The following is a 72,089-nucleotide window of genomic DNA, read 5'->3' on the forward strand; positions in this document are numbered from 1 at the left end:
TAGGTCGACTCAGCCTCAAATGAGTACCTGGTGTGGTGTGTAAACATCACCACTGGGGAGACAAAGGCGGCCGGGCGTGGTGCTGGCCAGCCAACCCATTCCTGTGCCGTGTCGGCCTTCGTAGGTGCTCGCTAACAGCATTTGCCCAAACTTCTAATCAGGCTATACGGGCCATCTTTGTCTGAAAAACACCTGGTGGGGGGTGGTGGGGGGTGGTGGTGGTGGTGGGTGGTGGCTGGTGGTGGGTGGGTGGTGGTGGAGGGTGGGGGTGGTGGGGGGTGGTGGGGGGTGGTGGGGGGTGGGGGGTGGTGGGGGGTGGGGGTGGTGGGGGGTGGTGGGGGGTGGTGGTGGGGGGGGCAACTATGTTAACTTAACCTAAAGCGAGTCTCCGGTGCAGTGGTGCAGGGCAAGATCACGCGCCCTAGTGCCGATGCGCTGCCTGCACACTCCATAGCGATACCACCGGCCCATGGGTCTATTTGTAAATCTGTGGATCTCTGTGTGAGTCTATTGGGTCTCCGTGTGAGAATTTGCCATCTGTGTTCGGGTGATAAGAAGCGCGTTGCCCCGAGCTCTGGTGGTATTGGACTTTACTAAAGTTTACGACACAGTGGTGATGGTGGCAGGCTGACTGGGAAACAATTCCGGTTTTGGTACAGAGCGGAAGAGGTGGACACCCTTGCATGCTCCCTGACGCACGGAATCAACTGGTGACCTCTCCGTTCAACCGCCTTCCTCTTCGTAGCCCGCCGGTGTCTAAGGCCCACGGTGCAGTTGCACAGCCTGCGCACCTTATATCTACCCCGCCATGTGCGCGACATTGGCCTCACCCGCCCTGCCGGCATTAGCAGGAGCTCGCCAACAACACGTGTCGTGCTAAAGTGGGGAGACCTTTGTGTTTGTTTGTTTGATTGTTTTGCGCGTGTCTAAGTGTGTGTTGTCTGAAGTGGGGAGCGGTGGTGTAGCGGTTAGCGCGCTGCGCTATGGACCCGGCGACCCGAGTTCGATTGCCGCTCACGGTCAACACCCAGTGACGATTATCTGGCCTCTCCTAGGTCGGCTCAGCCTCAAATGAGTACCCGTGCGGTGTGTAAACATCGCAACTCGGCGGTCGGGCGTGGTGCTGGCAACCCACCCCCTCATATACCGTTCCGGCCTTCATAGGTGCTCGCTAACAGCACTTGCCCCTCCAGTATGTTAAGGCTATACGGGGGATCTTTGTCTTTGTTATCTAAAGGAGTAGCACCGTGATGGCGTGGATGTCGGCACGCGCGTGCGTGGGCGAGCGAGCGAGCGGACGAGGGTGGAACATGCTGCTGCTGCTGCATGGACGCGTCCTCGAAATAGGTCACACACAGAGGTGGGCAAGGGGGTGGGTGAGTGGTGGGTGGGGGGGGGGGTTACAGCGAGGCTGAAGTCCGTGGCGGGCGCGTTGTTTCCAGAAAGAGCTTTGCCCCACTGCGCTCGCTCGATCGAGAGCCACTCGGCGTTGCCGAACGTCTCGCCACCCTTTCGCGCTGGAGGGCAAAGGGGGCTGCAGACCCTGCGCTCACTTCCTCGCGTCGCTGTTGTTGGCGTGAGAACAGAGGGAGCTCCAGAGAGCCCCTCATCCGGGGGACTTTGGCCTACGCTTTTTCCACTATGGCCACATGTCTCGGAAGAGGTGGGAGTCCCCCACAACGTCACTACCGCACTGCTACCATTTTCGGGGGACGAATATCTCACGGTGGGTTGCACGTGACGATACTGGATGCGGTGAACTGGGTGTCGAAATGTCTTCCTAGTCACTGAACACGACAGAACTGGCCGAAATGAAACCCTGGATTCAATGACATTTTCGCCGGAAGCCTCCCCAAGGTTCAACGTGACAGGTTATGCCTATCTGTTGTAGGATTTAGAAACATGCCATGCACCGGGTTATTGCAAATAGTATAGTGGATAAGCAATACCGGAGCAGAAAGTTGTATGCAGCAGATGATATTGGGTCAAAGGTAAAAGTTGTGTTAATTACAACGTCGTGAACACGACCTATCATGGGCTTTCAAATGTCTCCTAATTCATTGGAGTGGTCTCGGAGGGGTTGCCAGAAAACACGTAAATAGGTCACACAGTGGCTGCTTGTATGGTATTAGAGCAGTGGTTCTTCACCTTTACTGCAGCCTCAGAAAGGGCATCTCGCACCCCCGGTTAGGAAGAACCGCTCGCTGTATGAGAGCATGCACCTCTTGGCACACTTTGACTCTTTTGTTGCATTTTCTTCGTCAATGTCCATGTTTCTGATCCGCAAGTGATGTGCTTATGAAATTTTGCCTTCACACTTTCGTGACGGCAGGAATTCATATTCTTGCAATTCATAGTCACGTAGATAGAAAATAAAAATAAATTAAATAAAAAAATGAAAGACTGATGAAGACCGCTTGTGTTGCGATCGAAACGTCGTGGGTTTTTTGCTTTCATTTTTTATTTTTATTGTATTTCATTGAAATTATATTTAGTATTTTCTATCTACATGACTTTACCAAAGAACCAAAGAATATGATATGCTTATTCTTCTTCTGATGGCAACGATGTCCCAGTGCCCTTCAGTCTGCACTCTGCTTGTCGCTTGTGACGCCAACCCTGGTTGGGGGGGGGTGGGGGTGAGGTCAGAATTGGCCAGAAGGGTCACCCCACGATATTTGGAGCGACGTCAACAAAACGTTCCGCTTCAAAGGGGACTCCTCGTGCGTGGCAGCAGGCAGGGATGAGTGAGTGTGCACGAGTCGTGGTTGTGACGACGATGCGACGTTTAGCAACAACAGCAGCAGCAGCAGCTAAATGCTAAAAATCACAACTGTGTTGTCGAACGAGTCGTGACTGTGGCTGTTGTGGGATTCTGACTCTGGCTGGTTGAGGTTGTTTGTTTGTTTTTTGGATGAGGACACCGACCAATTTGGGATTTATGCCCCACGTGACGAGTTAGGAGATTCATCTTCTTGGTTCTTTCGGTAAAGTCACGTAGAAGGGAAATAATAAAATAATAAAAATAAAACATACTAAAATATTTGTGTTATTTTATTATTTTATTATTACCGAAAGAACCAAGAAGATGAATCCCTGCAGTCACGACAGCTTTAAATCGAGACTTAGGAGATGCATGCATCTCACAACATTCATTTGTTGTGACCCATTCGCATTTATTATTTTGTTTGTTTGTTGAGTTCAGCCACTTTCGCCGCCGACCGGCTGGGGGGGGGGGAGATGGAAGGGATGGGTGGTGGGGCTGAAGAAGAAAGAGAGAACGATGCAGCAGCAGCAGCAGCGGTAGCGGTAAATGAGGCATCGGTGCAGCCTAGGCAGCCCGCGCAGGTGCGATCGTCGTCGCTAATGGCCAAATTACTCTCCACTGCAATCCGCGCAAATTATCGCTAATGGCCGCACCTGCTTCTGAGGACTTTGGAGTTGCGACGTCTGCCCTCGCACAATCTCCACCGACACGGCCGTGGCTTTTACCCCGTGATGTAGATACGTCTACACCCCCCCCACCCTCTACGCCCCCTTATCTAGAACACAATTTACTTGACGACTCGCATAGAGACCCACATACACGCATAGAGACCCACATACACGCATAGAGACCCACAGACACGCATAGAGACCCACAGACACGCATAGAGACCCACAGACACGCATAGAGACCCACAGACACGCATAGAGACCCACATACACGCATAGAGACCCACATACACGCATAGAGACCCACATACACGCATAGAGACCCACAGACACGCATAGAGACCCACAGACACGCATAGAGACCCACATACACGCATAGAGACCCACAGACACGCATAGAGACCCACAGACACGCATAGAGACCCACAGACACGCATAGAGACCCACAGACACGCATAGAGACCCACAGACACGCAACAACAACAACAACAACGAGACATTTTTTTCGAATTCGGTAACAAAAACCCCTCAATATTTCAAGAGCCACAATGCACCTGTGGTGGTGGTGGTGATGGTGAATACGAGACGGTGGCGGTCCCTTAATAAACACGTCACGAAGCAGCAGTCCTTCAAGAGCCGCATGCGGCTCCGGACCCACGGGTTTCGGAGCCCTGTCCTACAGAGTACCGTGCTTCCATGCTTCTGCAGTCATGGACGTGGAAGCTTCATCAACCGGCACTTACCAGCGCGGTGAAGTATGGTCAAATAGCCCCCATGGCTTAGGGAGGGTACAGCAGAGGGAACGCAACAGCATGCATGACGACTTCATCGAATGCTGGTATTTGATGATACCCACGTGCTATTAAAACAGGCGGTTAAATTTCGATTTAAAGCTTTCGTGACTGCAGGGATTCATCTTCTAATCCCATATCTGCATTTCCCATAAATATGCTAAATTTCTCTTGATATGCAAATTCCTTTGTCAAGGCGCCCTTTCCCCTCCAACCCAGCTTAAATATACGCTGCCAAGATTGGTGGTGCTCATTCAGACGCTGTCTCTCCAACAGACCTGTTCTTCACCTGAGGACGGCTGCTTGCGTTGTGGCCGAAACGTTGTGAGAATTGTATTTTATTATGTAATTTTTAAACATTATTTTATTATTTCCCTTCTACGTGACTTTACCGAAAGAACCAAGAAGAAGAGTACCGTGCTCCCGTGCTTCTGCAGTCATGGACGTGGAAGCTTCATCAACCGGCACTGACCTGAAGTATGGTCAAATAGCCCTCATGGCTCAGGGAGGGTACAGCAGAGGGAACGCAGCAGCATGCATGACGACTTCACCGGATGCTGGTATTTGATGATACCCACGTGCTATTAAAACAGGCACATCCGCGGGCTCGTGCGAGGTTGGTGGATCACAGGAAGATTCTTGAACATCCCAAACCTGCTGGGCTGTGAGAGGCAGCCAGGAGATGGTAGGACAGCAGACGGCAGCACAGCAGATGTGTCTGTGAATCAGTCCGTGTGGACCTTTAAACATAGCTATCTCCCTGCACGACGTGGCTTTTCTCTGGGCACCTCAGTTTCAAAACCGTGTGACAGGACTGTATGATGGTGATCGCAGAATATATAGACAACGCAAACAAGACGGCAAACTCAAGACTTTGTAAATTTCGATTTAAAGCTTTCGTGACTGCAGGGATTCATCTTCTTGGTTATTTCGGGCAAAGTCACGTAGAAGGGAAATAATAAAAATGAAACATAATAAAATAAAATTCTCCAGACGTTTCGGCCACAACACAACGGCTGCTTGTGTTGTGGCCGAAACGTCGTGATAATTTTATTTTATTATGTTTTATTTTTATTATTTTATTATTTCCCTTCTACGTGACTTTACCGAAATAACCAAGAAGTTGTGAATGTACTCAGATTGTGAATGTTGTGGCTTTGCTCTCCAACACACCGGTTAGTGATGTACTAGTAACGCATTGGCACGTTCTGTTCACGTGACAACCCTCACTAGTTGGCTGTGTCGGGTGGTGGCGGGTTTAACGACACATTTATATAGTTACGCGATCTAACCCAACAAAAAGCTGCATTACAGATGATATTGGTCGCGAAAGCCGCCTACGTGTTAAACCAAACTCTTGTTGTTCCCAGCCTCGAGTTGGGACAGTCAATGGAATCTCTGGGGGGGGGTCAAAAACCACAGCACCTCGACTACACAGCAACGGAAGTCAATATTGAACAGGGCTGTGTACATGGTAGGCTCAGACAACTACCACGACCAACGCGACTCAAACAAAAGTCTTTCAAATCAAAGATTAAAATACCAAGGGGTTCGAGCGGTGGCGCAATGGTTAACGCATTGCCCTTTTAACCCAGACCCTCGAGTTTAATCCCCGGCCGCGGCTAACGTCAGTGTCGAGTTACGTCTTTTTTTTTGCTTGGTTTGTTGTCCTTGCGCCGCACCTCCGATTTGCTGCACGGTTGGCTACGTACGGTGCGAAAGAAGTTCAACATACAAACATATATGTACAGGTCCTGTGCCCGCTATTTACCAACCCGCATTGACCTGCGCGCTGAAGTATGGTCAAACAGCCCCCATGGGTTGAGAAAGGGCTCTAAGCAAATCTTACACTCCATGCAAAAGCCGGGACAATCTACAAAGTGGTGTGCAAAGCAAATGGCAACTACTGACACCACTCACGATCGGCTTTGTAATCTCAATAAAAAAATTGTTCCCGTGTGTACTTTACATGGATTGGCAATCCTGGCTCTTGCTGAAGCTTTTCTCAGGCAATGGACTCTCTCTCTCTGTGCTTTGTCTAGAATGCAATTCCACTATCAGCGGTGCTCTGGGCAGTGTGTGCACCTCTGTGTGGTTACTAAGGCATCGTTGTAAAAGCCAAAACAAGCACATGCACGCACACACACTGACACGTGCATATATGCACATGCTCACACACACACACAAGCATGCTCACACATGTACAAAGACAAAGATCCCCCGAATAGCCTTAACAGACTTGGGGCAAGTGCTGTTACCGAGCACCTATTAACGTTGGCACGGTGCACAGAGGTGTGGGTGACCAGCATCGCACAGGGCCACCCTTGTTTCCCCAGTGCTGATGTTTAAGCACTGCACCAGGTACTCATTTGAGGCTGAGCCGACCTAGGGGAGGCCCAGGACCGGTTTAGGTATTCGTGATGTTGGCTGTGAGCGGGAATCGAACTCGGGCAGCTGATTTTGAAGTGGGGTGCGTTAACCGCTACACTCTCGCTCCCCCACACACATTCACCCTCACGCACATTCACCTACACAGCACCACGTCCGGCCGCCTTTGTCTCCCCAGTGACGGTGCTTCCGTATCCGCACTACGTACTCATTTGAGGCTGAGCCGCCCTGGGGGAGGCCCAAAACCGGTTCGAGAAAATCGTCATCGGTGCTGGTGGCCGTGAGCGGGAATCTAACCCAGGTCGCCGGGTTCGTAGCGCAGTGCGCTAATCGCGACACCACCACTGCCCACTTGCACAAAATAATATCACCTTTGTAGCCTGAATCGACTGTTGGTGCAAGTACTGTTAGCGAGCACGTGCTCTCACACATGCACGCTCACACAAACCAGGCCATCAGCAAAAAAAAACACGACTCTAATTAGAGTCTGTTTACTGCAGGAAAACCCCCAATACAGATTACATATGCCAAAATAATTACGTGATTAACGACCTTAAGGAATGGATACAAATTGTGGGTTGAGACCCCTCATCAGCTGAGAGGCAGGGCAGGGTGACCTGCCACGGATACGCGCACGCGAGAGACACATGCCTCGCACACGGCGCTGGGAGAATGTTTTACAAACATGCTATGACATGTGTGGGATTGTGCGTCTGTCTGCACGAGCCGAGCGAGTTGGCACCCAAGCGCTATGAACCCCAGCAGGTCGATTCTCAGCCTCGGCTAACACCAGTGGCGTGTGATACTTTAACTGAGCCTCCTCTGGGTCAGCTCAGCCTTAAACGAGTACCGGTTGCGTCGCTGTAAACATCACCATTGGCCTTTCCTCTGGCGTCGACGTTTATGTCGGTGGGCCCCATCAACATCATATTCACCGTCTGCCAACATCGTAACCAACCTGTGTGAAATATGTATGCGTGCGCACACGTACACCGCCCCTTTGTCAGGCCACTGTTGGAGGGAGATAAGTTGAACTTCTTTCGCACCGTACGTAGCCAACCGTGCTGATTGGAGGTGCGGGGGAAGGACAACAAACTAAGCACAAAAATCAGTTCTAAAGAATTGAGTTCTCAAACTAGATGATTTAAATGTGCGCAGAAGTCCATCTGAAAGCCTCTCCCCACCACGCTCGTACAGGTCGCGAGGTTCCTCTGACCATACTTCACCGCGCTGGTTCGTGCGGGTTGATGAAGGGAGGGGCGCACGGACGATATTGAGTGTTGCTGTGCTACCATCTGATGATAGCGTATCCTCGCAGAAGCCTACATGGTCGCCAACCCCATCACCATCCACGCACAAGAGTGCTTAGCATTGCCTAGCGAGACGTTTTTTACCAACAATTTAAGATTGTTTCTGATAGTGGCGTTACCATGCAAGAAGTAGACTCGATGCATACGCTCACGACACATGCATCGACGCGTGCGTGTGGTTAATGGACGTGTATCTACACGTGTGTGTATATTGTGCGTAATTAGTTCGTGTGATCCGTGCAGCCGCGATGCACCGCAAAGTAAAACAAAGAGTTGGAATTCTCGACGAAAGTCGTGACGTAGTTATCGTGATAAGTTATTGAACTATGGGTGAAGGTGGAGGAGGGTGCTGGGGGAGGGTGGAATGTTTACCACCGTCATTTTGAAGCGATGGTAACTAAAACGAGACCGTCGAGTAGACAACTATCATGCAGATTTCAAAAGTGTGTACGCATGTCGTCACGTGCTTGCCATGGATGGGTCACTGGGCACCCAGGAGAACCCCTTGCAAACGAGAGGCGTTCCATCTCACGGGGGACATTCGAGAAATAGATAAAATCCGAACCAATCCCACGACGTTATTTGGGTTGCCCACCTGTAGTGGTCTGAGCCGGACAGCCCCGCGAATTGTCTGGCATCTGTGTTTCGGCGGCAAGAATTGATCCGCTGCTGAGCTCTGGCGGGCATTTGAGCCGAACTTTTCTTCATAATTACCCTTGACAGTTTCGGTAACAAGACCTCGGCTAATTTGTAAAACATGTCCCGGTTTTTCATCTACAGTTGAAAATTAAAGGCGCCCATCGTCAAGGGTTGCAACCCAGCTATGGTGACGGCTGCGAGCGTTGGGGCTCTGGGCTCGCGGTCGTGGGTTTGGCCAAGCGATCGTTTAATTTGAGGGCTCTGCCATTTGGCGAGTGCCCTCTTTGCTCAGGATTAATGGCACAATTATGGTGGAGTCGGGTCCTCGCTAATCCCGTGTTGAGCAGCGTCATTAGTGGGCTGCATTTGTAGACGGAAGATAAGGAAGTCGTAGCGAGGGGAAGGGACAAGGGTTGTCAAAGCAGCTCAGTGTACCCTACTACAGTTTCTATTTCACCAGGTGAGGTCTACTGAGCCATGTAGCTCTTTTGTCAGAAGCGACCTGGCCACGAATAACAGCTAAAGGGAGTGGCTGGTCACGTGGCAAATCCACCTGACCACGGACAGAACACGCACACTCAAAATAAGCAACAGGCGTCAGGGCGGGATCGGACCCACGACCTCCTGTATACCAGGCGATGTAGTTAACATCTCCTAGCCACCGTGGTGCCCCACTGAGATGTCCTGCAGTGATTAGATAATACACATAGCTATGTATTGTACCAGTAGAAGAGCATAACCAGCACACGCAGAAGGACTTGGAATCGACGTGACTTGTCACATTTATTGCTTCAGTGAGCATACACACAAATTAACAGGCTGTTTAAAAGTAACAACGTGTTTATTTGAAACGGAGATCTGACCTTCAGGAAGAATCGAGGTTGAGAGGGAGATATTAAACAGTCATGGTAGGTGGGTTTTTGCAATTAAGACAATTGGGAAATCACTATCAATCTGACCTTTGAACTCTTCTAAGCTTTTGCACAAACCCCATCTTTGAACAAGGACATCTACCTACACACGTGCCATATGCGCGCGCGTGTGTCTTAGAGTGTGCGTGTATGTGTGAGATTGGTTATCCATTTAGGGTGGCAAGGTGGCGCACGGGGTTAACGCTGTGCCAGCACCGCTGAGAGTCTGGGTTTGAATCCAGGTTTCGGCCACGTTTAATCGAGTTGATGGTCTCACCTTGGCCATCAATGAATGACTGCACACCAAAAAAGTATAACACTGGAACAAATGTAGCTTTTTGATTTAAAGCTATCGTGACTGCAGGGATTCATATTCTTGGTTCTTTCGGTAAAGGTACGTAGAAGGGAAACAATAAAATAATAAAAAAAGTAATAAAAAAACTATTATATGTATATTTTTATTTTATTGTTTCCCTTCTACGTGACTTTACCGATAGAACCAAGAATATAAATGCAGCTTTTCTTTATTGAATTAGCAATATTCCAAATCTGACGTTTGAAAATGTGGATTTGATTGTCGTGCAGGCCGTACGAAAGGTGTGCCATTGGCGTGACATCATCGATCGCGGACATCCACGCAGGGTGGTGCAGAGTGAGTCGTGACAGTTCTCAACGGAGAGCTGCCTGTATCATGACGTGGCACCCGTACAACAACTGTGTGATGTCACTGCTGGGAGGGATGCTAAATAAAGAGATCATGCACGAAGCCAACCCCATCATCATCACCGTCGTCTTTGAGTCCCCTAGTCGTTGATTTACCCAGGTGAGGCGTTACCCAGGTGAGGCTTCGCTGAGTCTCAAGATGCCCTCTTACGAGTGTCCCGCTTGGGAAATTCGACCACTTCCTTGATTTATATTTTCATGAGTGGGAGGAATCTGTAGCGCCTGACAACCTCTCCCCCAACCTCTAGTATACCTTGAGTATAACTCTTAACAACGTGTCTGTGTGCGTATCCGTAGATAGCAGATGGGCAGCGGTAGTCATAGAGGTTAGCACGCTGCGCTACAAACCTGCCTACCAGAGTTCGATTCCAGCTCAAGGCCAACACCAGTGACGATTATCTGACCTGGTCCTGGGTCTCCCCTAGGTCGATTCAGCCTCAAATGAGTACCTGGTGAGTTGTGCAACCATCGCCACTAGGGAGACAAAGGCGGCCGGGCGTGGTGCTGTCCACCCACCCCCTTGCGAGCCGTGCCGGCTTTCGTGGGGGCTAACGGCACTTGCCCCAACAGGTCTGTTTAGGCTACTCGGGGGATCTTTGTCTATGTTACAGGTAGAAGGTGATCATCATACTTGCTCCACTGCCATCTCCTGGCCACCTCCTATCCTTGCATGTTCAAAGTCCGGTGCTCGTGCCGATCCCTGCATGAGTTACCAACCCCACCACGACCACCACCACCACACCACCACCACCAGCACCACCACGAGCACACCCGGCGCAAACAGCAACTGTGTGTTGGATACAATCCCACAGGTAGCCCCCGTTGCGGGCAGCAATGGGCCGGGCAGCAAAATCCATTGTTGTCAAGTACTGTACTTCTGTGCTGCCAAGTCTACGCTCATTGCCTTCGACAAGCCGCGACGTGAGGAGGCCCTCGTCCCCTCAGCCAGCAGTGGATTGACAGAAGGCTGCCGTACATGTGCATGTGCACCCAGTGAAACGTCACTGAGTCTATTTTTGTCCCAAGAGGATTCTGCTTTTGTTGCATGTACCACTGTCACAAACACCACCAGCACCACCGCAATGACCACAACCTCAACCATCAGCACCACCACCATCACAACAACAAACACCACCACCACCGCAATGACCACAACCTCAACCATCACCACTACCAGCGCAATGACCATAACCTCAACCATCACCACCACCACCATCATTACACCACCACCACCAGCCAACATCATCATCAACATCATCATCAACATCACCACCAGCACCACCTACAACAACCGCCATTTGCCACGAACCGGCATTGACATCACCATTGCGCGTGTGCCAGGCCAGGTGCACTATGAGGCCAGACCGAAGCGTCGAAGGCTCGCCTGCAGCGTCTCACGGCACAGACCCAGAGCTGCCGCGTGGTCGACCGACTGAGACGCCGTCACTCATCCACGGCGCGGTGCCCCATCTCGTGCAGGACCTCCCGCAGCCTCTCCACCCAGTCCTCGGCATCGTCGGCGGAGCCCGCCTGGAAGAAGAGCTTGTGTCCGGCGAAGCTCAGCTCGAGGCAGTCGGCCGGCGCGGCGTACACCGACAGCTTGGCCAGGCCCAGCAGGGCGACGCTCTGGCACAGCCGCAGCGAGTACGCCTTGTGCAGGACGTAGCCGTCGTTCAGCGACACCGCCACCGCTCCGTGGCCAGGCCTCTCGCCCGGAGCGCCGTCGAAAGGTCGCGCCGCCTCTCCCGCGGGGGCGGCCGGGTCGACCGGCGAAGGCGGCGGCGCGGGGTTGTCGGCGGCTCGGCCGTCCGGGAGGTACAGGCGTAGCTCGGACGCGGTCAGCTCGCAGAAGTACTCCTTCCACGTCTTCATGCGTCGTCGCTTGAGCAGCAGGCCCATCTTGCGCACGCCCCCGAACGGGTCCTCCGCTCCTCCTGCCGACAGCGACGCGGACGACACGGCGCTCAACGCAACGAGGTAAACGCAAGACTGCGGCTGCCGCCGCGTAGGTTTTCGCGCTCGTTGCCGTGTTGTGTTGCGGTCATCACCACCTTTTTCCACGGTTGACCACACGCGGATGTTTGTCTCAGTTAGGCAAGGTCTTTCAAAACTGTGCAGTAAACTGGAATAAAGTTCAACACAGCGACACCGGTACCAAATCTCTGCACAAAACAACCACTGCCACGCTGAACATACATGACGGTTCCTGGCCTGCCGAGGTCAAACTCGGGTCAAACCCAGAGGAGGTGGCAACCCTAGAAGTATGGCATCCCCATCTTAATTTTGGAATCTAACTCGTAAGGAATCTAACTTATGGATCGTATTGTTTGGCACAATGTCTGACGTTTCTCTCCATGGGCTGTGAGATTTTTGGTCAGGAATTGCTGTCAGCAATGTAAACTAAACCGATTAGAATTACATTTTATTTTGTTTTTACCAGACAAGACCTACTCGAGAGAGAGAGAGAGAGCAGCAAACACCGCCACGCTACTACGTAGCGGTTCCTCCTCGCTGACGCTTATGGCCCTTTCTCGGGAACGCGTTGAAAGATGTTCGGCGAACATGAGCCCCGAGTTTAATTTGGAGCTTTCGTGACTGCAGGAATTACTCTTTGGTTCTTTCGGTAAAGTGACGTATAATAGTACGCTAGTATTTAATTGATTAATTTCTCTTTATACGTGAAATAATAAATGAAATACTAGCATACTATTATTTAAAAAAAAATTGTATATGTGACTTTACCGAAAGAACCAAACAGAAGGGAGAAAGAGTGTCGTGGCAGTGTCGTCATCGGCCAGAGTGAAGCTCTTAGCAAACGGAGGTGATTTCGATTTAAAGCTTGCGTGACTGCAGGGATTCATCTTCTTGGTTCTTTCGGTAAAGTCACGTAGAATGGAAATAACAAAATAATAAAAATAAAACATAATAGGTGAAGAACAGGTCTGTCGGGAAGACAGACTCTGTCTTCCCGACAGACCTGTTCTTCACCTGAGGACGGCTGCTTGCGTTGTGGCCGAAACGTCGTGAGAATTATTTTATTATGTTTTATTTTTATTATTTTATTATTTCCATTCTACGCGACTTTACCGAAAGAACCAAGAAGACGGAGGTCATTTCTTTTCCTCCTTTGTTGTCTCGTATTTATTATTATTATTTGTGTTGCTGTTATCATCGTCTGTGTTTGGTAACCACAGCGGCCTCGCCGGCAGAATGCTCGTCCCCGTCCTTTTAGGCGCTTCCGCGGTGGAGAGGAGAGCTGTTCTTTAAGTTTGATTAGCGGCCTTTTCACCGAGACGGCGCAATTTACTTCCATTTGCTTTGCCTTCTGATGAAATAAACTAATGTATTTTTTTGTCATTTGTTAGATTAGAGAAAGAGAGAGTGGGAGAGAGAGAGAGAGTGAGAGCCCGGGGGAGAGAGGTAGGTAGACGTGGACGAGAAAGAAAATTAAGCACTCGAAATCGAGGCGGATTGTGAGGCCCCCGTCTCTTATGAGCTTTCAGAGCCCAGCTTGCGGCCTCACTTAAAGCCTCTCAGACTCCTAATTAGCCCACGGGGCGTGCAGCGTGAGGCATATTGGCCGTGGTTGCCCAGGGGGCTATTTGTGAGCTCCTGGCTGTTCCCGGCGACACAAAGGGGGCCTCTCGCCCCCCCCCACCCCACCTCTCGAAGGCCCCCCCCCCCCACTCTGTCCCGGTTTTGTTATTGTTGTTTGTTGTTGGCGTGTCACTCGATCTTTTATGTCGGCAAAAAAAATGCATCCATTGCCAAAAATTGCCTCGTCTCTCCGAGGCAGTGAGCCAATAGCTCGGAATTTGTCTCGTTTGTTTGATCAGCCCGCATCATCTGTGCGGGGTTTTTTTACTGGTGAATTTATACGTGGATAGCCATGTTCTCGATTAAAAGCTTCGGCTCTAATTGATAGACCCGTCAGTCACATGGCTGCGTCTTTTTATTGCTGGCCACTGTGGCAAGCGGTTCGTGGACCACGCCAATTTGTGAAACTCCCAAACCCGGTGAGCTCTGAGGCCAGGAAATGGCATTACAGAAACGTGCATTATTGAATTGATCTGTGCAGAGCTCAAAGCGTTATCATCTTTAATGCAGGTCCAACGATGTACTCGAACACGCCAAACACTCATGGATAGAATCAGCCAAACATCCCAATGCAGGACGCTCTTAAGAGAGAGTCCTGGGACTCAATAACGTTTCCTGCCATTAATAAAGAACATTTTCTATGCTTTCAAACAAACATCAAGTTTTTTTCTACAGTTTACATTTATGTTACATTTTTAAATCACGCCACAAGATGGGTAACATCTCTGTATACTAGCTCAAAGAGTGCCAGGTTTCTCAAGCAGAAGTTAGGAGAGTTAATTGTTTTACGTAGGGGAAGCAGAACATCCTTCTTCCACGCGTTGGTCCCACTCACATGGGGGTGTCCGCTGCCCTTGCCAACCTTCTCCACGCTGCCCTGTCCTGCGCCATCTCTCTTTCCGCTCCTCGGGCCACCACGGTCTGATCGCACTACATCACCCCCCCCCATCTCTCCTTCTGCCTTCCTCTTGATCTCTTTCCTTCCACTTGCATTAATTGCACCTTCTGACCCACATCATTTTCCTGTCGTCTCTCAACATGACCGAATCACAGCAGCCTTATTCTCTCTCTCATATTCTCTGCGATTTCTACCACTTCTTCATTTCTCAGCCTGTCCTTCCATGTTAAAACCCAACATCCACCGCAACATCCTCATCTCTGTCACTGCCATCGCTTGGTCTTCCCTCTTTATTGTGCCCCAGCACTCGGCCCCATACAACAGCACCGGCTCCACCACCGTCTTGAACACTTTTCACTTTAACTAAACTGGGACTGTCTTATCGCACACCACACCAGTCTTTGTCCTTGTTCTCATCTCTCCTTCTCGTGATCCATCAGTAGAACATCCTGTTCCTTCAATTTACTTGTTCTCCCTCCCAAACCCCGAAGACACAAAATTGATTCCAATTATGCGCGTGGCGTTTTGCCATTAAATTAAGAATCCATTTGAAAACCTCAGAGGGAAATGCACCGTTAGTGTCAGAGATTGGTCTACAAAAAAGCACATTTCTCACGTGATTTCTCATGAAAATCATTGTAGCGGCCTTTTAAAGGCAATAAGGGTCATACTTTTTCACACACCTTCCTCTAAGATTATTGGGTGCAAACCAGTTAACTGAATTCTCTGATCAGGAATTCTATGGCTGACACCACGAGGCAGCCACACGTGAGAACCCTGGCTGAGTGGCAGGCGGCTGAAACCCAGATTCTCACCCACGTTCTCAACGATGCCGGCTCCGCTGTCCGACTTCTCACCCACCCAGCCACCGAGGACCCTTATCAATCTGACATTTTGACCTTCCGCGGGTTAACGCGGACCCCGGCGATGTAACGCAACCATCTACTTCCGACGACCCATGTTGTCTGTGTCAGACAGACGACGCAATAGACGTGGCTGGGTGGCTCAGAGGGTTAATACCATGTCAGGTCAGCTCTTTGAACTCTGAGCCACCTGGTAAAACTCCAGCCACTCCATTTTTTCGCTGACCTCCTCCCACCTCTGTGATTGGGCAACGCTGCCACAATCCCAGGGGAAGGAGGTCGCCAGAATCACGGAGCCCTAGCGACGGCCGTGATTCGGTCATTCCCACAATGCACCGCAAGATGACAGCGTGATTACCGAAAGAGATGGGTGGCTTTGTGCTCTCCTGAGCAACAGCTGCTCACCTGCCTCCTATCCAACGGCGGACGCGCACACTGCGCGATAAATGGATTCAGTGGAAAGCTACGCGGAGAATCAAATAACCTTTCACCGAATTGCCTATTTTTGTACCCGTGGCAGAAATGCAACGCATTTGTCAATAATGCCATGGCGCGGAGAGGGAAACAAATATATTATAGGTGACGTTTTGGGCAATGGGACTTACGTTGCTATGGGAATTAGGACAATGATGGTGAATTACCAAAATGTGGTGCCAGCTGCAGAGTGGAAATTAAAGACCGTACCCTATCATATAATTTATCACAAAATTAGGCTATTCTGTACAGCAGATTATAGCCCGAGCCGAACATTTTGAAAATGGCCAGCACCTTGATATTGAAAAATGACACATCTCTGTGGCTTCTGTGAGCCCGGTCTGTCTTCCAACAGCAGTAATGGATGACACTGGGCTTTCACTTGGCTATATAAAGGATGACAATCAATGAATCAATGCTTTTTTAATTAGCAGCAAAATATTTAATCAATTTACCGTTTTACAATTCAAAAAGCCGTCAAAACAATTCCTGCAAATTGCTCCTTTCGAGCCATTATTGGACGCTTATCAAAACAAAATCTCTAGGTGTAGGACCGTGCTATAATTGAGCAAAGAGAAAGCAAAAACAGCGTGGCTCTGCGATCCATTTCCCATTAATCATATTCATATTATGTTTTTTTATTCTAATGAATTTGAAGGCGGCTTAACAAAACACTGATGTGCCTATTTATTGTCGTCACGACGGGCAGAAAGGATCATGAAAAAGCAGAGCAACACAATGCAAGTCCCATTGCTCCCCCAGTTCCCGTGCCCCTGAAGAGGTCTTCAAGCCAGCGGTGACACAAACGGGAGTCTGTCTCCACCTCCCCCCCCTACAGATTAACGAACCTCTCATTAGATCGCTCAGACACGTGTTGAGTGGCCACGTGGTGCTCTGCTTACGGGCTTGGCGTACATGGTAACGATCGGACGACAGATGCAAACCGCGTTGCGTAGTATTCTAAGTTCACAGCCCCTTCTCGTCACTCCACTGCTGGATGAGGGACTCTCTATGCGCCGTGTGGCTAGTGGTGCTGGTCGTCCGACCATAATTCACCACGCCGGTCAGGGGCGGGTTGATGAAAGCGGGGAGCGTAGATGCGGGAGCATAGAAGTTTGGTACAACAGTGAATTTTTGCTGCGCTGCCGTCTGCATATCTCTGAAGCCAGGGATGGATTTCAGCTGGGTCTGTCTGGTTCAGCGTCCCGGAAAATATTTCCGTACACAGCACGCCACATCCAGTATAACTCTCGTTCTGACTGTAACTACCACGAGTAGAGGCACCACCTACTGAGGTCTGACTAGATTGGGTGCATACCGAGTGATTTTTTTTTCTATCGTAGGTGAACAATATTACCCGGCTGTTATTCGTGCACATAATCGCCACTGAGTTTAAAGGGTGGTAGGGGGGGTAGCCTTCTCGCGGTGGCCTACCTGTTGTGTGTTTTCATGTCACCTTAAACACAACAATCAGAGTTAGCGTATTTATACCGGAGAAATCCGATGGTCTCATAAAGCTCTTTTTCACAGATGTCCAGTAGATGTCCAGGTCAACTAATACCGTCATCTGGGCGAAATGGACGTCGCTAATTCAAATCCAGATGTGATCAGTGGAGCCAAATGCCTCCAAAAGGCCCTGCTAAGGGTCAGAAACTGATCAGACATGGCCTTCGAATGTATCGATGGAAAAAGAGCCAAACTACACGAACTCTCTCCCGAAGCAGCCCTCTCATCCTGGCTGGCAGGCCTTGGCATTAGCATTCATCTCATTAACTTATTGCCATGAGCAAGAATAGAATGGAACTGAGTTTCAGGCGAGCATTGCTTGTGACGTTTAAAGAGTCTATTTTACGAACACGCTATTTTGTTGTTGCATATATATGTTTTATCGAAAGACACATTTTTTCCCCTGAATCTTCCCGATCTCTTCGCATCTCAGAAGCCAAGCAGAAGGTTCAGCCTGGTTAGTGCTGCCAGTAGTGACTGAGAATGATTTTCTTTGTGTGCATGTGCAGTGCTTTGATTGTTACCCTCCTCAAATGTGTGGGTTTTCTCCGGGCACTCCGGTGTACGCCCCCACGCAGCGCTGATTCACGAAAGTATCCAGACACCCAAATACAGGATACTCCCAGGAGAATTCTTGACACTCAGTGAAGCTTACTTGGGTAAGGTGATAATTCACGATCATAATCATATGTGTATAGTCCATAGCAATCCATTGCTGCCACTGTCAGCCGTGTGGGTTGTTTGACCATACCTCACCATACTGGTATGTGCAAATTGGTGACGGGTGAGGCTCAGGGACCTGTTCAGATATTCGCTCGTCACTGATGTTGGCTGTGGCCGATTAAATGATCGAACTCAGGTGGGTTAGGGCAATCCTTCATACAGCAGTGGATCGACCATGGCACGGTGACGATGGCAATGATTTATTTAGCAAACCTCTATTCTCTAATGCAAAAAACTACAATGATTAAAGCACGAGCAGTGTGCTAACCACTGAGCCACCGTTCCACCCGTAGTATTAATATGATTATTTTTTTAATTATTCCTGATCCGGGCAGTTTCACTCCGTTCCCACTCTTCCGTTCCAGCACGACAACAAGCGACGGCCATCCTTTTATGCTTTTATGAACGCGTTTTTTTTTTATAACGCCCAAACGAAACCCGACGCATAATTAAAGGCGCACAATGCCCGGCCTCTTGATTGTCATAGAAAAAAAAATTCTAAAACCATTATCCCGGTGGTTTCTCAATAACCAGCAGGTATAATAATAATAATAATAAGTGACGTTCCATTCAGAGAATCAGCTATTTGAAATACTGAGCGAAAATTCATCTCTGGTGCTCCCTTTGGTGAGTGCGTGTCCCCTCGTGCTTTAATTACGAGCAGGGAGAGGGACCCACCCGGCCCTTTCTATCGGATTATCAAGCGCTCTAATTAGTTGGGGAATGCTCAATGTCAGAAATAGAAAATGTTTTCTATAGAAAATAGCGGTTTGCTAAATAAATTATCGTCATCATCATCATCACCGTGCCATGGTCGATCCACTGCCGGATTAAGGCTTCCCCAGAAGGCGCCACCAGCTCTCGGGATCCTGCGATGCGACGATCCGCCAAGCACCCACACACGAACTGATTTCGTCGCCGCATCTCCCTCAGTGGACCTCCACTTGGACGCCGTTGCACTCCTTGGCTGCCCCTCCCGTGATCCACTTTGACCATCGGCCATCTTTCCTTCTAGTGACGTGTCCCGGTACGGCTCGCGAGGGGGTGGGTGGCCAGCACCACGCCCGGCCGCCTTTGTCTCCCCAGTGGCGACGTTTACACACTGCACCAGGTACTCATTTTGAGGCCGAGTCGACCTAGGGAAGGCCCAGGACCGGTTCAGATAATCGTCACTGGTGTTGGCCGTGAACGAGAATCGAACTCGGGTTGTTAGGTTCGTAGCTCAGCGCGTTAACCGCTGCACTACCACTATCATCATCAACAACAACAAGCAATCACACGCTGCCTTTGTATACCAATCATCAACGAATCCACCCGCCGGCGTCGCCTGAAACCGGAATTTACAGCCTCCTCCACCTGGCGGACACTAGCCTTCACGGGCCTCAGCCTGCACTCACCGTGGCTCTTCCTGTGAACCACCACCATGATGTCGTCGTCGTCAATGGAGGAGCACGACGAGCGGCTGCCCTGGTGCCGGTTTGGGACGTCTTGGAGTAGCGCCGCGACCGCCGCCGGCACCGCCATCCCCCCGGCCCTGGCGGCCGCCTTAGTCGGACCCAGCTCCTTCCTCCTCCTCGTGACCTTCCTGCTTTTCCGCGTCGCGCTCGTCCGCGAGATCCTCGCGCCGCTGGGCCCGCCGAGGGGCTCCGCCTCGCCGGAGCCGTCCGGGTAGTGGCCGTAGAAATCGTCATCGCTCGAGTCGCTGGTGGGGAGGCACCCCGAGGCCTTGGCGATGTTGCTGACGGCGGCGGAGATGAGGTTCGGGCTGCGCGACGAGTCGACCGTGTTGTTGTCGCTGTTGTCTCCTTCCACCACGACGCTGGTGCCTCTTGGAGACTGGGACGGTGGGTCTGCTGTGGTGTTTTCATCTTGACCTGACCTTTTTGTGAAGTCGCCTTGCGTGATGTGTGAGATTTGGATTTCCGGCAAAGAAATGCGACTTTCGCGATCGCTGCCCAAGTTTCCTTTCAAGTCAGGGCACGGTTCTTTGCAGAAGCTCACATTTTTGTTTTCTCTCGAGCAGTCCGACGATGATTGATTTGGCCCTGCCTTTGCGTGGCCTGGCTTCCCAGCATTAACCGTATTGGCGTCTGGTGCCGATTTAGATTTGCAGGGCATTTCCTTTGCACCCTTTGGATCTTCAAATAGAACACCCAGAGCTGTCTTCTTGGGCTTTTTAGCCTTCTTTTTGGGATGACTCTGGAGATGTCTAGAGAACAGAATGTCGCCGCCATCTATTTCTTCGTTCAAATCCGAAAATTCCATAAAGAGTGGCTGCGACGGATGGGCCCTTCTCTCGTCCCGTCGCTCGACACCGGGAGACAATTCGGGTCCACGTTCGCGATGATCCGTCACATCCGAGGGCCCGATCGTCTCACCGCAGCCACGTGTGGCCTGTGGATTCGCAGTCCCCTGCTGCGGCTCCGTCGGTGGAGGAGAAGGAATCTCCAGCTCAGCGCCGCTATGAGCGCCATCCAACGTTCCATTGTGGTGATCGCCGCCCGGCAGAGCCCGCTCGATGACGCTGACGGGAGGCTCGCTTGAGGAAGCCTTTGCTTCCTTCCCGCTCACCTTCTGCTCCCTGCCGTCAGCCTCGCGCGCCGCGGAGCTTGGCAATTCCACCGCGGCGTCAGGCGCCCGTCTTTCCTCCGCGGTGACTGGGGGCTCTCCGGAAGAAGCCTCCCTCCCTTGGTCGCTACCTGCTAGCCCTGCCTCCTTGATCCACGCGAGCATCTTCGCAAATGGGTTTGAATCCCCGTTGCTCTCCGCAGCTCCCTTGGGCGGTGCCTCCTGTTGGCGCGCCACCAAAGTCGCCTCCTCCTCCTCCGCCGAGGGGCTCTCTCCGCGCCCGCTTCCCGCTCGGCCGGTCGCGGCCGCGGGCCCCGCCGAGTCCGAATCGCAGGCCGACGGCACGATCGCAACCCCGCTCGGCTCTGCGGCCTCTCGGGCCGTCGGCCGGGCTACGGCCCCGCCGACCGGCAAGTCGATCTGCGAATGGGACGCGCGATTCCCACGCTCCGCCTCGACTCCATCCGCGGCGGACGTGGAATCAGCCCCCCGATCTCTTTCTGTCACCCGCTCGGCTTCGGGCGAGCCGACCGGAGGCCGCCGACCGCCTGCGTCGCCATCTTTCCCGTCCGTCGAGCCGAGGGCGACGGACGGCTCGGCGTGCGCCGTCTCGCGCGGCGACTCCTCGGCAGGGCACAGCCCGGCCAGCGCCAGCGGGCCTGGCGTCCACTGGTCGAGCGCCGCAGAGCGATACGAGAGCTGGAAACGGACGGAGTCGAGGCCCTGCCCGGAGAGAAACCGCAGAGCCACGTGACGCACAGAAGGGGTTGCTCATATCCAGTCCCGAGGACCATTGAAACCATTTAAAACCAAAAATATATCCCTTCCCAAAATTATCTCCAGATTGTGGTGCATGTGCTGCTGATGGCACTGCGCATGTAGGTATGTACGCTGTGTTGAACTTCTTCTTGGTTCTTTCGGTAAAGTCACGTAGAATGGAAATAATAAAATAATAAAAATAAAACATAATAATATAATATAATACCCCCCACCCCCATATTTTATTATGTTTTATTTTTATTATTTTATTAGTTCCATTCTACGTGACTTTACCGAAAGAACCAAGAAGATGAATCCCTGCAGTCACGAAAGCTTTAAATCTTTCGCACCGCACGTAGTAGCCGCCAACCGCGCTAATCGGAGGCGCGGGGAAGGACATCGCTGACGGAACTCGCCTGCAGCGCGGCGAGCAGCGCCGGCGATTGCTCGGCGTCGAGGAGGAGGGCCCCGCGCTCGTACCAGTCGGCGAGGGCGGCGGCGTCACACAGCAGCGAGTCGACGTAGCACGCGAGCAGCCCGTCGTTGAGCGCCACGCGCAGCCATGCGCGGCAGCGGCCCACGTCGGTACGCACGAACTTGAGCGAGGTCAGCTGCTCCATCACGTTGCTGGGACGGAACGAGAGAGGCGGAATCGCGACGTGAAAAAGAAGTCCGGAATCAGAATTTGTTTTATTTATCTTGGAGGAAATCCGATGAGCTATGAAGCTCTTTTGCACAGCTGTCCTACTCGTGGACAGTTCGCGGTGCTAGTTGGTGACATTACAGATGCACAGGAACCTGGTAATTGCTAAAGCATGTTGCCATACTACAGTATATATCGTCAGTTTAACACGTAGGCTTTCGCGACTAATATTATTCGTAATAAACGTTTTTGGGTTTAGTTCGCGCATTCTGGCGAATTGCCCGATAATGCTGGATGCAATTACCAGCGAAACGTCGTACTCAAATTGTAAATGTTGTGGTATCACGCTTCAACACACCGGTGGGCTAAAGCAGTGAATTATTTGTCTTTTGTCAACGTGACACTTTTTTACTGATTGGCCGTGTCGGGTGGTGGAGGGTTACGACACATTTATAAATAACGCGATCTACCCAAAAACGTTGATTATGAGTATATATCGTGCTGGCAAAAACCCGACCTCGCATACGAATAGTTTTGACCAGGGGCGCAACCTGTTGTGGGTGTCTTCTACCAAATCTTAACGCGTCTGGACACCCACGACACCCACAGTGGCTGGGGCCCTGCCACGCAGAGAGATTTACTTTGCGAAGTGACAATAGCTCAGCTTTCGTGACTGCAGGGATTCATCTTCTTGGTTTTTTCGGTAAAGTCACGTAGAATGGAAATAATAAAATAATTAAAATAATAAAATAATAAAAATAAACATTATAAAATTATTCTCACGACGTTTCGGCCAGACTCTGTCTTCTGGACAGACCTGTTCTCCACCTGAGGACGGCTTGCTTGCGTTGTAGCAGAAACGTCGTGAGAATTATTTTATTATGTTTTATTTTTATTATTTTATTATTTCCATTCTACGTGACTTTATCGAAAGAACCAAGAAGATGAGTAGCTCAGCAGTCGGCAAAAAAACCTGCCCCTTCTGTCGTTGATCTCTCTGCATCGTCTTCGTGTGCCGCCGGTTTTGGGCAACAGCGCCGTGGTAATGGAGTGGCGTTTTCCGACGGGCCGATCGCCGCTACAGCTAGCGTGGTTGGGATGGGCCCTGGTGGTGCAAGGATGAAATGGGGCACCCCGGTCCAATTTCCCCCTCCCCCCCCCCCCCCCAGCTTCATAGCCCTTCGCCTGGGCCTCTCCGATCCATGGGTCTCGGTGCAGCTGCACCGCCTGCACACCAAATCGCTGTGCCACTGCAGCGGAGATGAGAATGATAAGTTCTCTTTCGATTTAAAGCTTTCGTGACTGCAGGGATTCATCTTCTTTGTTCTTTCGGTAAAGTCACGTAGAATTGAAATAATAAAATAATAAAAATAAAACGTAATAAAATAATTCTCACGACGTTTCGGCCACAACGCAAGCAGCCGTCCTCAGGTGAAGAACACGTCTGTCGAGAAAACAGAGTCTGAAATTGCTGATTCTGTCTTCTCGACAGACCTGTTCTTCACCTGTGAGAATGCTTTTATTATGTTTTATTTTTATTATTTCATTATTGCCCTTCTACGTGACTTTACCGAAAGAACCAAGATGATAAGTTATCTTCAACGGCCTGGCCCATGTTGTTGGGATGTCACGGGAGGTCGTGTCAAGGAAGTGACGTGACGTCGCGCTGTCTTCGTACAGTTCTGCTCTGAGTTCGCCAAGATGCATCGGGCGACAGGGCGAATCGCTGGTCTGACTGGGCAACACTTTCGGCTCGAATTGCTTCTGTGTCACAAAAAAAAAATCCGGCCTGGGCTTAAATCATACTCCCGAACTTGTGTTAATTCCACTATTTTTACTGCTTAGAGAGTTCTGCATAATTCAGAGCATGGCACAGCCAAGCGGAGTTCGGTTATAACTTACAAAGTTACCAACGCGGCCCCGCGGTAAAGCGGCATATTCCCTTATTTAGAATAATACGCAAAAGTGTGGGTCACACATTAAAACGAAGGGCACGCTCCGTTTAATGAACAAATGTTTTTGCCCGTCGCTAATAGACCGAACGGCGCGAATGCCAAACTGTAACTCAGCCTCCGCTGAATTATTCATCGCGATTTAGGCGATGGCCTCGCGCCGAATTTGAATACCGCCACACCGACGCTAATTTTTCACTCCCTCCCCCCCCACCATCACCCACCCATCTACCCCCCACCCATCTACCCCCCCACCCCCCCTCCCATCAACCGCCACCACCACCCCATCCAACCCCCATCTAACCCCCCCCATCTATCGCCCACCACCACCGCCCCATCATCCGACACCACCACCCCATCTGCCCCCCACCCATCTACCCCCCACCCCCCCATCTACCCCCACCCCCCCCATCTACCCCCCCATCTACCCCTCACCCCCCCATCTCCCCCACCCCCCCCCCCCATCTACCCCCTACCCCCCCCCCCTCATCTAGCCCCCCACCCATCTACCCCCACCCCCACATGTATCGCCCACTACCACCGCCCCATCAACCGCCACCACCACCCCATCTACCCCCCATCTACCCCCACCCCCCCAAAACAAAACCTCCCCACCCCACGTGGAGCCACCCGCCGGCTAACGAATATTCGAGCGCCGTTGGGAGATTTAAAAAAAAGGCAACGGAGAGTCCCGGTGAAAGGAACCACTGCAGCAAATTCCGTAATTACGATAGTTACTTTATCCCCCCGTGGGACCTCGCGCGTGCTCTCTCTCTCTCTCGAGCCGGCCGTCTTTTACTGCTGCTGCTGCTGCCGGCGCCGGGGCGATGCCTCACTGGCGAAAATTGAGAGGAATAACTCCCACGTTCAAGCGTCTTGGGCGGCGGGGGGGGGGGTGAATTAAAGCAGGATGTATCGTTAACACTCCGCCAGCACTGCGCTAAAGCCCCGGGTGTTTTAACGATGATTGATCCGTTTTTCCGGAGAGGCACGGAATCCTCCTCTACTTTTCCCCCAAATGATACCTTCCCCCCCTCCTCCTCGTCGTCTTCTCTGCAGCTACACGTGAATCTAATTGATTCCTGACTTAACTCTTGAATGCGATCGTTGGGCGAGGGTGGCTTGTCAATCATCACACAGCCCATGATGTGCGTTGTCCTGTGAGTGCCGCGGTGGTGCAGTGGTTAGCAGCGCTCCGTGCTATGAGCCCGTTGAACCTGAGTTTGATTTCACGCCGCGGATACCATCAGTGGTGAGTGATGTCTGGACCGGTTCTGCACCCTACCCCGATCCTCTCTTGCCAACCCGCACTGACCAGCGCGGTGAAGTATGGCCAAATATCCCCACAAACCGCACGTTGTAGGAAGATTCTCAGCCAGCAGTGGATTGACAAACATAACCGTACGTGTGCCAGTGCCGGATGAAGCTAGTGCGGGGCCTGTAGATGTTATAAAGGGGCTCTGAATAAAAAAAACACGTAAATATTAAAACTAAAATTTAACTTGTGCCGTAAAGTAATTTCATTTGCCATACAGCCAGATAATACGAGAAATCGATAACCTTAAAACGCAGTCGTTCATAAAAGTTGAAGGCAGTATAGTACTATAGTGATAGAGCAAGTGCAGAATCACTGAACCGGAATTGATAGCTTGAAAGCATTTAGCGTGGGGTCCTTCAAAGTGCGGGGCCCGTAGCTACTACTTATGTAGCTACTTTGCTACGAGGATAATCCGGCACTGACTTGTACGCATGTACGCGTGTATTATTGTAAAGAGCCTGTGACTAAAATCACCCGGAATGTGCATTCCAATGTCATCTTTTCTCAGAAGCTAAGCAGGCGCGAGCCTGGATGGTGCTTGGATGAGCGATCAACAACCACGCCCGCTTTGCCTTTGTCTCCCCTCGCGGCGATGTTTACACATTCATTGCTCCAGGTACCCATTTGGGGCCGAAGCACGCGCGCGTGCACACACACACAAGCGCGCACACGCACGTGGACCTTACCTGTGCGTGACAGCGCCCAACACCGGCCAGAAGTGAGGGTTGGGCAACGGCGCGGCTGGGAGCCCCGGGGCCCACCACCTCCACAGTGGGAGCCAGGCCTGCTCGGCGCGGAGCAGGTGGGGCCGCAGGCCGTGCACCAAGGCGGCCTCGAGGGCCGAGCAGAGCGCCAGGCCGCGCGCGTCCTCGCCGTCGACGGGACCCTCCGCCCAGGCCGCTTGCTCCTCGCGCAGCGCCCGCGCCGAGTGGCACAGCGCGCGCACGATCCGCTGTTGGGGGTGCGTGGACACGCGATAGGGGGGTACACGTGTGAGAGGGCTTTACCCCGCCGTCCATCAACATTTATAAACTGTTTTAAATTGATTTGAAGCTTTTGTGACTGCAGGGATTTATACTTCTTTTGGCTCTTTCGGTAAAGTTACGTGGGTAGAAAATTATCTATGAATAATTTTCTAAGTACGTGACCCTACCGAAAGAACCAAAGAGTATTTAAAATAAAAAAATGTTTTTATGTCATCAGGTAAGGCCAACTTGAGCTATATGGCTTCTGTTTCAGAAGTGACCTGAAGTGAAAAATGACAGCAGCCAAATACTATTAAACGCGTGATGTTGTTTCTGAACGTGGAGGGGAAAGAACCGGTGGACCCGTAGAAAAATGCACGCGACCACGAGGGAGAGAGAGCGAACCGTCCGCAAACTCCAAATTCACAGCAGGCACAGAAGGAGAGGGGAGTTCACATCATGAACGTCCTGGAATCGGCCGCTAGGACGGCGCATCGCCCCGTGTGGGAGAAGGGCGTTGGGACACCGAAGTTGGGCAACGGCTCATCCGGGGAAGTTGTAAATGCGCCCACAATTCGGGCGTTCCACACTTCACGTGGCCTTAAAGTGCACCTAGCCCGACACAAGCGTCGTGGTGACATCACCGCCACATAGCGGCGAGTGGCGGCGGCGGTTGTTGGCGTTGGCGACTGCGCCGACACCGCCGACTCGCTCGCCACGAGAGCTCGGTCCAGTCGCGGGCGAGACACCGTCTCTCCCGACGCCGCCTCGTCTCGTCCCGTGGAGGCTTGGAACAGGGTGGGGGGGGCGTGGTGGTGCGCGTGGAGCAGTGGTGGCGGATGCGAACGCAATCCCCGCCACTCACCCTCTTGATCTCGCTCGGATCCTCCATCGCGTCGCTCCAGCAGCATGCGGTGGACGGCGCGCGCGTGAGCTCGTCCTAGAATAACAACACAACGAATAACAACACAACGACCGATATTTTACAGCCATTTGTCAATCCACTGCTGGATGAAGCCAGCACACCCCCCCCGCCTTCATTGTATGTACGTTGAACTTCCTTCGCACCGTACGTAGCCAATCGTGCGAATCGGAGGTGCGTGTTTTTGGTCAAGGCAATTGTTTGACAATGTTCGCTGGTCAATGCTAGTTGGTCACGATGGAGCCCATGACCGGTCCGGGTTCCTTTATTTTGTTTAACCCATGTGAGAAGCAAAGAGATCAGGATTGTCTCATTCGTGAGAGAGACCCGGGTCAGCGAACTTGAAAGAGAGGGACTTCAAAAATGAAAAAAAAAAAATGCGGCTAGCAAGGTTAAACAAAGTCAGAGCAGAGCAACCGCGTCACAGCGGAAATTGAACACATGGAATACAATGTCTCGCAACATAAACTGGCTCAGTCCACATCACTTTTAAAATAATACGAATACAGTACTAGGCTAAGTTTGAAAAGATAATGGCGGGCTTGCATATATATATAAGATATCACGCGCCACTGATAAAAGCAAAAACCCAACGCATATTTTAATAACACTGTTGCCTTAAAATAAAAAAAACCTATGTAATGGGTGACGTTTCAGGCAATGGTCCTTCTGCATGGCCCGTAAACATCGAGATGGCAGAGAGAGAGAGAGAGATCGTGGATACGAGTTGGAGACTGCACTTTGCACAACGGGGCCTGATGAGGATTTACATCTTCACGATTATCTCATGGCATCGCCAAAGATGTTAGCCGCGGGCGAGAATCGAACGTAGGTCACCGAGCTCGTAGCAAAATGCGCAATGATAGTCGTCGTAGTCAGAGTACTAATAATGCTAAAACACATCCTTCACACTCTGATCGCCGTGGAGAGCACACGATCGATAGCCCCTTGTGAGCACGTCATCTACTCACGTCTACAGCGTGAATACCACAGGACTAAGATGAGCTTGTGTCTACTTGTATGCAACGCCGCGCACACGCGGATTCATCGTTAATCGTCGCCACAGAAATGCCGGGGAAGGGACCCATCGCGCGGGGGTTACACTCACAACTCTCTGCACGCGCCAACCCACGTGTTGTTGTTGAGGCCATCTCCTGACCACATCCCAGCCGGGCAGATTTAAAGGGGGGGGGGGGATATAAACATTTTGCGTGATCCACCAAACGTACGAGAACACAGCATCTCTTGCAAATGCGCGGCTGTGACGCGCGCGTTACCTCTGAGTTCGTGGGGCAGTGTCCGCTGCAGACTCTGGGTGTTGGTTCGTACGATGGAGGCTGTCGTACGATCCGTCATCCGTGTGTCGTGGGTACTGAGATTTCCGTGAGCGGCGGAGATTCGATTTTCTGTTTCTTTGTTATCGGCACGTGAGATAATAACGACGGTCGCTTCATCGGCGGCGTGTAGATTCCATGGTGGTGGTGGTAGTGCCGTCGGAACCGCAGGCTCGGCTTTATGGTGCTGGCGAGTGTGGGGCCAGTTTTGTTGAAGAGAAGGAAAATGGTTTTATGACGATAAGAGATGGGGGGGGGGGGGACTTCTGTTTTTTTTCAGGTGGAAGTATTGCAAGCGCCTTGTTATTTTTAAGTGACGTAACATCGTTCCATAAACACCATATTTGTGATGACAAAAAAAAACGATACCAAAATTAGTTAAACCGATGGTTCAACAAACAGAATAACTCTTTGGTTCTTTCGGTGAAGTCACGTCGAAAGAAAATAAATTTAATAATAGCATACGACGTTTCAATTGCAACACAAGCAATCATCATCAGGTACAAATGAAAGAAAAAACAAACCTAGTAAACTTGGGCATATAATGCAATACAACACAGAGAGTCGGCTAACATAACAGTCAACACCCTACCTGGTTGATTATGTTCTTCCAAAGATTGCTAAATTTGAGAGAGAGACATAACAAAGACACGGAGACACATAGACAGACACATAAGCAGAGAGAGATAACACAGAGAATAACGTTCGAATTTCAAGACTCATAATACACGATCCATGTACCCAGCATACATTTTGTAAGTTTGAAAATCATTGACAGTTGACCACCAATGAGAATTTTTTTTAATTTTGTTGAAACATTAACGAGTCCTAACCACGTAGCCCATGGACCACACGTGGCCTGGCCGCATGCAGGCCGCTGCCAGTGTCCGCAGGACTTTGTTGCAAACACAGAACAGCAACCACTGCAGTTTGTCTCGCAGAAACACCAGATGCAGCGTCAGCCGTCTCACGAGCGAGAGTCGATACACACACAGCAAGTTCATCATTTAGTATTTTGGCCCTTGAATCAATATTTTACAGCACTTTTAGAGTATTTCTAGATTTGAAGCTTTCGTGACTGCAAGAATTCATACTCTTAGTTCTTTCGGTAAAGTCACGTAGGTAAAAAAATGAAATTAAAATTAATAACAATAAAATCACGACGTTTCGGAGGCAACACAAGCCCCCGTCATCAGGCAGAGACTTGTGTTGCCTCGGAAACGTCGTGATTTTATTGTTTTATTTTTATAAATTTTAATTTCATTTTTTACCTACGTGACTTTACCGAAAGAACGAAGAGTATACTTTTAAAGTAGTTTAACCTAGATTTTTTCATATCGGTGCATGGTGGTTCTCATTGTTCTGCGAGTCTAGAACAGTGGGGTACTACGTCACTGACGTGGACTCGTTGAAAAACCAGGGGTGGAGCGGTGGTGGCACAGTTGCAATGCATTGGACGATCAACGTGAGATCGGTTGCTGTCCACGGCTAACAGCAGTGTCGAGTGTTTATCTGAACCAATTGTGGTTCTCATTCACCAACCCACACTTACCAGCATGGTGAAGTATGGTCAAACAATCCCATAACTAACGCGGCACGGGAAAGCCTTCACGTAAAAGTGTATTGAGATGATAATTTTTATTCCAGTACTTCAAAAAAATATAAAGTGTGCCTTTATAGTGTATCGGTTGGAAACTTTTCTCACCCAAAGTCATAAAAAAATCAGAAGACACAGCAGAAGCATTTATTAACGGTTCATTGAAGAAACACGTGCATTCAGCGAGACCGCTGAAGTCCAATGCGTCTCTAATGGACATCTGTAAGAACAAAAGCGCTTCATAGGTCATCGTATTTCTCCAGGAAAAAAATATTAAGATTCTGATTTTGGAGTGGCGAGGTGTCCACATTGATCGGGAGACTTAGCCGCCCGTCAGACCGCCTGTGCGCAAGTTCCTGTGGACTCGGATGTCACAACATGGGGATGATGCAACAGGGGGTTGATGCAATTTCCGCTCTCCGTCCTGTCTCGCGGGAACAGCAGTGGCTGGGTGGGTGGTGGTGGTGGCTGGGTGGGTGGATGGATGGTGGTAGTGGGTGGTGGTGGTGGGTAGTGGTAGTCGTGGTGGTGGTGGGTGGTGGTGGGTGGTAGTGGGTGGTGGTAGTGGCTGGGTGGTGGTGGTGCATGGTGGTGGTGGTGGCTGGGTGGATGGTGGTGGGTGGCTGGGTGGTGGTGGTGGTGGGTGGGTGGGGGGTGGATAGGGGGTGGACTAGCTTGTCTTCCCTATGAGTCAGTTTCCAGCGGTCGTGTGAATCCCATTGCATCTCCACGCGTGCGCGGCGCTTGTAATGCGCACTCGGCGTGTTGACCTGCCTGACGCGCACTGCACTGGCTCACGCGTGTGGCCCAACTGCACGACAGCTGGCCCACACGCGTTCAGGACAAAGTTAAAGATGTAGGGCTGGGGGGGGGGGGTCATCATTGCGGTCGTAAATTCACGAAGTTGGCCGCTTTTTAGTTTGGCGATGTAAGTCAACCGGTTGGAACTTGCGACTCAGACGGAGATGGTTTTGTTCACTTTTCTCGACGAGGGAGGAGGAATGCTCACGAAACAACAGCGGTGGCGGACGAGGCGGTAAAGGACGGGAAAACAACAACAGATCAAATCAATAAAACCTTCACGGGGGGGGGGGGGCGGTGGGGTGCCGTGTTCCCACGAGCCACACCAACCCGAGCAACCTTCCCTGGGGCCACCCTAAGCCGCCCTGACCCGCCGACGAGCATGCTTGGCGACGTACGGCGCGAAAGAAGTCGAGCATACATACACACACGCACGCGTGTGTGTATGTGTGTGTTTGTGTGTGTTTGTGTGTGTTTGTGTGTGTTTGTATGTGTGTATGTGTGTGTTTGTGTGTTTGTGTGTGTTTGTGTGTGAGTGTTTGTGTGTTTGTGTGTTTGTGTATTTGCGTGTGTGTGTGTTTGTGTGTGTGTTTGTGTGCATTTGTGTGTGTGTTTGTGTGTTTGCGTGTGTGTGTGTTTGTGTGTGTGTGTTTGTGTGCCCCATGCGGCGCAACACGCGGCGCAGTTGCGCGCGCGTCGCCGAAGCGTCGCGAACAGAAGAAGATAAAACCCCAAAATCATCACTTCGGCCAGGAGGGCGGTAGGGGGGTGGCGGCGGCGGTGGTGGCGGTGGTGGCGGTGGCGGTAGGGGGGTGGTGGTGGTGGTGGCGGTGGTGGTGGTAGCGGTGGCGGTGGTGGTGGCGGTGGCGGTGGTGGCGGTGGTGGTGGTGGTGGTGGCGGTGGCGGTGGCGGTGGCGGCGGTGGCGGTGGTGGTGGCGGTGGTGGCGGCGGTGGCGGTGGTGGCGGTGGTGGCGGTGGCGGTGGTGGTGGTGGCGGTGGCGGCGGTGGTGGTGGCGGTGGCGGTAGGGGGGTGGTGGTGGTGGTGGCGGTGGTGGTGGCGGTGGTAGCGGCGGTGGTGGCGGCGGTGGTGGTGGTGGCGGTGGCGGTGGTGGTGGCGGTGGCGGTGGTGGTGGTGGTGGCGGTGGTGTCGCTTTTCTGCAATGCGCCGTTCCGTGCCAGCGGCCGGGGACTTCACTCCGCCCCACCCTGAGCACTCGTGGCGCCCCTTTCATGTGTAACAGGAGGGTCGTCGCGTTCGGCGCCGGCGGCCCATCCAATCTGAGATAAAAGTCTCTGCGTGGAGTGCCCCATCCCCACGTCGTCCCCACGGCTACCGTTGCCGTGGCGATTGGCGAGAGGAGGAGGAGGAGGAGGCGGTGGCCGCGGCGGCAGCACCTGAGGATTGGCCTCGGCTATCGAATGCTAAATGTTTGAAATTCCCGTCGGGTGATTGCAATGTTAAAGCTTGTGTTGTGCCTGCTTTGTTTGAACTCTCAGAGCGTTTGCTTGATGAGAGTTGCTGCCCGCTAAATGGGATAAAAAAAAAACCCCAGCTCCCATGTCAAGCTCAAAGCTGGTTCATTTGTCACACACTTCTAGAACATGTTCAGGGTCCGCAGAGAGTGACCTCCCTCCAGCCAGGGGTCAGTCTCTCTGCCCTCTCTTTCTGCCCTGAAGAAGGGCCGTTGCTCAAAACGTCAGCCTACTAGATATTGTTTATTTTTGTTGCGTCGACGGCTGTCACGTGATGGGTGACAAAAGAAGAGGTCGCTGCTATATGGACTGTACACCGTCTCTGCGTTCGCTCCGGGTGATTTTAATGTCCCGGTTTTCCCCCCTGTGTGTATCAGCTTGCCCCTACAATTTCAGGTCCACGAGAACTTGGGCCTCTGCTTCGTCCCTCTCGCTTCTCCACTTCGGAATTGCCTCCCATCGCCTCTTCATTCTCGAACTCTCGCGATAACCTCGCTAATGTCAAGACACAGCGTCGCACTCGTATCTATTGACAGTGTTGGCAGTGCTGTGTGTTGCTGGTCGCTTTTCCGTTGTTGGTCCTTTCGTGCCTGAGCGCAGCAACTGCGTGAAAAAAAGAAACTAACGTTGTTTTGACTTTCTCATGGTTCGTTTGAGAGCTGATGCTTACTCACTGAAAATAACGATGTCGTGTCAAAGCTAATTTGTCCACTTCCTCAAATGATTTCCTCACGGCAGCCGCACAGCGCAAGCTACAGCTCCAAGTCGGTCAATTTCTCTACTCCCCCCCCCCCATCTCTGTGTGCTCTGATGTAGGACCATTGTCTGAAACGTCAAACCCTTTAGATTTGTTTCTGTTACGGTAAAAACCTTGTTTGCGTCTCTAACATTTTACGTCGTGTCGCCAATACGTCGTCACTTTATTATGAACACGATACCCGATTTGCGTCGCCTCAACCCCACAGACTCACGTCGCTGACTGCATCTTCGTCGTGCGTCTGTACTCCTTATCCGTCACCTCTCAGCCTTCGCCTCCAACACCACCACCACCACCTACCCCGTAAACCGCTTTCATTTCACGTCGCTTCGATATGCCTCGCCGCACCCTTCAGCAACGCACCCTCCCGACGTAAACCGGAGTATTACTGTACGAGCTGTAATTCCCCCACTCCCCCCACCACCTCCGATGAGCGCGGTTGGCTACGTACGGCGCGAAAGAAGTTCAACGTGCGCACACGCGAGACGGTGTCTCGTGATGAACGTGGGTGACGTTTTGCGATGCGCGAGAACGGAAGCGGAGCTGGGGACGCGCGCCGAGAGAGACGCGTCACCAGGCGAGGCTTACTTGAATGTATAATTACCTGCCGGAGGGGGTGGAACGATGCGTCGAGTCACCATCGATGCTTGCGTCAATTCCCCGTATCAGTCCATGAGCCGAGGGCAGACATTGGCACCAGCCGAGGTGCCAACGTAATATTGATACGGCCAATTGGAGCGGAGCATTTGATAACTCCCCCGTCACCGTTTTCAAGCGGTGATCACGGAGTAATTCACTGTTGTTGGTCACTGCGAGAAGCCGTGACCACTAAAGTTGAGCCACCTCACGTGGTGCCGGCAAGGGAGATATCTCGCCCGGCTTCGTGGACTATTTGTTGTTTGCAATGGGCCCGTGTCACCCCTCTGTGGTGTATTATCGCACTCCACGTCGCTCCCTGTGGAGCACAAGGCCGCAACAAGGCCACGCCATGCCGGGCGGTCTTTGAGCAGCTTTCTCTGCTTCACCCCAAGACAGGCCCAAGGTCGTTAGTTAGTCTTGAGTAGAACGTCGTTTCATCTAATGGACAACTTGGGCCGTCGTGGACGTCTGGCACATGGCACGTACGTCCCGGGCTCCAATCGTGATGTGGTGCTTTGGATCCAGGAGACGCCATTTCACCTTTCCAATGTCCCTCTGAGGGCTTTGATTGGAGAGGCTCATTCTGCCGGTCTCGTGGCTAGGTGCCTCCTGGTGGTCCCGTACTAAATATGTTCTTGTTGCAGTTTCCATAACAATTCAGTTTTTTTTTTCGGTGTGGGGTTGTTAGCCAGATGCCCAACACCCAACCTGGAGGACCAGGGGTTGTCCATTTAATCTGACCTCTACCCTTTGACCAGCAGTCCGGCATGGTTGGACCTGCTGGGAGCCTCAGGCTCCCGCCGGCTTTGCTCTCTGAGTCATGGAGGCACACAAGCTTCTCTACACACGACAAGGCGACAACCCGTGCGAGGTGCCCCCCGTGTTTTAAATTAATAAAATTGATTCTTCAATGACATCTTGAATGCAATCGTAGGGGGGGGGGGGGGGGGGGGAGTGGTAGTCGATCATTCCGCCCATGTCTGTTCTCCTGTGAGTGGCGGTGGTGCAGTGGTTAACACTCACTGCTCTGAAACCTGAGTTTGATTCCTGGCCACAGCGATAACATCCGTGGTGAGTGACAGCTAAACCTGTCCTGCCCCCCCACCCCATTCACCAAACCACATTGGCCATTTGAATATGGTGGAGTATGGTCAGACAACCTCCATGACCGATGCAAGCATGGGGGGTACCCTCACCCAGCAGTAAACAGAAGTGTGTAGATAATGTACAATCCTGATTTAAAGCTTTCGTGACTGCAGTGATTCATATTCGTGGTTCTTTCGGTAAAGTCACGTAGAAGGGAAATAATAAAATAATAAAAATATTAAACAATAAAATTCTCACGACGTTTCGACTGCAACACAAGCAATCGTCATCAGGTGTGAGAATTTTATTGTATTATAATTTTATTATTTTATTATTTCCCTTCTACGTGACTTTACCGAAAGAACCAAGAATATAACGCAGTAGTTGCCTTCCCGAAGAACACCGCGTTATGTGAAAGTCGTGTTACAATAAACAATATACAACACAGGGTAAAGCACGGTCCGCGATAACGCGTGAGATGCGTACGCAGGCTGAACAAAGACTGAGGCGCGTGGGGAGCGTCTAGAAGCATCCAGCAGTATCCCACTGCCTTGTGTGATGACGCTACGTCGAGGCAGCCGTGCAACGGCTGGCTCCGACTCGCGCGACGTCGTTCCGTTCACTCGATCGCGTTCTATCCAATTCGCGTGCGCGTGATACAAAACGTGTTCCCGATAATACGTTCGTCGCGTTTCATCCAATCCGCGTCATGAAAACAACACGGCCGTTATAGGAGAACAGACTGCGTATATTTTATTTTCACTCTAGGTCACTTTACGCACTGTTCCGCAGGATGTGAAAGTGAGAAATTTCACGTCCGCATGCCGCGGTCACGGACACGCAATGGTAACGCAATTACCAGGCGAATCATTAATTATCTCGGAATAAACTCGACAAAAGCTCTCCCCCCACCGCGGTTGTCGCGACCGTAGAGCGACAGATGGGCTTGCCCACTCCGCCATCAAGGCGATGTCTTTCGACGTGAAGGGAGGCAACAGTTGGATCCCAAACGCTCAGCGCCTCTCAAAGACTCTCACCGCTCGAGCAACAGCAGCAGCTGTCAAACGGCGCCCCGTGTGTTCAAGTCGCCCGCCACTCCACGCCCGCTCGCTTTCAATTGAACAAAGTACGGGCAGAGATCGCGCCCAAAAAGGTGTTGTGACTCGGCGCTTCATTTCTCAGTCGAGGTGTTTCGGAACGCTGCGAGGCTGTCTCGGAGCCCGAATTATCGGCGTAAGGCACTACCACTAGAAGCAGAATATTTATTTATACTGGAGGAATCCGTTGAGCGATTAAGTGATTTTTCACAGATCTCCAATAGAGTACAAGGCACGCCTATTCACGATAATCCTATATTATTGCACCCAGTATTCCTATAATCAAACGCAGATGTTTATTAAAACTAAATGCATGGACTCACCACTGCTCTCAGTGTGATTTAGGTGATGTGGATGCGGCGTTCCAAAATAGTTCCCGGAACAGGGTTCTGGTTTGTTCCTGCTGAAGTTAAGCACCGCTGGTATTTCAGAAGTCGTACATCCCGGCAAATATGTGTCTGGGGCAACAGCGTCGAATGACGCATGGCTTTTATTTTTTTAAAGAGTCAAAATACCGCGGAGGACATCACATCTTAAATCTCCTGCCCCGGAGTCATCACGCATGCGTGGACAGCCCTCACCCTGAGTCCACACTGGCCACTGCAGGTTGTCATTTAACCGCGAGTGGCTGTCTCCAACATGGGTGGAAAAAAACCCGATTTTTCCAGCGGCAGGCATCGGGGTTTTTTTTTTAATACAATTAAACCCGATTTTTGGGAATTAAAACCTGGTTTAATGAATACGAAACTCGGATAGGCTTATATTCTCAGGTTTTTTCGGTAAAGTCACGTAGGTAAAACATTAAAAGTAATGAAAGTAAAATAAAACAAAACAAAAATAAAAATAAAAATTCACGACGTTTCGGAGGCAACACAAGTCTCCGTCATCAGGTGGGACCGTCACAGCCAGATTAGCTGCATCAAGTGAAGCAATGATTCAAAATGTAATCCCTTATAAGCAAGTTGAAGGGGGGGAGGAGAGGGGGGGGGAGTTCATCAGAATGTGGTAGCCAATGAATGGAACGTATCGGGAGGGAGGGGGGTGGGAGGGGGAGGGAGCCAACAAAACATTTGGCGACGGCTTGGACGTGGCTGCTGCGCACGCCAACACAATGGGCAGAAAGGGGGGAGGGGAGGTCTGATACACATGATAGAACAAAGGAACGAAAATGCCCATGTTTATACCAATGCAGGCTGAAAAATGAAGAGAGTACTGTTAAAAATAACTGGGGATGTTAACACTCGGTGAAGTAAATTAAAATAGTGCCTGTCAGATAAGATGGTCCAAAAAGTGTAATTAAGTCTTTTTTGCGTGGTTAATAACATCTTTCCAGTGATTACTGAGTTTGTACCCATCATCACGGTTGAAATTATGTCTGTGTTTGTATATTTGTATGGCTTCGTGTACAAACCTTTGATGGTAGCCAGGAGGCTTGCAGAGAACCTTGGTCTCGGAAAAGACAATATCATGAGAGCCCGCCGAGTTGTAGCAATGATCGGCAACGGCCGAAGAATCAGTTCTGCCGTGTTTCAGATCTGACTTGTGCTCGCGGACACGATCAGCAACATGACGTTTTGTTTCTCCAATGTAGCAATCACCACAAATGCAACTCAATTTGTAGACTCCAGGATACTGTAAGTCAGGAACGACATCCTTCACAGATGGAATCAGATCACGGATTTTATGCACTGTGCTGAATCGGACTTGGATCTTATGTTTGTTTAGAATTTTGGAGATCTTTTTGGTCACGCCTGCTATGTATGGTAACGTGATAGTTTTGGTCGGAGTTTCATGTGGTTGTTTCTGTGTGGTGGGAGAGACAGCTTGGCGGATAGTACGGTCAGAGTATCCGTTCATCCTGAGGGCCCGATGTACATGTCTTAATTCATCAGTCAGGTGGTGTTGGTCAGAAATGCCATGGGCTCTGTGGTATAGCGTTTTGATGAGAGAATTCTTTTGAGATGGGTGGTGGTGGGAATCCGGTTTCAGGTAGGAATCTGTGTGGGTGGCTTTCCTGTAGACAGAATGTCCCAAGGATCCGTCAAGCCTCCTCTTAAACAGAATATCCAAGAATGGTAGTTTACCGTCTTTCTCCACTTCCATGGTGAATCTGATAGATGGGTGTCTAGAATTGATGTGGTCCAAGAAGTGGTTCAATGCTGGGAGGCCATGTGGCCAGATGACGAAAGTGTCATCCACATATCTCTTCCACAGGGAAGGACGCAGGGTGGATGTCTGGATGGCGTCTGATTCAAACTTTTCCATGAAAATGTTGGCTATAACTGGTGACAAGGGGGAGCCCATAGGGGTACCCTCATTCTGTTTGTAGAAGGTGCCATTCCAGGTAAAATAGGTGTTGGTGAGGCAATGCCTAACCAGCGCAGGTACATCAGAATTCAATCCCTGTTGGACTAAGTCCTCAATTATTGTTAGGGTGTCCGGTACTGGGACTTTGGTAAACAAAGATACTACATCAAAGCTGACGAGAATGTCATCAGGAGATAGTACCATGTCCTTAACCATAGAGACTAATTGGGTTGAGTTGAGTACTGCCGAAGAGGTCTTGCCTGTGAAGGGGAGCAGAGTATCTGATAGAAAACGGGCTAGTTTGTACGTCGGAGAGTTTATCGTCGACACGATGGGTCGTAGCGGGGTGCCTTCTTTATGGACGGTCCCACCTGATGACGGAGACTTGTGTTGCCTCCGAAACGTCGTGAATTTTTATTTTTATTTTTGTTTTGTTTTATTTTACTTTCATTACTTTTAATGTTTTACCTACGTGACTTTACCGAAAAAACCTGAGAATATGAATCATTGCAGTCACGAAAGCTTCAAATCTAGAATCGGATAGGCTTAGGCTGCTTTCTCGTCGGTGCTGCTATCGTACTCGGGGCCGTGGTAGTCGTAGAATGCGGCGGGCAGGTTGGTCTTGATGGACACGAGCTTCTCCTCCACAATCGTGGCGCCAGTGAGTTCCTTCGCTTGGAATGGATGAAGCCCATCGTTGAGAAGTTGGCGAAGTGCGGTTCTGCAATTAGAACCAATTAAACCGGATTTCTCCCAATCTCAGATGATCGGGTTTAATATAAAAAGACAATTAAACCCGATTGTAAAAAATCCGACTGTGCCTCCCTTGGTCTCCACGCAGCCGCGGGGGCTGTGCCGTGTGTTGGTGTGCCGCGTGCTTGCGCGCCACCTCGCGCAACGAGCTTGTAATTGCCAACGCTTCGCGGTGATTGCTCCCCCCTTGGCTTCCTCGGACTGCTCACAAACATCGCACGAACGCTGGGGGGCGAGGGCATCTTGAGCATCATCGCCAACAACACAGACCGGGGTGGTTGTAGTCGCGCACGCACGCACGCGTGTTCGGCCAGTGGGCTCACAGCCGTACAGCTGACACGTTGACTGTGAAAATTGAAGTAAATAAACGTCTGATTAATGATGTACTCGTGAAACAAGCAACTTGGGCAATCCCCAGTCATTGGGGCCGTACTTGTACCGCGCCGGTCAGCGCGATTTGGTAGAGAAGAGACTTGCACAGGGACCGGTTCAGATATCACACGCCACTGATGATAGCCGTGGCAGGGGATCAACCCCCGTTGGCTTAGCGGTGCGCAAACGGCTGTGCCACCACTTAACCTCCCCCCCTCCCCTCCGAGAAAGAAAACCAACTTGAATTTGTAGCAATAGTTTGAAAGTTCAGCTCATTTGGGCTTTCATTATTCACATGTTGAGAGAAAATGATTGGACCAAATCTCGATTTAAAGCTTTCGTGACTGCATGGATTCATATTCTTGGTTCTTTCGGTAAAGTCACGTAGAAGGGAAATAATAAAATAATAAAGATAAAACATAACATAAAATTCTCACGACGTTTCGGCCACAACGCAAGCAGCCGTTGTCATCACATCGCAGGACCGTGTTGGTGTACGTGTGCTTTTTCTGCAATATTTTGCTGTCTTTTCTCGGATTTTCTGTTTGTATATAGTCACTTTAAGATGTTTTCTTGTTCATGTTTTTTTTGTTTGTTGCGGTTGCACCCGATTCAAGAGCCGAATGGCTCACAGGGCTATACCTAATACATGAAACTTGATAAATGAACTTGAACTTTTACACCATGAGATCTCTTTTACCAGTGGCAAAATATAATGGTAGGTTTTTACCCTTTTAACTGGTACAAAACTGACACCTTTATTCAAGGCATCATGTTTGCAATGACCACAACACAAGTAGTCAACAAAGCAAACAAAAAGAAGCAACTCTGATAAGAATAATAATATGCACTGTCCTTGAAGTTGATTGGCCCACACCCGAGACGGCTTTCTTTAGAGCCTAGTCCCCATTGGTGTAGGGCCAGATGACCCCAGAAGGCGTACAACTCAAAAACATAAAGGTGTCAGTTTTGTACCAGTTAAAAGGGTAAAAACCTGCCATTATATTTTGCCACTGGTAAAAGAGATCTCATGGTGTAAATGTTTACCCGAACTCTCAATACTCTGATATTGCAATGTTTTTGAGTTGTACGCCTTCTGGCGTCATCTGGCCCTACACCAATGGGGACTAGGCTCTAAAGAAAGCCGTCTCGGGTGTGGGCCAATCAACTTCAAGGACAGTGCATATTATTATTCTTATCAGAGTTGCTTCTTTTTGTTTGCTTTGTTGACTACTTGTGTTGTGGTCATTGCAAACATGATGCCTTGAATAAAGGTGTCAGTTTTGTACCAGTTAAAAGGGTAAAAACCTACCATTATATTTAGCCACTGGTAAAAGAGATCTCATGGTGTAAATGTTTACCCGAACTCTCAATACTCTGATATTGCAATGTTTTTGAGTTGTACGCCTTCTGGCGTCATCTGGCCCTACACCAATGGGGACTAGGCTCTAAAGAAAGCCGTCTCGGGTGTGGGCCAATCAACTTCAAGGACAGTGCATATTATTATTCTTATCAGAGTTGCTTCTTTTTGTTTGCTTTGTTGACTACTTGTGTTGTGGTCATTGCAAACATGATGCCTTGAATAAAGGTGTCAGTTTTGTACCAGTTAAAAGGGTAAAAACCTACCATGAACTTGAACTTGATAAGCGACGGCTTGGGGAGGCCTTCATCCAGCAGTGGATTGATCATGGCTGACGATGATCTTCCCTACAAACGCAAATGCTGTAGTGCGTGCGCGCGTGTGTGTGTACGGTAACAGCACTTGCCCCAACAGCCTTTGAAGGCTACACCGGGGATCTTTGTCTCTGTACGACAACCCAGGAGGGCCGTCATGCGAAATCCTCGTCGAGTGCTCTGCTGGGTCTGGGCCGTGGCGGAAGGGAGCGAGTGAAGAAGGCCCCCGCGAGGTGGCAGTCACGGCGCAGCCTCTCTCCCAAAGCCGCCAGTGTGCCAGAGGTCACACGGTCGTGAGCAGGATCAGGGCGAGCTTGCGACAACACCACTGCCGCTAGCATTCAATGAGGCCAAAGCGGTCGCGCTCATGTAACTCGTCCTGACCATGTAAAGAAGTTGGCACCGCTCATTGCTGTGGCTCACAGACCACAACATTCATTCAGATATCATAGCGGGTGGCCAGAAATTCCTCTTGTCGGTGCCATTTGAGGTGGCGTAACTTCGGTGGTTCTGGTTTCTTTATGTGGCCAAGAATAGTGAATGATGTGGCCACCTTTCGATTTAAAGCTTTCGTGACTGCAGGGATTCATCTTCTTGGTTCTTTCGGTAAAGTCACGTAGAAGGGAAGTAATAAAATAATAAAAATAAAACATAATAAAACAATTCTCACGACGTTTCGGCCACAACACAAGCAACCGAAAGAACCAAGAAGATGTGGCCACCGGTTGAAGTTGGTGCTTGTTAAGCAATTCACTGGACCTCTGTGAAAAAGAGCTTCATAGTCAATCGGATTTCTCCACGATGATGAAAGATTCTGAATCACTTGTATTCGCCGTATAAATTAAATTGGTACGAATGACGTTTTGCTACCTTAGGTAGTGCCAATTTCTTCTGTGGCCCATGGACTGCGTTAACTTGTGTGCATAGCTGCATTTAGGGATAAAGAAAATGTTACATGATCAATGACTCGATTTAAAACTGGGTGGGCGTGGTGGGCAGCAGAGGGCAGAGAAACAATGTCCGTTGTTGTACGGTACTTCCACGCACCTCTTTCTATGTTCTCTGCCTTCATCAACCCGCAGTGACCAGTGTGGTGAAGTATGGGCAGATAACAACTTCTACGGCATAGGGAGGCCCTCATCCAGCAGTGGAATAAAAAAAACAGCTCTACGAGTGCGCTTGGGTGCCACTAGACATTCATTTGCAAAACTTAAGTTTCGGTTTTCAACACACTCTGCTCTCACATGGTTAGCAATTATTCTACCTACGTGACTTTACCGAAAGAACCAAAAAGTATTAATTCCTGTAGTCACGAAAGCTTGAAATCAAGATTGTTACTTTTGATGTAAAAGTCACCTCCTGCAAATGTAATGATCTAATCCAGTCTTCTTCATTGCATGGCCCCTGGTGGCCTTTCGTGCGGCCCACGACAATAAACAAAGAGTGAAAACACCCCCATCATCATCATCGTGCTGCTGTCAAACCCCCAATGGTTTCAAATGTGTGTCTTATCGGCGAAAGTGGCTCCACTCTGAAAACTAGTGAAGAACACTGCTCTAATTGGTTCATATTTTCAGCTGTCTCTGGATCCTCCTCCTCCTCGTCTCTGTGTCTGTGCCTCTCTACCGTGTTGACTGTGATGCATTATTCCACTCCGCCGAGCAACCGGTAAATATGGAGGTATTCATCTTCTTGGTTCTTTCGGTAAAGTCACGTAGGAGGGAAATAGTAAAATAATAAAAATAAAACATATTAAAATAATTCTCACGACGTTTCGGCCACAACGCGAGCAGCCGTCCTCAGGTGAAGAACAGGTCTGTCTACGTGACTTTACCGAAAGAACCAAGAAGATGAATCCCTGCAGTCACGAAAGCTTTACATCGAAATTTATGGAGGTATTGTTTTTAAACACAATGCTCCGGTTTAACGGGCGATCGAATACAACCCAGGCGGCGTGACCTTGGAAATAACAAAACTTGAATTTTTAGTGGCACGCTAGCTGCACGCCCTTCGGGGGCCATGAGTTGTCTTTTGCAAACAAAGCCAGTTGAAAATACAGCACAAAAGCAGGTAAATAAACGGGTAAACAAGGCACGCGATTTGGTCTACGGACTCGTCAGGGTGCCCTTGAGAGGTGGCAAGTGTTTTGTTTATCCGTGCAAAGGTTTACATTTTGAAATACCTGCGTACGTTTTTTTTAATTTTAATATATTGCCACGATGCATGTTCTGCTTCTGGTCATCTGCTAGGGTTTCGGAATGAATATCGTGACCCCGGGGAGCCATGGTAATTCGGGTCCCACTTGCGCCTGCACAGCCTTAGCATGGCCAGTGTGAGCGAACTAACTAAGCGATAACCTTTTCAAATGACTAGGTTTATCATCGTTACTCCCCCCCGCCCCCGAGCGATAGCCACGGGTGAAATGTCTCCGGTCCAGAGCAATGAAATGTCATAGCGAGAGGTGGCACAGTGCAACAAAAGCACTGAATTAAACACTGGAGATGTGAATTAGAATGGGAGGGAGAAAGGGTAAGCAGTACGTGGGTAAAGATACCTCCGCATTAGCGCGGTTGGCTACGTACGGTGCGAAAGAAATTCAACATACATACAGTTCAAAGCTTACACGAGCAAAGCAGAATCCAGCCCTAGCAGTGGTGTGCCAACGGGATGTTTACTGATGTTTACCAGAGGTAATGCATTCAATGTTTTAGTATTAACGTAGGGCTGTATTTAAAAAGCTTGAAATTTCTTGACAAACGCTCCTTGGGAAGTTTCTGCTGTAGATGCGCCTCTGAGCCCAACGTGAACCAACTGACCGATCATCCGAGAGTGCTATCCCTCCGTGCGCCCTAAAAAACACTACAGCATAGTAGCTTACAGCCCGATGTCAAGCCTCTGTTGGATGAAAGCCTCCCCATAACATGTCAGTCATCATCGGGGTTGTTTCACGATACTGCATCGTGTGTGCGGGTTCGTGAAGAGCACAGTCTCGAGGCCTGCTTCCTACATCACTCGCCACAGATGGGAGCTGTGGCTGGAAATTGAATTCGACTCACAGGTTTCAGAGTACAGTGCGCTAAACCACTGCACGGCGACTCCATGTACTGTGCCACTGAACATAACATGAACCTAACATCACGTCAATTAGCCAACCAGCCACTCGTACTAGCCTTCCCAAATACATTAACCAAATAACTGAAATATCTACCAGTACTCGCCTTACTTCTGACACTAACCAGTGGCGTAGGATGGGGCCCTGGTGCATTAAATTGAAATGGGCCCCCCCCTATCTAATTTCACCCCCTCTCCGTCGGCCCGGTGTCTAAGCCCCTCCAACCCATGGCCTCCTGTGCAGTTGCACCGCCTGCACACTCGATGTCTTCATCACTAAACCCATGCATCAGCAGTTTGTCTGTGTTCATTTTTTGTTCATCATTCAATTTTGGGGTTCACTTCTCATTGGTGCCGACCATGGATCAGTCAACGTACGCAGGCTAAATGAGTAATTATACTTTTAAAGGAATGCACAGTATGCGGGGTTGGGCAAGATCGTGGCTCGAAAGGATGATGGCCGAAGGTCTAAAACATTGACAGTGGGTCAGTCAAGGAGTGGCACACGTCTGAGTGCACGTCCGACGGGGAGATAGATCAATGAAGTGATCTCGTGGGCAGGTACGAGGTTGATTGTTACAACCCAGAGCCCGTGACAGCTGGCGACGGTTTTGCGGAAGCCTCCATCCAGCAGTGGATTGATGATGGCCGATAATGTATGACGACAGAGTCCAGACCAGTGCTGTGCTCTCTCCCGCACCTCGGCTCGCTCACACGTTGCCCCACTCACACCTTGAACTCACCTGCCCTCCCCGGGGGTCTCGTCACATCACGGCTGATCAGGCGGATTCCGTGGCCTCTCTCACTCTCGCCCTGCCTCCCTGGCGGACCGCGAGTCTCACTCGGGGGGATGCTCCAGCCCGTGCTCGATTTCTGCCGGCTTAAGCCCCCCAAACTCCCGTGACCCCCTCACTGTCCCCATCACCACCACCACCACCAGAACAGCAGCCTCCTTGACCCGTGGATAAGTACAAGCGCATGCACCAGACTCATGCCCTCTTGGCAACGTTGCGCGACGCAGTACAGGTCAATCGACTGCTGGACGAGGCATTCATCCAGCAGTCGTGGGGGTTATTCGGCCATCAACATCACACGATTGTTGAACGTTTTTCGCACCCTGCGTAGCCAACCACAGGGAGGAGGCGGTTGAGCTCCCCATGCTGGAGGCTCACCCTGCCGTCGTGAAGTCAATAAATGTCGGCACATTCAGACGCTGTCGCCTCGACAGACCTGGTTTCACCTGAGGATGGCTGCTTGCGTTTTGGCTGAAACGTCGTGAGAATTATTTTATTATGTTTTATTTTTATTATTCAAATTACTTCCCTTCTACGTGACTTTACCGAAAGAACCATGAAGATGAAAATGTAGAATTCGCACAAAACAGCGGTGTGCGTCGCAGCTTTGTTTTCGTCTGCGCAAGGGCTCAGAGCTCAGGCAGAACGTGGAGACAGACAAGGGCAGAAGAGATCGTCTCGTCGTTCCGCATTCGAGATGGACATGACTGTGTATTGTCCCCGCACCTCGGATTAACACGGTTGGCTACGTACGGTGCGAAAGAAGTTCAACATACACTCGCCCCCCACGATATGCTCCCCATTTTAAACGAGGTCGTGCTGCAGGGTTGTTGACCATACTTCGCCGCGCTGGTTAACGCGTGTTGGCGAAGCCGGGTGCATAGATGCGGTAGTGTAGAAGTACAGTACAACATTGGGTTATGTTGCATTGCTCTTTGGTGCCCACCGCGTAGCCCCGGAGCAGCCTATAGCAACTTGTTGTGCACGTGTATGATGTGGTGACGCTGCTGCAGCCTGCAGCGATGGCACTGGTGCACAGGTATAAGAGGCCGTCCATAAATGACGTCACGCACCTGGGGGGGGGGGGGGGGGGTCAGACATTTGTGACGATGTGTGACGAGGGGGAGGGGGGGTTTGATAAATGTGACGTCACATAATAATGCGCAACTTTAAATAAATATAGACAACACGTTCTACTTAATTTAATAGACTGTTTAATAAATGTTTTCACCTACAACATCAGAGTGCAGCGGCACATTAAATATTCACTACAATGACAATAGTTTCAAGCGATTTTAGGCATGTTTTTTTTGCGGGGAAGAGCTTTGTGACGTCATATTTCAGGGGTGGGGTCTGACGTTTTGTGACGCCGTGTGTCGAGGGGGGGGGGGTCAAAAATCGCGTGACGTCATTTATGGACGGCCCCTAAGCAACGAAACCAACTCAACACATTAATCGATAACACTGTGGCCTTATACCGTACGTAAGAGGCGACGTCTTGTGCCAGACTAGGTGCACTTTAAGGCCACACAACTCACATACACAAATTCACACATCTGACAACCACAAAGACAAAGGTCCCCGCTGTATAGCCTGCACCAGGCTGTCGGGGCAAGTGCTGTGAGCGCGCAACCCTGGGAAGGCGGCTAGGTACACGAGGGAGGTGGCCTGCATACGCTCCAAGCCTGGTGGTGTTTCATTCAGACGCTGTCTCCCCGACATACCTGTTTCTTCACCTGAGGACGGCTGCTTGCGTTGTGGCCGAAACGTCGTGAGAATAATTTTATTATGTTTTATTTTTATTTTTTTATTACTTCCCTTCTACGTGACTTTACCGAAAGAACCAAGAAGAAGAAGATACACAATGGTTCATGACCCTCAACACCGCCAGTTATTGCTCGGGATATTACCGCAGTGTCAGCAAGAAGGACTTGCGATCCACACGCCGCCGGCTCAATTACATGTCTCGGCGCAGCAGCTACTTTCTAAAACAGTGGGGCACGTGCGCCCAGGTCTGCGCGTGTGGCGGGGTGAATTGTGGGTCTCTCCGGAGCTCCCACTAGTGGAGTCCCTTCCGCCAGCAGTGGCGTTTACAAGCAATTGCAGGGTTGCGCCTTTAACCTTTATCCAACATCGAGAGGTGGCGAGCAACATCTGACTACACTGTGACCCCAGACGTGCCGCAAGATAACACACGCTACCCTGTATTGGGGGACGAATTGATGATCAGATTTGGTAAGGGAGATTAATGTATACGTGGTACCTGCCGGTATTGCCTGGAGGTATCAGATCACGATGCATGGCTCTTATTGTATTTCTATTATTCCTTCTATTATTTTTATTATTTATCTTTTATAATTTATTTATTTTTACCTACGTCACTTTACCGAAACAACTTAAGAGTATAGGCTCTTATACTCTATCAGCAGGTCTTGCTCGGTAAGATCTTCGTGGTGAAGTGAGTCTTCGGGCAACCAGGATGCACCGCCATTGTCGTCGTCGTCGTCGTCATCATCATAAGCCATGATCCATTCACTGCTGGATGAAGGCCCTGCCATAACCACCTCTCACGGTCTCGCGAGGCATCGATCCGCCGAGCAGCTTCGAGTGCTCCATCTGCACAGTTCATGGACTCTCGCAGCACGTACCCCCCCCCCCAGCCCCCGACCCCTTTGCCTGCCATTCTGGCGTTAGTCTCGACCAAATGTACATTCGAGATATCATATTTCCGGTTAAGAACATTGAGCGGGCTTCGAGCAGGACACTTCACCCAGAAGAGATACTAGCCTGTATCTCCACCTCATCAATTCCGATCATCAATTCACCCCCCCCCCCCCTGTCCACCCACAACTCATTTCTATCTCCAACTTAGAACAACGTTGATCAACCCACCCCCAAACTGCCCAAAAACAAACTGAAGGCACGGCCCTCCACTAATCTGCTCGACCGTGACACGCATCGCAAAGTCCACGGCCACTGTCGCCTGCCCGGTGCCTCTAGGCAATGGGCTCTCTCCGTTCGCCACCCACCCCCTCCCAACGCGGCAAGGAGGCGCTTGGAGCCGGCGCGGAGCACGGCGCAAAGTTTCTCCGCCGGTAGCCCCGCCACCGCAGCCGCGCGTATGCCGTGGTGGGGGCGGGGGGGGCCACGCGCACCGAATTATGCGCCGTGAGCGCAAATGCATCGCGCTGCGACGAGGCGGCTACGGGAGCGAGCGCATCTCCACGCGCAAAGCGAAAAAAAAAGAACGAAAAAAAAGGGGGTTCTGGGCCCGCCGCCAGAATTTCACTTTGCATTTGTAGGGACATAGTTCATTGCCGGGCTCGGTCCGGGGAAGGGCTCTCTGCGCGGGGTGAGACAGACAGCCCAGCGCTAATTACGTCTGCAGCTGACGTGCGGAATTTACAAATGCATCGGGGCTTTCATAAGTGATGCTCTAATGGTTCGTCGGATGCTTCTTTTGGAGTGGGGGTGGTATTTTTTTTTGTTTTACTAGGCCCGAGGGTTACGCGGGATAAGTACACGCAAAGGAAATGTGGCGAATGTTTGCGTACAGTAGCCCGAACAATTGATTTGATCCGAGGCAGAGAAAGAGAAAAAAAAACCCAACGAGCAAAGCGTTGCGGCGTGCGTGAGCAATGGGTTTCTCCGAAAACATTAGGCGGTGTCGTGTAAGGTAATGGGTTTGGTTCTCAATCAGAGGTGGCGTTCGTCTGCGTGATTTGCCTGCGAAACAACACGGCGTTGCTCGCCGATATTCGTACAGCCTGGCTTTCAAATTATATATTTTTTTTATTTTTGAGGACCGCGTTTATAGATGCACGTACGTGGACTCGCACTGCGTGTGCACTTTCATTTGACATTTCGTGACCGTGAGCGTCGCATGAGAGATGCGCCTGACCTATAACTACCGCGCCTCTTCATTCCAGACAGAACACGCGCGTCTGGAGCGACTGACTGATCTATACACACTCGCCGATTGCCGCGCCTCCGATTAGCACGGTTGGCTACGTACGGTGCGAAAGAAGTTCAACGCACATACAGTACACACACACAAAACGTAACACATGTAAATACTCTCTCGAAGTTGAAGAGGCAGAGAGAGAGAGAGAGACATAACAAGATCGCGTGCACTTCATAAGCGAATGAAAATGTCATCTTGACATCTCAAAGCATGCGGGGATGGTTTTAGTTTTAGTTTTTGCAGCCTCAGTAATTACGCTGCGAGATGAAGGCCCCGCCATGCCACCATGTCAGCCACAGTGGTCGTTAAACCATACTTCACCCGTGCTGCTCAGTGCAGGCTGGCGAATGGGATGGGCCCAGGACGGGTCCAGATGTAACTCGCCACCGATGCGAGTCATGGGCTGGAATCAAACTGAGGTTGCCGAGTTCATATGGTAGTGCGCGAACTGCTGAGTCGACACACCACCCCTTGCATATAACATCATCACAATTCGACGGAATGATTAACCGGCTGATTATTGAACAGCTATAATTGTCGAGTGATAATATACTGGGCTGGATCTCTCCCGAGAAGGAATGATTGCCACTTGCTCAAGAATCACTTCCAAGTCACGTCCAAACAAGGGGACTAGCCGAGAGGATGTTCACAGCGGAGATGGAGCGATGTAATCGGCTCGTGTGCACGTATGTATGTGTATGTATGTTGAACGATTATCTGAACCGGTCCTGGGCCTCCCCTAGGTCAACTCAGCCTCAACTGAGTACCTGGTGCGATGTGTAAGCATCGCCACTAGGTGGACAAAGGCGGCCGGGCGTGGTGCTGGCCACCCACCCCCTCGTGTGCCGTTCCGGCCTTCACAGGTGCTCACTAACAGCACTTGCCCCAAAAGTATGTTATGGCTATAAGGGGGATATGTGTCTATTGTATGTTGAACTTTTTTCGCACCGTACGTAGCCAACCGTGGGAAGGACAAGAAAACGAAACGTAAAAAAAACTGTTTCTAGAGAAATAAGATTTCAAAAATTAGTGTGCGGGTGCATCGTAGCACCGTGGCGAATGGTGGTCACTTGGGGAGGGGGGGGGGGTGAGGCTTCATCCAGCAGTGGATTGACAAAATGATAATATACAAGCATGTCTGGGGGCCTTCATTCATCGGTGGGTTAGCAAAAGCGGCTGGCTGTCCGCGTAGAACGTTACTGCTGAGCAGAGTTGTACTCGCGTGAGTTGGCGACCACAGCTCGGCATCAACGTGGCCACTCATCACCTCGTCGGAAGGGCCTCATCCAGCAGTGGACTCACAGAAGCTGACACCGCCTCGCAACGAATGCCGCGGAGTGACGTCCCAGCGAGCCGGCGTTCTCAAAAGGTCGCCCGCTGCTCCACGTGGAGACGAATCTCCCTCGTTTCGAGTCGTCACGCGGTTGTTCGCGAGGCTTACACTGCCCCCCCACCACCACGTCTTGCCCCCCCCCACCCCTTGCCCTCCCCCCTCCTCCCTCACGCACAGCGCCGTGACAGCAGCTGACCGCGGTGCTCAAGGAAACGCTGAGGTCATGAGACGCTTCGGAGAGATGACGCGTGTGACGGGCGTCACGGGACGACGGGCCCTCCTCGCCTCATCAAACGGGCAGCGTCGCGCGCGCCGCTTAAAGGAGCCAGCCCCGTGTGTCTGTGTGCGTGTGTTGAGGTCAGAATCATCGGAGTCTTTATTTATACCGGAGGAATCCGATGAGCTATAAAGCTCTTTTTCACATATTTTTTCCAGTCCGGGCCTGGTCAGGAAGTCACAACAACAAACAATACAACACACGATGGGGGTGCAAAGTATGGGAGAGGTAAGCAGATCGCTATAAAAGCAAATCACTACATACTCTTAGTTCTTTCGGTAAAGTTACGTAGGTAAAAATTTAGATTAAAATTACAAATAAATAAAAATATTTGTAATCTCATTTTTTACCTACGTGATTTTACCGAAAGAACTAAGAGTATGAATCCTTGCAGTCACGAAAGCTTCAAATATAGAACAAATCACTACAAACATGTATTTTTATTTGACCAGGTAAAGCCCACTGAGATTTTACCTTTCTTTTTCAGAAGCGATCTGGCTATCACAAATGATGAGCTCAACGAAGTGGATTATCGTATGGCAGCCAAATAATCAAAACCATCCAAACGCATGTTGATTCTGAATGACCCGAGGTGGGACGGGTGGGGTGAGGTGGAGGCGACTTTCTCGCAACAACAAAACAACTTTAATTATGGACGGGCGCAAAAGTTGGTCTTTCTTGCTGGTCGTAAATCAGCTGTCATATTGCCCGTTCTCGTCCGCCCGTTTGTGGTGTCAAACGAGTCAACGTTTATTATTGTGCTGTATCTTGCCACTTCTTACCGCTGGTTGTCCTCGTAATCGTGATTTATCTGATTTATTTTAACAGCCTGCGCAAACGCATTCTTTGTGTTTTTTTTTACCGTACGTCTATGCTCCAAGTCTTCACCGGCGTGGTGAAGTATGGTCAAACAACCCCCGCGGGGCCGCGCAGGTGCTTGGGAGGCCTCTCTACGACCAGACAGTGGCATGACGAAGGGCCGTGCACGATACAACCACAAACCATGTTTTATTGTAGCAGGCAAGGCCCACTGGAGCTATATATTTTAGAAGCGAACTGCCCACAAATGATAGCCCAATGAGAAGTGGCTTATCACGTGGAAATGTATAGCAGCCATACACTCTAAACGCGTGATGTTGATTCTAAATGTGGAGCAAAAAACTGGAGGACTCAGAGAAAAGTCCACGGCGGGCGTCAGGATCGAATCCACGACCTCCTGTACACGAGGCGAGGTAGTTAACCTCTCGCCACCGTGGCGCCCACATCAACAACAACAACAACGACATCATTATCTTTCGATTTAAAGCTTTCGTGACTGCAGGGATTCATCTTCTTGGTTCTTTCGGTAAAGTCACGTAGAAGGGAAATAATAGAATAATAAAAAGAAAACATAATAAAATAAAATTATCACGACGTTTCGGCCACAACGCAAGCAGCCGTCCTCAGGTGAAGAACAGGTCTGTCGGAAAGACATCATCATCACGACAAGGCACCGCGCCTACGATTAGCATGGTCGGCTACGTACTGCGCGAAAGAAGTTCTAAATAATCTATGGGGTGCATGCATCCTCATCGCCGTCAGGTTTTGTCGGAGGAAGTTTCGTTTGAGGAGCGGCGAGGACGGGGAAGACGTCACGTGATCGAGGCCCGATGTCGGTGCCTGGACGCATCGACAACAACAACATTGGCAGCCATTAGTCATGCTCTGAATATCAAAAAGAGCCATCTATGATATATGTTTGTGTCTTTTACGGCACAAACAAACAATGCGAGTGACACTCGCGATGAAAGAGAATCTGAAATGGCAATTTTTAGGTCGATAAACCCCCATAACGGGATTGAAGGGAACCGATGTTTCCCACAAACTTTGTTAAAGCAGCTACTTACAAAATACTCAACTCGTTCGTCAATAACACTGTGTTGCATTAACAGAATACATATATAACTAGGTGACGTTTCGGGTAATGGCCCTTCTTCATAGCTCATGCATCTCCACATACATCACATCAGCCGTTTGAATCTTGTGCGTCCTATGAGAAGGGCCAATGCCCAAAAACGTCACCGATTATATTCAGTCTGTGATTTGAAGGTCACGGTGTTGTTTATAAATGTGTCGAGTTGTTTTGTTCATTGTGCTTGAGCAGCGTTGGCAACACCGCAGCATCACCACCACCACCATCACCACCACCAACAACGAGTCCTGTTTACTTACAAATACTGCACACAAAGTGTGCTCGAAGGACGTCCCGCCCACCTCCCTCCCCTCTACCCCGCGCGATTCGATGAATTGTCGCGATGCAGGCTCGGAGATTTTTGTTGAATCGATTAATTTTGTTTAATGTTGCACACAATGTAGCGCGGCCTCACGCCAGCCAATGGGGTGATGGTGAAGCACATTACGTGCGACACACACGAATTGAATAAAAACATCAATTCTAATAGGCGTCATTCGTTGCGTGTAACCTCGCAGATGTAAAAATCGGCATTATTCAATGACGTGATGCACTCTTGCCACGTGCCGTTATTTGTGAGCCGTGATCTCTCCACTGCTGGATGAAGGCCTCCTCGAGCGGTCACCACCTCGCAACACCACAGCCCATTGAGCTGCTGCACGTGAGCTGAGGCTTGCACTTTGTTTTCACGTCACATCGCCTTTGTCATTTTCGTGACCCGGGTCATTCTATCCTCGGTCTCTCGAATTTTCACCTGGATGCACAAAGATGAATTTAACACTCTACACTTGAATCGTTTCGTGGCTATTTAATGTAAATATTGTTTACGTTTTTCGATTTGTAAATCGGTTTTGTCCGATCTGAATTTCAATCACACGCAGCGCGTGATTTGTGTCCATTCGAGCATTGGAACCGACCTGCCTGTCTGGCTCCAAAAAAAACAGCTCAGTTACATTTATAAACCGAACCAATGATCAACTCTTAATAATTATCAGCTAAATAAAACAAATACCTGCACAACATGTGTATTTAAGAGCTGCGTGTCACTGCTAGTTGCCCAAGTCACCACCAGAGCAGGTTTAGAGTTGCGGATGATTCTGTGTAAATGCCACAAGGCTCCGAAATCCAAACTAAAGCAACGTAGCGAGAAAATGAAAGTGGGGAGACACTCCCCACGCAGCAGCACGCGGCCGCAGACTTTTATTTGTAACAAAAAAATAATGAAGGAATTGACGATATCTCTCCATCGTTTTGCTTCGTCTCCATTTATTTGAAAGTCTCGTGGCCCGTATTTATCTGACCCAATATACACGTGTACGCAACGTCAATTATTTGCATTTGTCATGTGTCATGGAGAGCCGTAAATCACGTGGCATTTAAATAAAGATTACAGATTGCACTATTATTGTAAAATGCCATCTCGTCCGATGATGCTATTTCTCTGCATTACCGCATGGGTCAGAGAACAAGCGTTTTAGCAAAGCAAGCAAGCCAAACAGAGATAGGGGTATATCAATGATCAGTTCAATTTCACATCCGAGTAAACATTACAGGAGGATTTACGTAAAAAAGTTAATAAGAGCTCTCTTTCTCTCCCTTCTCCCTCGTCTGTATTTTCGATGTTGTCACCCCACTAAATTTCCATATTTCTCTCAGCTCAGTCTAACACGTCGTCTGTCGCTACCAATATTATCCTGGTTGTAATCACCCAGCGAAACGCCACAGTACTCAAATTGTAAATGGTGTGGGTTTACACTCCAACACACCGGTGTGCTGAAGTAGTAACTAATTGTTTACGTTCTAGATTTGAAGCTTTCGTGACTGCAAGGATTCATACTCTTAGGTTTTTTCGGTAAAGTCACGTAGGTAAAAATAAAATTAAAATTAATTAAAGTAATAATATAAATAAAATAATAAACTAATAACACGTAAAAAATCACGACGTTTCGGAGGCAACACAAGTCTCCGTCATCAGGTGGGACCGTCACAGCCAGATTTGCAGCAAATCTATTATTACTTTTATTAATTTTAATTTTTTACCTACGTGACTTTACGGAAAAAACCTAAGAGTATAATTGTTACGTGACAAACCTTACTAATTGGCTGTGTCGGGTGGTGATGGGGTAACGACACATACATACGTAGTCAACCCCCCCTCCCCAAAGCTTTCTTTTTCTCACCTCGCTACATCTCTACGTCGTGACTGTATCGCTTCTGTCATCTCACGAATATGTCACCAATTGAAAGAGGAGCTCCCTCCCCCATCCCAGTAACAATGTCTTCTTAAGGCCCCAATGGGACAGCACCACCACTGAGATCTACTCTGGGATCGGGCGGTGTGGCGGGGTTGGTGGTGGTGGGGGAGGGGTCAAGCGACACAGACACTCGGGACATGAAGTCATCCTCTGAGTGCGTCTGTGCATCTCCTGAAGGGGTCCCGTGACAAGATGACTCACACAACTCCCCCCCCGCCCGCCCCGCCCCGCCTCCCCCTGTGGGCTTTCAATTTCAATTTGTGAAAAAAAATATCAAACTCGCACGAATCCTCCCTGGATCCTCGGAGAGCCCCGGCGAACCGCGCAACGATCCACGTGTCGAGGAGCTGAGGCCCCCATAGCCCCCCACGCCGCCGCTGTTGCTGCTCCCTCGCCTGCTCGTGCACGTGGCGGCTTCTCTGCGCGAATGGCGTTGGCGCGGGAGAGCTACGGAGCAGCAATTGATAGAGGCGCGGCCCTGCAATAGCTACCTCGCGCCACGGCTGGCAGAAGGGAATGCCGCTCTCGTCCTTCCACGCTGACCAGACGCATTGGAAGAGGTGTGAGACGCCCAGGCGTTACCCCCACCACGCACGACCTGCCCATCGACCAGTCGCGGTTTTTGTTACCCACTTAGCGCACTGCTGGGTGGGCAGCGGTTGTCGAGAAATGTGTTTAACAAAAAGAAAAAAAAACTTGCTCCCATCGTTTTATCTGCCGCGCCGGGAGATCGAAACGAACGGACGACCTGTTTCCCTGTGCGTGATTATAATCATTCAATAGCTCTGCATTAGCGCGCGGATGTGGCAGTTGCCGCATTAATGATCACGAGGGGTCAGATCGATGCGCCGAATACGGTTGACCTTGCCGACCTTTGCTTGGCGTGGTGTAACTCTGAGATGGCGTGGGGCGAATAAAGGGAATGAGCTATGAGGCGCCGCGATCAGAGGTCTCCTCGCTTTCTTGTGACAAGTTCAAAGAGCCACGCCGTCAGATAGAAGTTGCGGTCTCTGACCACTTTATGAAGGGAAGAGAGAGAGAGCACTGTTGTGACATTGAAGACGCGCGCCTAATGGGATGATCCTGTAATTAAAAAAAGACTAAGACACAGGTTCCTAAAATATAGCGTTGGTGTGTCTTTAGCGTGTGTTGGTTTCTTGACATCTCAATAGCGAAGCTTATACTGGAGTATTATTATAACCACTTAACCTTCAAACTGGGTTTGAATTGAAATAACATGCAATTACCTAAAATGAGACCATGAAAACCCAAAGGACCTCAGAATAACGTATAACATCCAGCAGGAAAATGATTTGAGACTAAATATCTCTCAAAGATCCTTCACTAATTAGAATCCAGAACGGATAACAAAAAGAAATGAAACTGCTTTGCAGTCGAGCGGGCCTCTGAATACTCCCGTGCGCGACGCTGCTGGATGATCTGGCTCTGGTTTTTTTGTTTTGTTTAAATTTAAAATGAGATTCTGATTATATTCCGCTTCTAAGAAAATCGTGCGTCTGTGATGCGAGCGGACAGCGACAGCCCCGTGGAAAAGACAGGCGCGTGACGTGCCAGAGACGGTCGCCTCTTTCCTTTCAAAGGGCCCCCCCCCCCCAGAAGGGATTGAACGTTTACTGGGGAGGAAGGGGGGGTGGCGGGGGGAGGGTAAGCGAGCGGCTCCCTCTTCGCCTCGCATTGCCCCGACTCGCATGGAGACGATGTCTCGGTGCCACTGGAGGAGCAGCACAGGATAGCCCCGTGAGCCAAGGAGATTGGGTGGTACCACCTGGGGTGACTGATGCTACCAGTGTCCACCATGAGCAAAGGCCACTATTGCCAGTGTCCACCATGAGCAGTGCCCACCATTGTCAGTGTCCACCATGAGCAGTGTCCACCGTTGTCGTGTCCACCATGGGCAGTTTCCACCATTGTGTCCACCATTGCCAGTGTCCACCATTGCCAGTGTCCACCATTGCCAGTGTCCACCATTGTGAGTGTCCACCATTGCCAGTGCCCACCATTGCCAGTGTCCACCATTGCCGGTGTCCACCATTGCCAGTGTCCATCATGGGCAGTGCCCACCTTTGTCAGTGTCCATCATGGGCAGTGTCCACCATTGCCAGTGTCCACCATGGGCAGTGTCCACCAATCATGCGGAGTTTGCACCAAGGACATCTAGACGTATTCACCGTCTGCTTTACATACACGCGTCATATTTATTCTCGTAATCCGTAGACGTTTCGTAGCACGTTTGGTTCCTGTATTAGTATTCCAAAATATATTCTCGATCAAACATGCAATGCCAACTGTTTGACGACACCTTTATAATTTTAGGCTACTGCGGCGACCTTGCTTATCCGTACGCGGTCGTGATCTAGCGATGCAATTCTCCCTTTGCAAATCGTTGTTCTCGCATTTGCCACCCACGTTGGTACCGATTGGCCACGTTCGGGCCGATGACCCAAGAACCGTCGAGATTGCAGCCTCCCGCCTCGAGACAGACCGCACGATGTCCTCGCCTCGCGAAGCTCCCGGTCGCGCCGCTCGTGGCAGCGCGAGTGGGCGCAGATGTCTTGAAAGCCACGCCAATCGACATCACCACCACTATCACCCCCCCCCTCCCCATATTGTGCCTAACCCCATTTTAGCCGAAGCTCATACAATTATATTAAGTGGCCAGCCCCACGGCTACAAGGGGTAGTTCGTTCGGTGCAGGCAGACGGAGAGGCAGAGAAGAGAGAGAGAGCAGTAAAAAAAATAATAACGGAGTGATTAATATTTAAATGGACTGCAGGTATGAATTATTCACGTGTTGTGTGTGGGGGGGAGGGCAGTGAGTGCTCGGGGTGTCTGACCGCGCGCGTGGGGGGAGATGATGGTGGTGGCGGGGGTGGTGGTGACGGGGGAGTTGGTGGTGGTGGTGGCGGGGGGGATGGTGGTGCTGGTGGTGGGGGAGATGGTGGTGCTGGTGGTGGTGGTGGGAGAGATGGTGGTGCTGGTGGCGGGGGTGGTGGTGACGGGGGAGTTGGTGGTGGTGGGGGGGGAGATGGTGGTGCTGGTGGCGGGGGGGATGGTGGTGCTGGTGGTGCTGGTGGCGGGGGGGATGGTGGTGCTGGTGGTGGTGGTGGTGGGGGAGATGGTGGTGGTGGTGAGGGAGATGGTGGTGCTGGTGGTGGTGGTGGGGGAGATGGTGGTGGTGGTGGTGGGGGAGATGGTGGTGCTGGTGGTGGTGGTGGTGGGGGAGATGGTGGTGGTGTTCTTAGGTTTTTTCGGTAAAGTCACGTAGGTAAAACATTAAAATTAATAAAAGTAAAATAAAATAAAAATCACGACGTTTCGGAGGCAACACAAGCTTCCGTCTTCAGGTGGAACCGTCACAGCCACGACAGCTGTATCAAGTAAAAAAAAACCCTAAGAATATGGATCCTTGCAGTCACGAAAGCTTAAAATCTAGAATGGTGGTGGTGGTGGTGGTGGTGGGGGAGATGGTGCTGGTGGTGGTGGGGGAGATGGTGGTGGTGGTGGCGGGGGAGATGGTGGTGGTGGTGGCGGGGGGGATGGTGGTGCTGGTGGTGGTGGGGGGGATGGTGGTGGTGGTGGCGGGGGAGATGGTGGTGGGGGAGATGGTGGTGGTGGTGGGGGAGATGGTGCTGGTGGTGGTGGGGGAGATGGTGGTGGTGGTGACGGGGGAGATGGTGGTGGTGGTGGCGGGGGAGATGGTGGTGCTGGTGGTGGAGGTGAGGGGGATGGTGGTGCTGGTGGTGGCGGGGGAGATGGTGGTGGTGGCGGGGGAGATGGTGGTGGTGGCGGGGGAGATGGTGGTGGTGGCGGGGGAGATGGTGGTGGTGGTGGGGGAGGTGGTGGTGCTGGTGGTGGAGGGGATGGTGGTGCTGGTGGTGGCGGGGGAGATGGTGGTGGTGGTGGGGGAGATGGTGGTGGTGCTGGTGGTGGTGGCGGGTGGTGCTGGTGGTGCAGGCGGGGGAGCGGGAGGGATGAGCGGCCGTGGTTTTGTCGACGGAGCGGAGTGAAGTGGAAGAGGCAAGCTGCTGGGCCGGGCGGGTGCCGTTTCGCCAATTAGCGGACGTGAGCGCAGATGCGCGCCGTCTTACAGCGACGCGAATATCCCGCTGGGGGCTGGAGGCTTCCAGGAAATGAGTCATTCCCTGTTTATTAAGGTGTCTTGTTTGTTTCAGGGTGTTTTTATTTATTTACTTATTCCCTCACCAATGTTTTCTCCTCCCCTCGTGGATACATTTTTTTGAATTGCGGTGTTTTTAAAATTATTATTTCATGAAGGTGTTTTTTTGTTTTGTTATCTGTGCATCCGTATACCCTGTTCAGTAGGTACGTGGTGTGTGTGTGTGTGTGTCTGTCTGTGACGCCAGTAACGGGAATTAATTTGAACTGGTCCTCGGCCTTCCCTAGGTCGATTCAGCCTAAAATGAGTACCTGGTTTGGTGTGTAGACATCGCCACTAGGGAGACAAAGGCGGTCGGGCGTGGTGATGGCCACCCACCCCCTCATACCATTCCGGCCTTCATAGGTGCTCGCTCACAGCACTTTCCCCAATGATCTGTTAAGGCTATACGGGGGGTCTTTGTTTTTTTTGTGTGGGGAGCGGTGGTGCAACGGTTAGCACGCTGCGCTGCGAATTCGGAAACCCGATTTCAATTCCCTCTAACGGCGAATACCAGTGAATATTACGGGTCCTGGGCCTCCCCTAGGTCGATTCAGCCTCAAAAGAGTACCTGGTGCGGTGTGTATTCGTCGGCCATGGGAGGGGGGAGACACAGGCGGCCGTGAGCGCTGTTGACAGCAACAGTTTTATTCATTAAGACCGCCGCAGACAGTGTTCACAAGTCCACACAGACTCCAATTCGTAACTTTACCTTTCAACAACATCACGAAACATAGAGCGATTTTACCGTGCGATGAGTCGTCATCGTAACCACGGCCAAGCTCAGCGACGTTGCAAGCCCCATTGTTGCTGTGGCCCACGCGTAGCCACCACCAGTGGTCTGACTTCCATGGAGGTTGTAGTCCGGGACTGGCATTGGTCAGGGTACCACGGGGTTCCCCGCCACTGCAGAATGTTCCTTGGACCTCCCGACCCAAGGTCTCGCTCCTTAGCGGTGAGTCACTGCTACAGTTACACAAAGACAACGCGACACAGATTCCCCCCTCCCCCCCTCCTAACAGCCTTAGCAGACTGTTAAGGGCAATTGCCCTGAGCGAGCAGCACCGATACAGATGCGCAACGGCGCGCGAGGGGGTGGGTGGCCTGCGTCACCCCCCGGCCGCCTTTGTTTTCTCAGCGGCGGCGTTGACACACCGCACCGGGTACTCATTTGAGGATGAGTCGACCTAGAGGAGGCCCAGGACCGGTTGAAGATAATCTTCGCCGGTGTTGGCCGTGAGTGGGAATCGAACTCGGGCCGCCGGGGTTGGTAGGCGCAGCGTAGCGCTGACCGCTACACCACCACTCCTCAGCCCAGCAGGTGCTCGCTCCTTACCGACGAATGACTGCTATAATGCCACCCCCCCCACACACACAGCAGCTGTAGACGGGCCCGCGTGCAGTGAATGAATAATAAGTCCAGTTTGATGAAGTTTGTGTGAAGCCAATAATTTCACTTCCATTGTGGTATTATTTCGTTCAAATGTTCTGAAACATTGGTCAAAGGCAACGGGTCTCTGTGGGTGCAGGCGTTTGTTGGTGTCGTCCATATGCCGCTCTTTTGTTTTCAAAACTGTTTCCCGCAATTTGCATAATTATTTTCCTCCATGAATAATAAAATGCACGCTTGCGCGTGGAAGCCGTTTTAATTAAACATTATATGGAGCACGGCTTTCAGGAGAAAGTGGGTTGTAGTTTACAATGGGAATTCTCACAATTGAGCAGCCAGCGTAGGCGCTCAGTAAGAAATCATTGGCTGCGTTGCCGCTCGTACAAATACCGCACGTGAATGTGTGCGAGTGTGTGTGTGTGTGTTGGGTCAACTAGGTCGACTCAGCCTCGAATGAGCACCTGCTGCGGTGTGTAAACATCGCCACGAGGGAGACAAAGGCGGCCGGGCGTGGTGCTGGCCACCCACCCCCCTGGCGTGCCGTCCCAGCATTCGTCTGTCCTCGCTGACAGCACTTGCCCCAACGGTCTGTTGAGGCCATCCCGGGAACCTTTGTCTTTGTAGTCTTGTGTGCTTGGATGGATTTCCGACAACGCAATGACCGTAAATACGCCCCCATCTCATCGGATCTTTGAAGCTAAGCATGATGGAGTGGCGACATGGCTAATTGGTCATTGTTTGATGCTTTTTGCAGAGGTTTGCAGTTCGAGGTGACTGCCCGCCCCGGTTAATACGGTGTTGAGATGTTAAATACTTTGCCTGGTATACAGGTCGTTGGTTCGATCCCAACCCTGACGCCTGCTGTATATTTGGAGTTTGTATGTTATCCCTGTGGTCGCGTGGATTTTTCTCCGGGTCCTCCGGGTTTTTCCTCCACATTCAGACTCATGCTATGACAGTATTTTGCTTCTATACATTTCCACACGATGATAGGCCACTTCGTAGGACTATCATTTGTGACCAGGTCGCTTCTGAAAAATAACTATATAGCTTAGTGGGCCTTACCTGGTAAAACATAAATTGTTTGTAGTTTTTTTGTATATATACCGCGGGTGCATTAGCCGTTCAAGGTCCCGTGACGTTATTTGGAAAAGACTTGGGTCACGTGTGCCGGCGTCACGGCCGGCACACGTGACTTACCTTGCAGGCCGGTGCTGCATTCACCTTGTGCCACGCGGGGACAGCTGCCACTGGGTGTCCCCTCAGTCAGACTGCAGCAGTGCACTGGACTTGTTCAGATGAGATGCGATGTTAAGGCGCTTTGGTTTGTTGAGGCATTTAAGCAAGCGCCCTATACAAGCAGGTTTCTCACACTTAGGACGTGGATGGGGCGAGGAGATGCGTCGTTGGGTTTTCTCCGAACCCATGACATTTGGCCAAATGTCCCAAAGCAGGACCCTCTTGAAAGAGTATTGAGACTCAGTGAGGTTTTTCTCAGTAATTCATTGCCAATTATCATTACTAGACATGAACCATGATATTTGTGTCAACACCAGTGTGTCCAGCTATGAATCTGGCCTCAGGATGATCGAGCTTGAATTAGCAAAGGTGGCCGGGAGTTCAAGGTAGCAAAGATGGCCAGAAGTTCATGGTACCGGCCTCACCACACTCTGTGTGCTCTATTGGCCTCGGTATGAGCTCAGTGACAGCATCATTACCATAAGAGTGCTCAGGTTATACATGGGGGCATCTATCACAGCTGTATGTCAACTCCACATCAATATCATCATCGTCATCAGATATAGATGAACATCTCCCCAAACTACCACCATCTCCTGCTATGGTAGTAATCCTCTGAGCAGCTCCACACGAGCTGATTCCATCGCTCCGTCTCCCTGTTGGACGTGCTGTCGGGAGCGTTCCGTTCCTGGGCTGCCACCCCGTCGATGTTCTTGACCACCGGCCATCGCGCCTTTGGCATTACACGGAGGGACACGAAGAGAGACACGTGGATTCGTAAGAACGCGCGCAGGTTAACGACATCGTTGGAACTCCGAAGAAAAGTCAGCGGGCCTGAGAAGGACGTATTGCCGGGAGGCAACATCGATGTACATCCTATTACTGTGACACATTTGTTTTGATATTCATGAAATGTAATTTATCATGAAGCCCAATGCATCGACTAAATAATTACATATTGAGCAAAAGTATTGAGTCACCTAATGCCATAATGGCTTAACACTCAATTATTCTGAACAAAATCCCCATCCACCCCCCAAACCCCCCCTGTCAAATTTGTACTTAGCAATGCTTTTGAAAATAGCATCTGTAAAAAAAACCCTCTAAAACATTCATAATTGATAAGAGATGTATTTGTGAAGCAATGTAACATATCATTTGATTGATGTCCTCGTATGTTACAAATACTATTATGATGAGTGCTACTTGTCAACTGAATCTATAGGCATCTGCTCTCTAATCTCTATCACTCACAACAGCATAAACATTCCTACTTCACATGGTTTATGGTGAAACTAAAATTGGAATTTTTGTAACAACCTGTTGCCATATTCAAAGTATTGTTTATATAATAATAACATTTATAATAATGCCCTTTACTTATACTGTTAGGAACCTCCTGGTTACACCAGCCCACAGGGGATTATTGTGTCTGTCCGTCCGTCGTGCACCCAAAAATGGGAGGGGTGGGGCTGGGTGGAGAGGGGAGGGTGGGGAGGGGCTGGGTGGGGAGGGGCTGGGTGGGGAGGGGCTGGGTGGGGGGTGGGGCTGGGTGGGGAGGGGCTGGTCACCCCGTGGTGTCCTTATAAAACTCAACGTTTAACCTACCATATTTGCGGAATACACCACGCAGCCGTTGAACCTGGCCATTGACCGAGCAACCCAACGTTCCTACCAGCTCCCTCCGCAGGAATGTGTTTCACCCACGAACTCCTCAAGTGAATCGCAGGACCCTTACTCAGGAGGGTCCTGCATTGGTTTTCAAAATTAAACTAATTTATATGAACTAATTTATTTGGTGACGCTGCTGCTGTGTTGGCAGTGGTGCACAAGCAATAGTTCACAACAAACTCAACACAATCATCATCAACATTATCAATAACGACACTGTGGGCTTCAAAGGGAAAAAAACACAACTGCTAATATTTCAGGCAATGGTCCATCCTTTAAATCGAAATATAATTGGGACATTGGGTTTGGCAAATTCCACAGGTAGGAGGAAGTTGGAGTACCTGGAGGCAACCCATACGTAATTAAAGCTTCAACTAGATAGATATTCTAGAATATATTGCTATCCTATCACCTCCTGACGGTGCGATACACCATCTGTTATGCCAAAGCAATCACCCATTAAAGTACAGCACAGTACTAACTATAACATTCCTTTTCAGCTTTTGAAATCTGCAGCGTCTGATTCGGTCATCACCATATATTCAGACCAACGTCCACGCAGCACTTCTGAATGCATCTGGTGCTTTCAATAAAAAGTTTGCAGCTAAAACTACAGGGGCTGAATGTTGTTTTGATCATTGGCTACATTATTGATCATTCCGCTGACATTTTATAAAGTTTTCCTACTTCTTTGTTGCCTTCAATTGTGTTCATGGGTGCAGTTGTGTTTGCCTCCTGGTCATTTGGTAAGTGATCTTGTGACTAATAAATAAATAAAACCAATTGTACGGGGAAGCGGCGACGCGCTGGTTAATTCGCTGTGCTATGAATCGGGCGACTCGAGTTTTATTCCGAGCCACGGATTACGTTGACGGTGAGTGAAATCTGAACTGGTCCTGGGCCTCCACTAGGTTGACTCAGCCTGAAATTAGTACCCAGTGCAGTGTGTAAACATCGGCACTGGGGAGACAAAGGCGGCCGGGCGTGGTTCTTTGTCACAACACCCTCTTGTGCACTACATTGCCTTTAATAGGTGCTCGTTAAGCGTAATCATAGAATATCTCCTAGGAGGAGGGCCGGGGGGGGGTATAACTATCGACACATTGTGCTGCAATCTTGGCAAACGTGGTGGGTTCCATTCGTGACTGTGATCCCCGTTATCACCAGTGGCAGTAGGTGCCTGAATCTGGCTTGGGATAGATACCTTTAGATCGACTCGGCATAAAACCGAGTACGTGGGGGTTGGCGTGTCAACATTAGCGATGGCAGAGAAGTGAGCGTGTGTGTGTGCGTGGTCGTGTAGCGGTAGTGTAGCGGCTAGCGCGCTGCGCTACGAACCTGGCGACCCGGGTTCGATTCCCGCTCACGGCCAACACCACAGTGACGATTATCTGAAACGGTCCTGAGTGATAATATACTGGGCCGGATCTCTCCCGAGAAGGAATGATTGCCACTTGTTTAAGAATCACTTCCAAGTGACGGCCAAACAAGGGAACTAGCCGAGAGGATGTACACAGCGGAGATGGAGCGATGTAATCGGCTCGTGTGCCCGTATGTATGTGTATGTATGTTGAACGATTATCTGAACCGGTCCTGGGCCTCCCCTAGGTCGACTCAGCCTCAAATGTGTACCTGGTGCGGTGTGTAAACATCGCCACTAGGTGGACAAAGGCAGGCCGGGCGTGGTGCTGGTTACCCATCCCCTCGTGTGCCGTGCCGGCTTTCATAGGTGCTCGCTAACAGCACTTGCCCCAACAGTTTGTTAAGGCTATACGGGGGATCTTTGGTGCCGAACCCTGTTAGTCTACCGGGCATCTCAGTCAGCCAACCCATGGCACCTGCTGGGTCTGTCCCGAGACCTCCCCCTGTCAGCAGCGAGCTTTCGACACTACACGTGGCAGCCTCAAAGTGCACCTAGCCTAGCACAGACGCCGTGCTGAGTGGCGAAGGGCGCGGCTGTTGGTGTTAGTTCCGACACACTCGCACGTGGGGCCGTGTGAGTGTTACTTAATAGGCGCTCGCAAACAGCATGCCACCCGCAACGGCCTCGTTATGCTAATGACCTGGAGATACTTCGCACACAGATGAGAAGCCGGTCCTGCTATTGAAGTTTACGTTTGATTGCAGCATCATTTATTAATATATTAGTTTGTTTGTTTGGACGGCTAGTTAATTATTTATTTCAAACGTCGAACGGCGCGCAACTGCGGACATAAACCCGAGACATTTCCAACTCCTGTGATAGCGGCACGGAGATTAATGAAATGATTGATTAAGTGCTGCTCACTGGATTTCACGGAATGCACCATTTTGCTAATGAGTTCAGCTGGGTCACGGGGCCCTTTTGAAACGTATCGACAATCCCTAACGGTGGTGTTCAATTTAATCCAAGAATGACAAATTCAACTTTTAAATACGAGCCCGCGGGTGCGTCTGAGAGCTTCCCCTTTGACAGATCGTTCTCGGAGTGGTGTCAAACATTCATCCGTTACGCTCCTCGCGATGTTGTGCATTTTATTTAATTTTATATTTTGGCTGCGCAATTATTTTCGAGTGGCGATTGAAGCGGCCTCGCTTTTATTGGGACGGAGCTGCAAGGCCGGCGGCATGGACCTTGCTTCAAGACGGGTGCGAGGATGCGTGCGTGCGTGCCGCGACACCGTCAATGTTAAACAAATGTTAAATGCTAAACCCAATGAGTAATGACACGATTGGCTCTTGTCTACGATGCGCCCTACTCTGCCTCCCGCCCACCCCCCCTCTCCCCCCGTGCGTGTGACGAAACGGCTGAGACGCGCATCGATTAACCGGACCGATTCTGAGCCCCCCCCCACCCCCGCTCACGGTACAACGTCGCTGGATCGCCAATATGCAGGTGGGATTTGTGTGAGAGAGTGAGAGAGACACACAAAATCGGATAGCATCTCTCTCGACAATGACATCTTTGCACCGTACGAAAAGTCACGGGCGGTGCGCGTGGCCGGTTCATCGGTCAACTGCGGATATGCCACGTTGTACTGCGTCTTACGTTAGAAGCGGTGGGGGTGCTGATCTCACAATCGGGGGAGATCAACCCCTGATCTGCAGTACATTCACACGGCGCGATCACGAATGGTGGCGACGGCTTGGGGGGGAAGCGTTCATCCAGCAGTGGATTGACCACGGCAGCTGGCGAGGATGAATAATACAATGGCAGGAGCTGCTAGCCGCATTAGCGAAGGCGAAGCGTGGCTGTGCTTGGCAGTTCCCGTAACGTCTTGTGCATTATGGATGTTGGCAAATGCACAGCGACAGCTCAAGAAAGATTTTTGTTGCAAATGCAGGTTCGCTTATATGTGTGTGTGTAAAGGAAATAGGCTATTATACTATATATAGATACCAGGAGTATTAAATGTAATGCTATTCTTAAAGTTTATACGTGCTTAAATGTATATACCGTCATAACAGTTTACAGCCCTCTGTTAAGCCACCGCTGTCCAGGGCGGTTATTTGCCCATACTTCACCACGCCGGTCAATGCGAGTGGGTGAGGTGGGTTCGCCCAGGAGCGGTTCAAGTATCACTCGCCACTGATGTCAGACATGGCCAGGAATCGAACTAAACATTGTATTTTTTGTGTTTTACCAGGTGAGGCCCAATGAGATGCTTAGCTCTTTTTTCAGAAGCGACCTGGCCACAAATGATAACTCAACCACTTTGTGGGTAATCAACGGGAGTAGTTGTCCTCTGGATAGACTCGCCCTCACCCGAGGAATGTGGAATTTCCACTACTGGCTAAAGGTTGCAAACGGAATTCGAGTATTTAGAATAAAAATAAGCCGTGAGTGACAAATCTACCAACGGATGTCCGCTCTGCTGTCAAGAAGGGCCATTGCCTGAAACGTCGCCTATTGTATAATGTTTCATCTTGAGGGCAATGTTATTCCTTGGAGAGGCCACTGCCCCGAACGTCGCCTATTGTAGGTTTCCTCTTGAAGGCAGCGCTTATTGACACATCCATTTAGTTTTTGCGTGGTGCTGCGTCCGCATTTATGCATGCTGCGTATTCATCATTTGTGTACCAGGCCCGCCATTAGCGCTAATGACGTGCGATTTGCCCCAATTCTGTAGCCCGAATGTAAATGAATGAATCCGCTGGGTCACGGGGAGGCGAGGATTTCCCCAGGTAATTTGCAGCTAAATGGCGTCGCAATGTAAATAAACATATAACCTGTCCATAAACACAATGAACAAAACCCACAGGGCTTTGGTAAACTTGAAACACCCACATGATACCAGGCGTGTGTTAGGCATGTTTCAGTTTGTGTTGGCATGTGTGTGTGTGTGCGTTTCTCAGTTCACGCGTGCAATACATATGTTTTACATTGAGTTAGAAATGCGATTTTAAAGGATGCTTTGCATCATTTCAACTGTCACAATGTAAGGCCAAGTTCAGATACCAAATGCCGATCATTGATGGATCATAGCACAGTATTAGCGCTACAAATACAGAGACCTATCGTTGAAGTTGTTTGGCGGGTGCTGTTAGTGAGCACCTATTTTGGCCGGAGTGACAAACTAGCGGGTGGTGTGGCCATGACCCATGCCCGGCCACCTTTGTTTCCACAGTGCTGATATACGCCACGCAAGGTGATCATGTAAGGCTGTGTCATCCAAAGTAAAGCTGAGGATTCATCTTCTTGGCTCTTTCGGTAAAGTCACGTAGAAGGGAAATAATAAAATAATAAAAATAAAACATAGTAAAATAAGACCAGGTCTGTCGGGGAGACAGACAGCGTCTCCCCGACAGACCAGGTCTTCACCTGAGGACGGCTGCTTGCGTTGTGGCCGAAACGTCGTGACAATTATTTTATTATGTTTTATTTTTATTATTTTATTACTTCCCTTCTACGTGACTTTACCGAAAGAACCAAGAAGATGAATCCCTGCAGTCACGAAAGCTTTCAATCGAAATTTTATAATGTTTTATTTTCATTATTTTATTATTTCCCTTCTACGTGACTTTACCGAAAGAACCAAGAAGATGAATCCCTGCAGTCACGAAAGCTTTGAATCGAAATTTATAGCTCAGGATGTTGGCCTCCGCAGAGGAATGCAGGTCAGTGGGTTCGTCGCGCACTATGCTAACCACTAACAACCCCACTGCTCTCCACAAAGACAAAGAAGCCCCCGATAGCCTCAACATAATGTTGGGGCAAAGTGCTGTCAGCAAGCACCTATGAAGGCCAACACCATAGGGTGGATTGCCATCACCACTCTCGGCCACCTTTGTCTCCCCAGTGCTGATGTTTACACACGGTATCAGGTGCTCATTTATGGCTAAGTCGACCCAGGGGATGCCCAGGACTTTTGTTCGTATGTTCGTCACCGATGCTGGCTGTGAGCGAGTCGTGTGATTCGTAGCGCAACAATGCGCTAACCACGACACTGCAGCTCCCCCCCACACACACACCACGCACAGCCCAACAGCTGAGCTGCTGTCCGTTGGGTCAGAGCCGGCTGTGAGAAGATAACAATTTGAAGGAAGAGATAAATAGATCAATAATTCAGCGAGGTCACACGGCGAGGGGCTGGCAGGTGACGTGGGGTCTGTCGCAGCCCTCACCTGCCCCCCCCAACCTCACCTGCTCCCCGCCAACCTCACCTGCCCCCTACCCCAAACCTCGCCTGCACCTGCGACGTCCGCGTTTGACACGCAGGTTAAAGTGTTGCACCCTCACTTCTAACGGCTCGCATCTCAAGAGCGTGAGCGGTTCAAATGATGCTCTGACCATAAATCACACACACACACATGAGAATAGGTTTTCCCCTTTTTTCTGGCAACAAAGCAGCTGTGTTAAGATGTTAAAGCACCAAACTGAAATCGTTTACAAGGAATCATGTCTGCGTTAACCACAATACTTGTGGTCAGAATGCAAACAAAAAACATACTCTGATAATATATGCATTGTCTTTGAAACTGATTGGTCCACACCACAGACATCTTTCTTTTGAGCATCGTCTCAAAATGGTGTTAGACCAAAGGACGCGAAAAGGCGTCATCTGAGACGAGGCTCTAAGGAAATATGTCTCTGGTGTGGACCAATCAGTTTCAAAGACAATGCATATATTATCAGAGAATGTTTTTTTTTCATTCTGACCACAAGCATTGTGGTTAATGCAGACATGATTCCTTATAAAAGGTTTCAGTTTGGTGTTTTAACATCTTAACACCTGTTTTGTTACCAGACAAAAGGGTAAAACCTATTCTCATATTTTGGTACTGGCAAAGGAAGTCCCATGATGTAGTTCATCACACACACACACGTTTAAAATGAAGACATGGATAAGGCCTGCAGCGATATTCTTCGTTGCACGTGTGTTGTGGGACATTTTTTTGTCGGATTCATAATCAACGTTTTTGGGTTTAGATCGCGTTATTTATAAATGTGTCGTAACCCTCCACCACCCGACACGGCCAATCAGTAAAAAATGTCACGTTGACAAAAGACAAATAGTTCACTGCTTTAGCCCACCGGTGTGTTGAAGCGTGAAACCACAACATTTACAATTTGAGTACGACGTTTCGATGGTAATTGCATCCCGCATCATCGGGCAATTTGCCAGAATGGTGAGGCTCTGCTCTTGCTCCCGGTCTTATATAGAGCAGCAGCAGGGTGACGTCATCATTAACTCATAAACTCATTGGTCGCGAAAGCCTACGTGTTAAACTTTTTGTCGAATACTAGCTCAAGTAATTAAGAGTAAATGTGATCGTGGATCATTTGACGTTGTTTGCAAAAATATAAATAATCACGATCAGCCACGATCTGTCATCTGCCATCCCTTTAAAGTCTTGCGATGCAGCTGTCCATCTTGCTGCCAGTGACAAGCGGATTTCATTGCTCCATCTCTCGGGTGCGTTCTGTCCTTTGGCTGTCACTCCTTCGTTAGTCTCGACCACCGTCATCGTCTCTCCAAGCGACTTGTGCTGGGCCAAGCCCCACTTATTTTTTTTATCATCGGTCGATGCGAGGTCTCTGATTTGTGTTGGTTCCCTGATCCATCGTGTTCATAGTTGTGTATCAGGTTGCAATTCCAAGCATGTACCTCTCCACGCCTCTCAGCTTTTCCTCGTCAATGTCCGTATGCAATTACAGTAATTTATGCATTTGGAAATGCATTCTGAGAGAAAATCCCAAAAATTGTTGGGCAATAGACCCAAACAAACTGAATTATTCATACGTAGTGCTGTGGAGCAAACATGAAAAGACTGCCATTCATCTAGCAGTCCATAGATACATGGCTAGTGCTTAGATTAAATTAAGTATAAGATGCATGTAGTCCTTTTTAGATAGGGTATATTTCTAATAAAAATGTAGTATTTATTTACTTACATAGAGTCCAAGTCCAATGTATCGAGAAGATGCATTGCTATACTTAATGCGAGGAGGCCAGGAGATGGGATGACAGCTGTGGGTTCTTGAATCTATCCGTGTGGAGCCTTGTGCGTCATCTCTCATGGGCACGGGCTTGCTCCACGTGCTCCAGTCTCCTCTTAACGTGGGGCCACACACTCGTGCACGAAAACGGACTTAGTACTGACAAATGTAACGCTCCTGAACACAGTCATGCGACGCACCAAAGCCTTCCCTGTGTCAACAAAGGGCATTTTTTGTACGGTACATTGTTATGAAGTGGAACACTTCTAGAGGAGCCCTCGAAGACCTCACCTCTAGTGCTTCGCCAGCAGCGGCGAGAGCAATACATTGCAGGGCTTGCGCCTTTGCCCCTTCACCTGTTATAAGTGCACGACCGCAATAACTCCAAAATATCACGCCATGCCTCTTTGCTGTCAGGATTGCTACCCGTGCCGGCCGTGATTCAGTGGAACAATTCTGATCCGTGAGCCGGGGTTGATGAATGCGCGACGCTGCTCTCCTGCTCCAAGTGCCACTGCCTGATCCATTCGTTAGCGTGACCCATGAACAGTCTCTATCGTGCCGCTGGGGTTGCACGGAGCTTAGTAATCCTCTGTGTGTTAATAACTAGGGCATGATGAATTGTTACGTGGAAGTCGCCGTTAAAGACCCCCCGCACCCCCTCTCCTCTCACACGTCCCCTTGCATCGCCGCCCATTTATTTGCAATTCAATTAGCCGCTTTAATTAAGAAATTTCCGCGGCGCAATAAACGCTGCTTAACGTCCGTGAGCGCGCCGCCGCTTGTTGCTCCGGGGACGTTTCAATCAGCCGCATGGGCAAGCGGCTGCCAGTCGGACGTCACTCACGTCGCCCCAGTTGGCTGACACCTGTAATTGGGCTGAGCGGAGGAGAGGTCGGCGGATCGCGCTGGGATGGGAACGCCGCGCACGGTTTTGTGTGGATGAAATGACAGCCCGGTTTCATGGCGCGGTGTTCGATATATTCGAACGATGCCATCGGTTTGCGCGTAGAACGGTGAAGGGTCTGGCACCTCCATGCGACTACTGCGAACTCTTGAAGCTGCAAGGGTAGCTAACAACATGTATCCGCTTGAACGATGTCAGAAGTTGCGTGTACGTAGCCAAGCAGGTTTAATTGGAGGTGCCGGGGAAGGAAAACAATCTAACACACAAAAAGCAGTCGCATGGACATCGTTACGGTGGGGTTGATCGTGAATTCACCCATTGTGAG

At 50.2% G+C, this 72,089-nt stretch overlaps 1 protein-coding gene and 2 long non-coding RNA genes across 4 annotated transcripts; 2 read left to right on the plus strand and 1 right to left on the minus strand.

Annotated features, from left to right (window-relative positions):
* Positions 1–1,430: 1,430 nt before the first annotated feature.
* Positions 1,431–13,112, plus strand: LOC144729078 (uncharacterized). Its single transcript, XR_013587625.1, has 3 exons — positions 1,431–1,726; positions 10,060–10,126; positions 11,539–13,112. It is a non-coding gene; the product is annotated as an uncharacterized LOC144729078 (long non-coding RNA).
* Positions 9,322–29,162, minus strand: LOC144729074 (uncharacterized). Of its 2 annotated transcripts, none has more exons than XM_078608957.1 (6): positions 28,663–29,162; positions 27,329–27,403; positions 26,185–26,450; positions 22,002–22,212; positions 19,656–21,549; positions 9,322–12,131 (listed from the first exon to the last, which is right to left on the minus strand). In XM_078608957.1, the coding sequence occupies exons 2-6, from the start codon at positions 27,353–27,355 to the stop codon at positions 11,641–11,643; spliced, it is 2,889 nt and encodes a 962-aa protein (XP_078465083.1). In that variant the 5' UTR covers positions 27,356–27,403; positions 28,663–29,162; the 3' UTR covers positions 9,322–11,640. The 2 variants fall into 2 exon arrangements, with proteins under 2 accessions (XP_078465083.1, XP_078465084.1); XM_078608958.1 differs by lacking the exon at positions 28,663–29,162 and adding an exon at positions 28,494–28,645.
* A 3,112-nt stretch (positions 29,163–32,274) lies between these two features.
* LOC144729079 (uncharacterized) lies at positions 32,275–42,728 on the plus strand. Its single transcript, XR_013587626.1, has 2 exons — positions 32,275–34,857; positions 41,423–42,728. It is a non-coding gene; the product is annotated as an uncharacterized LOC144729079 (long non-coding RNA).
* The last annotated feature ends 29,361 nt before the right edge of the window (positions 42,729–72,089 follow it).

This window comes from Lampetra planeri, chromosome 31 (genome assembly GCF_965212315.1).
Source record: "Lampetra planeri chromosome 31, kcLamPlan1.2.h2, whole genome shotgun sequence".
NCBI classification, from domain to species: domain Eukaryota; kingdom Metazoa; phylum Chordata; class Hyperoartia; order Petromyzontiformes; family Petromyzontidae; genus Lampetra; species Lampetra planeri.

Coding starts and splice junctions, on each gene's coding strand:
- LOC144729074 (XM_078608957.1), bottom strand. CDS start 27,355: ATGGAGGATCCGAGCGAGATCAAGAGG. Junction 26,451..27,328: donor ATCCGAGCGAGATCAAGAGG/GTGAGTGGCGGG, acceptor CACCCCCAACAG/CGGATCGTGCGCGCGCTGTG. Junction 22,213..26,184: donor TTGGGCGCTGTCACGCACAG/GTAAGGTCCACG, acceptor GTTCCGTCCCAG/CAACGTGATGGAGCAGCTGA.